Source organism: Pholcus phalangioides, unplaced genomic scaffold (assembly GCF_987345545.1).
Source record: "Pholcus phalangioides strain wild (caught in Gottingen) unplaced genomic scaffold, Ppha-v1.0 ptg000009l_1, whole genome shotgun sequence".
NCBI lineage: Eukaryota > Metazoa > Arthropoda > Arachnida > Araneae > Pholcidae > Pholcus > Pholcus phalangioides.
Genome location: NW_028301602.1, coordinates 30932544 through 31004632, shown reverse-complemented (window position 1 = coordinate 31004632; position 72089 = coordinate 30932544). Strand labels below are relative to the sequence as shown.

The 72089-nt window shown below is 35.4% G+C and overlaps 1 protein-coding gene across 1 annotated transcript; it reads right to left on the bottom strand.

The window, feature by feature from the left end:
• Positions 1-28669: 28669 nt before the first annotated feature.
• Positions 28670-67520, bottom strand: LOC149082800 (uncharacterized). The gene is made up of 8 exons (XM_089235961.1): positions 67256-67520; positions 44534-44739; positions 40433-40568; positions 38410-38543; positions 35931-36156; positions 32282-32415; positions 31926-32163; positions 28670-29103 (listed from the first exon to the last, which is right to left on the bottom strand). The coding sequence occupies exons 1-8, from the start codon at positions 67323-67325 to the stop codon at positions 28994-28996; spliced, it is 1254 nt and encodes a 417-aa protein (XP_089092087.1). The 5' UTR covers positions 67326-67520; the 3' UTR covers positions 28670-28993.
• Between the last annotated feature and the right edge of the window lie 4569 nt (positions 67521-72089).

Sequence of the window (72089 nt, the reverse complement as noted above, 5' to 3'; positions counted from 1 at the left end):
AAGGCTTCTGTGTGTGTATGTGGATGCGGTTATTGCTCACATGCGCCAATTTTTTAAATGGGTTGCCTCTTCTTCACGTTCAACATTTTTATACACGCACTCAAACCGTAACTGGATTTTCAGATTCGGTATCCATTCGAGTTTTCCCAAGTATTATATACTCGGTATATTTTTTTTTTCTTAACCTTATACCTCAGCACACTGAGAGAAAGTCCCGGAAATGAATTTTTGATAAGTCAGAATGGTTTTCGAGCTCTTGTTTCTTGTTTTGTTGCTGCTTTCACAAGACAACGGCGCGGTAGAGTATTGCTAGTAGTAAAGACCGTATATAAAGCATATTATTTGCTTGCTGGTTTTGGTTGCAAAAGAGAATTTTCTCCGGGCTTTGACGAAAAATGCATCTCGCCGCCGGGAAACTATATATCTCTATCTTTTCTCCAGGATATCCTTATTGGTTTCATACGAACGTGATCCGGAACTATTTTTTTTTAACTCTTACCTGGATGAAGCAAAAAAATAACCTGAGTGGAAAATATTTAAGGAAATGCGTTCGAGATGTCTTAAATAAAATATCACGTGTTGTGGAATATAGATATTTGTGTGTGTGTGTTTGAAGTGCAGCAGGAAAAGTCAAGGGATAATTTTTTTACCTCCTGACACGTTTCGAGTTTTTATTTATTTATCTATTTTTACTTGTATCACAATATTTTGAACTACGGAGATTATAACCATTAAGCTCGGGTAGATTCGAGATCATGGAAAAGCTATACAATATATGTGTTGTATATTCATTCATGAAAGATTCAATAGCATTGACCTCATGTTCCTCGTTTTTTATATCGCGAGTTCAGTCAATAGATGAGTTTCTTGATTTTTTTCTTCATTGATTTCTATCCTAGAATCTTTTTTTTTTAGTGATATACTGTTTTTTGATGTTGGATTTTCTGAATATTTTTCCCAAAAAAAAAAATGCCGGTGAAAAAACGTGCTATAAATATTTGAATTGTTTAGAAACTTCGTTTAGAGGGAAAATGCTTCTGAATATTCAAATCTTGATCTTAATTCTGAATATATTTTTAGATTTTTAATTTTTTAGATGCATTTTTGGATTTTTTTAAAACATTAAATATATTTTTACATTTCTAATTTTTTTGAATATAATAAATACAAATACAAATACAAATACAACGCCACAACAGGCAAATTGCCCAACGAGGTGGCTGACTTAAGAACATCATGGATCCCCGAGCCCCTACCTACTACTGCTACACCACACATGCACCCCCCCCCCCGGAACCCCCCAACGAATCGGTGCATGCGGGAATGTGCGTGTACGTGTAGTGCAACCTGACGTAAAGTTTTGTTTCTGTGTAATGCTTGTTATGTGTAGTGCTGTCATCTGCCCCCAATTTTACTAACTATGAGTGAAGTGTTATGATTGAATGATTTATCGTTGTAGGACTGTTGCTCTCTGTGGCGAGACTTTTTAACGGGGAGATCGGCTCGCATTAGCGCCTTGAAGTTGGAAACCACAGAAAACCAACTTCAGCCGACCACCACTGTGGGGTTCGAACCCGGATCCTCGCATCACGAGTCCGGCATTATAACCACTCGACCACCACAGCGGCCAAAGTGCAATTATCTGGAGGTGGGTGGGTTTGAACCCATGTACCCTGAACTCTTCCCATCTCTAAATCTTACCAACCCACCACTGCAGCAGTGTCGCAATGTCTTTTTTTACACGGAATTGTTTTGCATTTTTTATAATTTTGCTTTAAATATTTTTTGACTTTTCTCAAATGCTATCTATCATTTAGAGATATTCTATTTGAAAATAAAATTTGTGTTCCAAAATCGAAATTTTTATTCTACAAAACTATAGGAAATTATTAAATGATTGTTTTCCAAATTATTTTTATTTGCTTTTTAGTATTCATTCATATCGTTTTGTTTCATTGAATATATATTTTTTTAGTTTTGTAGAATTCAAAATTTTGTTTTATAGAATTGACATTTTTATTTCATAGGATTTACAATTTTTTTATAGATGTTTTAAATAAAATGTCACGTGTTTTTGAATATAGATATGCGTGCGTGTGTGTGTGTGTGGTACAACAAGAAAAAGACAATGAAAAATATACGCAGGGATAAATTTTTACCTTCTGATACGTTTCGAATTTTTATTTATTTATTTATTTTTAAATTTGTTTTGCTTGTATCAGTATATTTTGAACTACGCAGATAATAATTATTAAACTCGGGTTGATTCGAGATCATGGAATAGCTGTATAATGCATGTGTGTTATATATTCATTCATGAAAAATTCAATTGCATTGACTTCATGCTTTCCCCGTTTTCTATCAAGTTCAGTCAATTGGGGTTTTTTTTCCCACTTATTTCGATTCTAGAATATTTTAAGTAATATACTGTTGATATTGCTTCATTTCCTGAATATTTTTAAGAGAGAAAAAATCTTTGAAAAAATATGTTATAAATATTTGAACTAAGTTTTTTATTTAAGTTTTTGAAACTTTATTCAGAGTTAAAATGTTTTTGAATATTAAAATCTTATTTTAATTATATATATTTTCACACATCTACTTTTTTGAATATAATAAATCCTGTAATTATTTTTTTTTACATTCCTATAATTTTGTTTACATTTTTTTGCAGAAAATAACTTCTGTGTTTCCAAATCGAAATTTACAGTCTATTAAACTATACAAAATATGTAAATGATTTTTTAATGTTATTTTTGTTTATTTTATACCTAACACTAGAACCGCGGAGTGGGCGAATTTGACCCAAATCAAACTTCGTTTTCATTTATCTCGAAAACTTACAGGCAGATGTTAAAAAGATTTCGTGACTTTTCATGATATCATATGAATATTAATTCACGAAAATTTTATTATCTTCCCATTCCGTGTTCCAGAGCTATAAGCACTTATACCTAGAACCGCGGTTTGGGTCATTTTGACCCAACGTACTAGTCTATAGGAAAAAAGGGGTGTAGAATTTTCTTGGAAGTGGTTACCCTTTCTAAAAAGTATTTGTAAATGAAGATAGTGAAGAATAAAGGTCTTTCAAGGTCAAGTCTCTCCAATTCATTGTCAGAGCAGATTATCTTTTTTCAATGGAGGAAGAGGAATGGCAAGTAGAGCTAAATATTTTTTTTCCTTTGTAAACTTGAATACCAGGGGACGTACCACCCTGGAATCAGGGGATGTACCACCTTCTGATTCTTAATAAGAATCCGCTTCTTAACTATGGATTTGATCTTTAGTTAAGAATCGAGAGAGAACTTTGCTACCACATTCTTAACTAAGAATCGTTTTTGTTCCATAGTTAAGAATCGAGTTAAGAACCAAGGCTACCCATTTCTTAGCTTGATTCTTAGTAAACATTTTTTTTTCTTCTATGCGAGATAACTTAAATTCTTTCTTTAATAGAAGTTTTCTATGATTCATATTTTAAAAAATGGAAAAAAAAATTAACAATGAATTTTTATTTCAAAATAAGGAATTCGTCAGACTTTTTAAGTTATCGAAAAGTTATCTGAAGGTTGTGTGGGAGAGTTGAAAACAGTGTTAGAGTCTATATACAGCACATATATGTTGATAATAGTGATAAAATATCGGATTATTTCAATAAAGTTTGATAAATTTTGCTACATTTATCACATTTACCAGTGATTATGCATAGTTCTCAAATTTTCAATCCATAAATATCATGATCGATGAGTCGTAAACACAATTTTTTTCATATTATGGGAACTTAATATAACTCATATTATGGAATTATTAAATTCAAATCATATATGATTTGAAATTTTTTATTAGTTTAAAACTTGAGAGAAAATTGAATTTCGCCCACAAAATATGTGAGATAAAGCTTTAATCGGCCGAAATATAATTGTACATAAATTAAAAATCATTATTAACCTGCTGCTGCGTTTGTTTTTTTCAAATACTTCGGTGTACGTGAAAAAGCCAACATTACAGAAGCGATGACCATTTTTAATATTGGTGTATTATCTGATCACTATATATTATTTTTATTTGGCCACGAAGCAGCTATGCAATACATGTACAGTACCACGTTCATTTCGCCATGACAATTAATTTAAAGAAACATGAAGCATATTATAAAAATTATTATTAGTCTTGTAATGTTAGCTTCACTTACATACATAATGTAAACACAACGATGATTCATTTATCGCATTAACCATGGTTTGACAATTATGCATAATGACCTACAAATGTGATAGATTCACGGTATATGAGCAAAATTTATCAAACTTACCGAAATGGCCGGTGATTATTTATATAATAACCGCAGCTCTTTATCACTTTCACCATAACATATATAGCATAGCCCCTCTTCATGGAGGGTGGCAGGGATCCATCCCAGTGAACGTGGGATGAATCTTCGATTCGAATCATATCGGATGATTAAGTATGGATATGTTTGTTTTTTACTGTAACATGTTAAAAAAATATTATGTCATTTCTTCAAAACCGTATTCACATTTGCTGAAATAATCTCCGCCATTTTTTCAGGCTAGCGTCGCTCTAAAATTTCTTTTCCTCCTTATCTTGTCAACAACAAGCTGTTGTTAATTTTTAGCTGGGCGCTGATTGGCCAATGGCGAAATTCCCCAAAAGGGAAATTTATCGGCCTGTCCATCGTCACGTGACCTTAAGAATAACTTTTAACAATCACATCGTGGTTGCATTCGGACTGGAATTACAGGGAGGATGACGAGAGAGGTAGGTCGATCCGTAATCTGACGATGGAGCTCCAACTCCAAGTGGCCAGCAGGGGCAATGTAGTACCGACCTACGAGCACAATGAGAAGAGGGGGTGGCCGGACCAGATGTTCTGGAAGGACACCGGAGAACTGGAAAGATGGCATGTCGGAGATGAAGTCACCCATGGTTCTCACAAATACATCCACTTCCAGTGGCGTACGGAAGGTCTTGTACCCCCAAAACCCAGGTATAGCTCGTCCATCAGGAGACTGGAAAAATTTGTCAAGAGGGTGGCGGCCCAGATCCCTAAGCTCCTGCGAAGGATCATGAGAGCGGACAACGGAGAAACTCTCGAAGAAGCCGCTGAAAAGGTCCTAGACTGCCTCAGAGAAATGGCGGACAAGACTCTGGCAAGGAAAGAACCACCAACCAAGAAAGTGGCACCTTGGTGGACGCAGCAACTCGAAACAGAGAGGAAGCACCTGCGAGCCAGACACAGGCGATGGAAGAGGGCGAAAGAAGAAGAACTCAAGACAACCAGGTGCATCGAATTCAAGAAACACCAGGCACAGTACACAAAGATGCTCAGGAAAGCGAAGACTGAAGGATGGCGTCAGTACTGTGAAAAGGCCACGGATGCTTTCGGCAACGTCTACAGAGTGACGGCCAAGAGAAGAGAAAACACGGCCCAGATCATCATGAGAGAAGAAGACCAGACGATGGAAGAGGCCATAGCCAGGCAACTCAGAACCCTGTACCCGACTGACGAGGCGGAGCTGGGAAGAGAAGCAGACGAGGAGGAAGAAAGGGGCCAGAACCACCAAAAGCCCCCCATTGGCCCGATGGAACCGAACATCACCCAGAAGGAAGTACAGCGGTCGCTGAGCAGGACAGGTAACAAGAAGGCTCCGGGTCCGGACGGGCTTACCGTGCCCATATTGAAGGCGATTAATGGCAAGCACCCGGAGCTCCTGACCGCTCTTTACGACAAGTGTCTGGAGCTGCGGAGATTTCCCAAGGTCTTCAAGAGGGGAAAGGTTATTCTGATCCTAAAGCAAGGAAAGCCAGTGGACGACATAAAGTCGTATCGTCCAATCACCCTGCTCCCACACGCCGGAAAGGTTCTGGAAAGGATCCTAGTCCAGAGGGTGATGTACCATTTGGAGAGACACCAATACTTGCACCAGAATCAATATGGTTTTAGAATGGGAAGATCGGCGGACGAAGCACTCTGTGACGTTGTCGACAACATCAAGGAAGCCAGGACACAAGGAAAGCACGTGGCGCTGGTGTCCATCGACATCAAGGGCGCATTCGATGCACTTCGGTACACCAACTTGAGAAAGATCTTTGCCCAGATTCCCGCACCACAAGATCTAACACAGACTTTGATGCATCTCCTGAAAGACAGGAAAGTGGGCATGGAGCTGGGAGGTGAGCTCGTGGAACATGACCAAACGAGAGGTAGTCCGCAGGGCTCGTGCTCGGGCCCCCTTATGTGGAACGTCACGGTGGACGGCCTACTTAAACAGTCCTGGGAAGAGGGAGTACGAGTCCAGGCCTTTGCGGACGACATACTCATAGTCATGGCCACAGAGAAATGGAAAGAGATGGAAGGAAAGGCCACCAGGACTCTGGATCAGATGGCCAATTGGCTACACAACAACGATCTGGAGCCGGCAATCGAAAAAAGTTCTTACCTGTGTTACAGTTCAAGAATCAAGAGACCCAAGATAAGGATGAAGGGAACCAGGATCCCATGGAAGAAGACGATGAAATATCTTGGGGTCACTCTGGACAAAGACCTGGACTGGATATCACACGTAAAAACCCAGGGAGCCAAGGCGAACGCTAACCTTCAAACATTGGCGAGCATGGCAGGCCCAAGATGGGGACTAACGCAGAAGCTCAGAAGGATATTGTACGACCAGGTGGCTATCAAGATAATAACATACGGAGCTGCTGCGTGGTACCAGGACCCATCAGAGAAGCTCAAGAGGCAGCTGGACAGCCTGCAGGGAGGTTTCCTGCACCTTCTCACAAGAGCCTACCACAAGACGTCAAAAGCAGCCATGCAGGCCATCGCAGGAGTTCCCCCACTGAGTCTTCAGACGGAGTATGTCGCCAAAGCAGCCATGGTGACAAGACTCAAGAGGAACATTAGTCTGGGGGAGGCCCAATACCAGTGGAGTGAGCTAGAGCAGAGAAGGATAGGCTGGGATGTGCACCCCGCCACCGACATCCAGGAGAGCCAGATCATCACCCTGGAAGAAACGGGCCCTATCTCATACGAAGGAACCACCATATTCACAGACGGTTCTAAAACCCAGGATGGAACGGGTGCTGCCTTCGTGAGATACGAGGATGACGTAGTAACCCAGAAGTGGAAGCAGAGGATATTGACAGGGTGCACGATTTTCCAGGCGGAGCTCTTCGCTCTAAGAGAAGCGGTAAGCAGCTTGGAAAACACAACGACCCAGTCCAAAGTATACACAGACAGCCGATCCAGCCTGGAAGCCATAAGAGACCCCCTCACGAGACACGAGGACCCCAGGACCGTCCGCAGGGCTCTATTAAAAAATCCAAACATCCAATTGAACTGGGTTCGTGGCCATGTCGGAGAAAAAGGGAACGAGGAGGCGGACCGATTGGCCAAGGCAGCAACCTTGAGCCGTACGATCCTCCTGGAAAAGAAGATTCCAGCAGCGACTGCAAAAAGGATAATAAAGATTCACATCCTTGGAGAGTGGCAGAAATTCTGGGACCACCCCGCCACACATGGGAAGTTAATCCATAGGGTCCTGCCCAAAATACAGTGGAGAGAGAGATCTTGGAGCAGAGAGAAGACGATATTCTTCTCGGGCCACGGGCCGTTCCCACCCACTTCCTCCGCTTCGGGATCTCAAACAATGACAAGTGCCTGTGTGGAGGAGTCGGAAGCCCATTGCATTACGCAACAGAGTGCGAAAAGACCTCAGATTTCCACCTGGTTAAGCCGCTCCCTCAGTTGGAGCATGAATGGTTCAAAAGGATGGAGAGAGATGGAAAAGCAATGGAAACCATCAAGGACCTGGTTAAATTCCTAGAGGCCAACCAGGAACATCTCCACACCAAGAGGGATGAGACCATCCAGACTCCACATGAAACGCAACAACTGAGGAGGAGCGAAAGACTGAGAGCAAGGGCAGAAGCCGAAGACAGCGTCGATAGGGTACTCTTCCAGAAAATAGAAGAATTAGAAGACGAAGAATACGACACAGAGGGAGAGCAATCGGAGAGAGAAGAAGCGGTCGAAATATGGGAAGACTCTGACTCTGACTTCAAATAGAATGAATTGAATGAATTCCCCTCATGCTGAAGGACCTGGCACCTGGTTGGACCAATGTGACACGAAGGGCTCACACTAGCCAACAAGCCAACGAGGGAAGACATGGGTCCAGGACCTGGCGCTTGGCCACAGAGAGGAACAGGGGGCTCGGGCTCAATAAAGCTGGAAAGAACATCAGAACAGCTCATCGGAATAAATTGTATAATAGAAATATTTAAATCTGTATATACATTTTTTTTTTTTAATAATGTGTTTTTATATTCAATGTTCATGTATTTTATATGCATAATAAAGCACCCGACATCGCCCAGCCCCTCACCCGGGCAATGGCTAAAATTGACAATGGTCGATAGAGCCTGGGCGGTGCACGGAATGAAATGAAAAAATGAAATGGTTGCATTCGGAGCTCGATTCTTAACGTGATTCTTACGAACCGATTCTTACGTATGGATGATTGGTTATTAAGAATCAGAAGGTGGTACACCCCCTGGAATTCTGACGAGACTCAATAAAAATTTTGGGGGAGTAAAAGTTCAACTCTAGAAAAAACGTGTAGTTAAAATTTCTGTAGGCAAACGATGTCGCAGAAAAAGAATAAAATTCTGGCCTGCACCAAATACGTATTGAATGGATTTCCAAATCTTGGGAGGTATCATCGTCCAACGAATCTCTCTTTCAGAGCACATAGTGATGCAACTGATCAAGTCATTTGAAAACAGGAGCAGAAATGCCTCAACCGACACTTTTTTTTCCCTACTTTGAAGCTGGCTCAAATGCTAAAAGCCAAAAAATACGAGCTTAGTAGAGACGGTGAGACGAAATCGAAGAGCAATATTATCTGATGCAATAAAGATAGCGAAACTACAGTTGTATAGAACAATATGATGCCACAATTACAATTTATCAAGGAAAGAACGCGATATAAGTTTTTCATTACTCAGCACGCTTCATCTGGCAGTCGATATTGGCAGTAGAAGCCCGAAAAACAGCTTCCACACACACAGAAATTATTTCACACTACAATTCAAAAGTGTAACGATCGTTGTTGTAGGGATCAAATGCTCAGAAAATGTTCGGTGAAGGTGGCATCACAGACGTTTTCTACAACATCTTGGATCTGACTATAAAAAAATTCCTGTATGTTGTATAGAGCAGTACAGAAGGTCAGAACTATTTTTCGAAAGCAGTTCCTCTAAAATCTTCGATAAAAATAATAATAAGAGTAATAAATAAAAATAAACGAGTCTGATGTAAGGTAACATAAAAATATGTGGAAACAAACTGTTAATTTTTGCATGAGCCGGATAACTTCAACATGCCATTAATGTGCAAGAATAATAAAAAAAAAATTTGCTTGACTGCTCATCATAAATTCCACTTATCAGTAAGAAATCAATACTTATTTGATAGCATCGTAATGTAGACTTTCTCATATTCAATTTGACACGATTATTTTACATCTTTGTCCTATTATAACATTACTGAAAAATGTTTTTGGACTGAATATAGTAAATAATGTATACTAAATCTTATTTTTACTGAATTACATCATTTTTTAGCTAATTTTAAAGCCCATTATATATTTATAAAAAAGTATAATTTTCCATTATGAATACGCAATTAAACAACATTGGATAAGAGTAAGGAAAAACCCAGGAACCAAAAATAAATTCCTGTTTTTTCGCTATGAAATACCGTTTTTTCACAGTTTGGGTCAATTTGACCCAGTCCGCGGTTCTAGGTATATCGAAAGTGTTGCGGTTGTAGGTAAATTATTCTTTTACAGAATTCCAAAGATTATACGTAGGGCTACTGTTAAAAAAATAACTATTCCGAGTACTATAGTTTATACATATTATGCCATTTTAACATGAAGAATTTTATTTCCACATCGTAAATCAGAAAATGAAATCGGAAAAAAACCCATTAATTTCAATATTTCATTCACTCCTTCCATATACACATATTAGTGATAATTTATTGGAAAACTGAACTCCCAGATAAAATTTTATCAATTCAAAGGTGATACGAACATTCCAAATAGAAGTATATGAAAGTGGAAGAAACCAGAAAAAAGAAGAATAAAAGACGAATCGAAATTTAATGAAATAGCAGATATTTCACGTGAAATTCCTGATACTAAAAATATACGGATGGTGTGTGTGTGTGTCCATTCTTTACCAAAAATCTTAAAAGATGAGCGAAAGCATCATGAAAAAATCATGAGACGGTGTTTCTCGGATCCGGCCGCTGAACTGGCGAGAATTCTTATAAATTCCTCGACTTTCATTCCATCCCATACGTATATAAAGGCTTGGGTATATGTTATTCTTAAAGTAAAAGTAATGGGTCGCTTTAGCAGTTGCTCTTTAAGAAAGATACCGCATTCCACGATCCTATTATTTACTGACATACCTTTTCTCTCATAATCCATGTATACCTTTCTTCCCTCTACGACTTCCCGGGTATCTTTTATACCCATCTCTTTCTACTCGGGTACAATCTTCCTTATACTGTGTATAGCCATCCTTATTTCTCTTAAGAGGAAAAATGAACCCCTGGCGGTGTTGTACTTCCTTTTACTTTCTCATGCATTTTAATCATTTGCTCATGATATGGACGAGAATTTCTTATTTTTCCTTCTTCTCCTTCACCGAAAAATGGAAATTTTTGCCGTTTTTGTACTTTTTACTCTTGTACGTATGTGTTTCATTCTTCTAAGTAGGGAATTTGTCTTTTGGTCGGCTTTTGCTCTCAAACAACACTGTATGGGCGTAGGTATATTATTCTACTGCTCTTCATGCATGTATGTATGTATGTACTGTTTCGGCTAACTTTTGGTAATTAGTTTTAGGCACTGAATATATATTTAAAGTTCGCTCGTGTAATGGTGGATTTTCTCTCTTTATGTTTCTCTTATTATTCTCTTTTTTTTCTGGTTACCTTCTTCCAAAAAGGCGAGAGTCTCTACGGAATTGTTTCTAGTATTATTTAGACTGTTGAGGAAAAAAAAGGGAGTTTTGAAGAGGGAGAAGAGTTACAACAATTACTAAAGGAAGGATTTCGCAATAGATGTGCACGAAGTTCGTAGAAAACAACAGGAATTTAATTATTGAAAGTTATCGTTATGCTATACAGGGTGTCCACGCATATCGTTTTCAAATGGCTATTTCTCGAACCGTTGGTTTTAGAGACTACTTTCAATTATAAAAATGTTTCAAAATGATATTGCCCATCGTCTTGAATTCCACTCAAATGATAAAAAAGGTTTCTGTCAGAAAGCTACAAAATTTAAATTTTTATACGGTACACTGTCCTTTAACTTCCAATGAGGAAGATATTGTGTTGTCTGTCTCTCCCGAATCTAACAAAAAAATTCCATGTTTCTACGGGAAATATTTACTGAGATATTTGAATTATAAAAAGAAAGAAAAAGGGAAAGAAACGCATATAAACCAATAGACACCACCTCTTTTCATCATTTATGCTGTTCTCCCTTCATTTTATCTCTAATTTCTGAATTCAAATATTGCAGCGAATATCTCACCTGGAAACGTGGAATATTTCTTTGTTGGCCTCAAGAGAGACAGTGCAACAACTTTTAATTTTTTGAAGTTAGAGGACCGTATAAAAATTTAAATTTTGTACATAACTCACTTACTAATATTTTTTTATATTTGAACGACATTTGAGATGATGGGGAGGGACATCATTTGAAATATTTTGCTTATTGAAAGTTGTCTTTAAAACTTACTGTTGAGGAAATAGCCATTAGACAACGATAAGAGTGAATGCCCTGTATATAAAAAAGATTTTCTGTACTAAAATTACTCTTTTATATTCTGGTTTATTTCTTTTTTATTGTCATGTGAATAATGTATATTTGTCAGCACCCGACACCGCCCATCCCCTTAACTGAGGCAATGGCTAAGGCTGTCGATTGTCGATAGAGCCTGAGCGGTGAACAGCCTAAAAAAAAAGGTGATGGCTAAGGTCACAATATGATGACTAGGTACGTATTCATGTCGAATAGTTCGTGTCGGACGTCCACACATAACGGAATCATATATTGCCGAGTTACGGTAGCGAAATCGCATAAGTATGGATGGCCTCTATTTGCATGGGGTATTTGAATCGGGGTTTCCAAATCCATCCCGCTAAAGGGAATTTGTTGTTTTGGTGCCTTTTGCTCTCAAACAACACTGTATGGGCGCAGGCATATTATTCCGTGGCTCTTAATGTATGTACCGTTTCGGCTAACTTTTGGTAATTAGTTTTAACCGCTGAATATATAAAGTTTGCTAGTGTTAATGGCGGTTTTTCTTTCTTTATGTCCCACTTTTTTTTCGTGGTTTTCTTCCGAAAAGCGAGAATATCTATTTAATAGGTTCTAGTATTACTCAGACTGTTGAGTAAAAAGCGTTTTGAAGAGAGAGAATATATAACAGTCGTTCCAGGAAAGCTTTCGTAATAGATATGTATTCATATGAGGAAAATCGTAGAAAACTATAGGAAATTTAATTATTGAAGTTTGTTTAAAATTTTGGTTGTTGGTTTAGGTTCGAACATGGTGGTTATGCACGTATATAGTGGAATCTCTTGATAACGGATATCTGTGGAACCGAACATTTCGTTCCCTTAGTGGGAATGTCCGTTAACATGTACTAAAATACATCGAAGTCCGCAGAAGGAATTCAAAAAAGTTTCGTTTACGGAAAATGCCCGTTATGAGAAATTCCACTGAAATGTCGACAGACAGAAGACAAAAATGTCTGCGAAATTCGTATTCGAAATTTTTAACGAAATCTATCCTATGAAACATAAACACTGAGTCTGATTATAAAATATTATGGACAAAAAATTGCGTATCTTTTTAAAATAAAAAAAAATTAATTTACTTTTTTGTTTGTTCAAAAGCCTTTTGCACAATAAACAAGAAAAAAAAACTAAATAATCAAATCTTTCATCATATTCAGCACCATAGCAGAGTAGAATAAGTCAGCACTTTGTTGGAAGCAGTTCAGATTGTAAAACTACTTGTCAGGTTTCAGTGTGGACTCAATTAGTTTGTTCCATGGTTAGTGCGTGGGCATTTTTTTCATTCTTTTTTCACACAATTGAAAAAAACATCGAATTTACATAAGTCCTTTCTCAGACTTGTCTGTGAAACTCAATCCATAAATGCTTTATGGTATTCACGTCAGGGCTCTGACTTCACCCATAAAACTCTCTTTTTATTGCAATTCAAGTAATGTCTAACAACTTTTAAGCTATAATTACGGTCAATTTAGTGCTTGAATATCAGTAATAGCGGCATGTGCCACGTCGTAAGGGATTACATGTAGTTATGAAATGAATTTTTATTACGAAACCTGTCCCTTGTATTTTTTTTAGAAGCACATCCCCACTTTCATCTTCTTGTTCAACAGCGAGAACACATAATTTCCTTATATAATTCACCTTATTAACAATTTATAAGAGTCTGTAATACCTCATATGTGTGTATCATATACTGTATATTTGTACCTTTGGATTGTTTCTCTCGTCAATAGAAAGATTGACATAATACTCCCTCTCTCTTGCCATTTCTGTAATTAAGTAATAACGATTTTTTTTTCGCTTGGAAGACCATCAAATAAGTCCATAATGTTCCATCGACATTTTAAAAGTGATATAAACTCACCTTCAGTCCTTGTTTTGATTTAAATTTATCAGGTGTTTTTCCCAGTGGACATTTCGAGGATATCTCTTTGCTTGCAATTTGATTGTTCTATCTCTCCTATCCGTTGTCTTCTTTGATCGCATTGGAAGAAAATTACTTTTTACACGTTCCCTAGATTGTAAAACGTAGTTCCAAAAAATTATGAACTGTTTTTAAATGACAGAATTACTTTCCCCTGGAGCTTGACTTCATCCCTTACGCATTCCTGAAAAAAATTCACTGAGTATTTTTTTATGTTTTACAATTTCCATTATGAGATCTGCATATTCCTAATATAAATTCGTATTAAATAAGAATTAATTATTTCCATATTTGATTAAAATATATTTGTGTAAACACTTTCTATCCGTCCAAAACAAAAATTTGACAATAAAACTCACTAACCAGAAAAAAATAAATTTCAGCTACAGGTGTCGATAAAACAGCACAACAGAACTATTATCTGTACAATGTTAGTGTGGCAAATTCCGGGTTCACTGATGCTTGTGGGAAGCACTCTCAGCCGAGATCTCATTATGGGTTATCATATAAAACCATTGGGAAATCATGATCGATAAATCTATGAATGTTGATTGCTTTCCCTGTATCGTATTCATACTTCGATCATGATAAGTGTTATAGAGTGGCATAGAGCTAATAATGTGTAATAGTTGAGGATAGCTGAGAAGATATAATCATTTTTCAACTGATAATACCCACCATAGGTGTTGGCAGAACGACTAGAAATGAAAACTTCTGTGAAATATCAGAAATCTTTACACAAGAAGACAGTTTTATTATCACAAAAATTCAAATTCCTTCATGATAAATTCAGAAGTCAACACTAAAGAATAAACTTGAATGTTTCCTCTCATACACCGGCTTAAATTCCAGAGTTCTTTTAAATCGTAACATTTCGGAAACTGCAAGGATTTCCTCCTTTTTTAAAATACATATAACTTACTCTTGTAAATGAAGCTTATAACTGGAGTCCGTCGTTAAATCACTGTTTTCTCTCGCTAGATATTCTTAGGTAACAAACTAATTCCCAACTGTTCATTTCGTTATGAGACATGAACAGTTTTGACCGCCCCGGTGAAGTTCTACTTTTGCGTCAATTAAAAACTTCCACATCCGTGAAACAGTTCAAATTGCCTTTGACCTACCGAAAGGAGAGAGAGAGAGAGAGAGAAAGCCAGAAATATTTAATGACAAAGCAATTTGCAACCTTGGAAGAATTTCCGAATTTTACTAGAGAGTGCGTAAATGCATGCATGCGTGTGTATATATACTCGCATATGGATTGCTTCAGAAAATTCCGCCACTCCATAATTAAATTTTCAAACAAATGACCCATAATTATCCCCGAAAATGCCGTTTTCTTTAGAATGACTTTAACATAATGGCTTAATTAAAGGGATCTTTAATTATCGCCTTGATAGCATTTGGTCAATAACTTCCACGAGGGAAGAAGTGATAAATTCGTTAATTTTTATTATTATTATTATTTTTTTAAAGTAAGAATTTATCTCCTAAAACTGCATTTTTCAAGAAAATTAAAAAAAAAAAAAATATATATATATATATATATAAGTAATTTAAAAACTTCGAGACTGCTTAAAACCGCAAAAATGTTAAGCTGATAAATTTGAATATGTCTTCATTTTTGAAGTTCAAGTTCGATTTGTTTGGGATTCAATGAAAAAAATAATAATGTTAAATTAAAAGATTTAATAGAGAACGATTTCCTAGGGGGAAAAAACTGAGAAATTTGAGGAAAACTTTTTCCGATTATAAGAAAATATGCGTTTTGTCTGATTAATGCAAATTGAGGCTTTTAAGAATATTTTCCGATGCTCATTTATTTAGATTTCAATTTTGTAAATTGGAATGAAAAGAAGAAAAATTATTTCTTCGGCAAAATATGTGATTTATTCTCTTTCACGTAAAGAAGTAAATTTCTTTTCACACAAATACGAGATCCGAACCATATCTTATTACGAGAATTAAAATTATCCAAGATCCAATTTTAACTTTCAAGAAACTACAATTAAGTGGAAAATATGTGTTTTGAAATTTTATACATCAGAAACATTTTTTTTTTTTGTCATTGAAAAGCTAGGTTGTGTTGAAATAACCAAATAAATCAATTTTAAAGCAATATAAGTTCTACACCGAGGAAATGCATTTTATATATGTGTGTTTCTACTTTTGAGCATTTGGCCTTTCATTGAGTCACGAATAAATTTTTAAAATTTGGTGAATACTTTACCTGAAAGCTTTTGTGCTGAATTTTTGACTCAAAGTATGAATGAAAATTTGCATTCCCATATAGCAGTACAAAGATTTTGAAAGTCTGGTTTTGGTTAGTCAATAGACTCGAAATTTCTGCCACGTACATAGAAATTTATTTCTCAATTTTAAATTTTAGTGAAGAATTTTAGTTTCGGAATCAGATTTTCTTCTTAGTTACTGATATATGGAAAATTATTTACAATGAATTATTGGGAATTGGTATCTTTAATCTTTTGCATCTTGGTGTGGTATACGTTCAGATCTATATTTATTAAACGCATGTTTCAAATTGAGGTCTAAACTCTATTTTCAGCCAAAAAAAAAACATCAATAGTTAATGTGTATTTAACTACCACGAGACTTGGTTGAGTAAATGACCATGTTAAGTGAGTGTGCGAATGACCATGTTAAGTGAGTGTGCGAATGACCATGTTAAGTGAGTGTGCGAATGACCATGTTAAGTGAGTGTGCGAATGACCATGTTAAGTGAGTGTGCGAATGACCATGTTAAGTGAGTGTGCGAATGACCATGTTAAGTGAGTGTGCGAATGACCGTATTAGTGAACAAGTGAATGGTCGTATGAGTGATCATATGACCGTTTGAGTGAACAAGTGAATGGTCGTATGAGTGATCATATGATCGTTTGAGTGAACAAGTGAGTGGGTGATTCACAGTATGGAGTAACGAAGTGAGTGACTGTATAGGTGAGTGAGTGACCAAGTCAGTGTGCGAGTGACAGCATTTTTGTTATACCGTGTGGAATTGATAGAATATCGTTATATTACAATTTCACCGTATTAAAAAAATTATAGGCCTACGTATTAGTAATATTTTGCATCCTACTCGTTATATTTATACAAGGGGGCGCAATGTCGAAGCTGAAATGCCCGGAGCGAAATGTTCACTCACTCGATCACTCACTTGGTTACTAATACGGTCACTCACACGGTCAGTACAGGTGAAATGTCTTGAGCGAAATGTAAGGGACGAAATATACCGGGGGCGAAATTTCCGTAAAACCCATTCTAGTGCGTCGTGGACTAGAATGAAATTTTACACGACATTCCATAAACAACGCAGATTTTAAAATCACAAGTTAGTCTTAATTGTAATTCATTGTAGTGCATACTTCTTATCGCATTCACTTTCTAAACAGCAACACATGGATAAGCTTCCGGAAGCAAAACGGTTCTAAATAAAGTGCAAAAGAATAAGTTATCAATTTCTGTAGTCCTTTTTTCTTTTAAACTGAAAAGGAAATTTTGTTCTCGATCCTCTCCGTAGTAAAAAGAAAGAAAGGAGGGGGAAAAGAATCCTCAAGTCCATTCTTTCATTATGTTGTCCCGAGACTTGGTTTCAATACCGCCTTTTATTTATTATTTTTCTTTTACACGGTATAAATCAAAGTCGCCTAAACAAGACGTTTCAGAGCTTACCAGAGTGTATTTCGTATGTATAGTGCGAAAATGCGATTCTTAAGTCTTAAATTTCTCTGGTGGCACCATCCATCTTGAGTTTGAACTTATTGTTAGCGACGTCAATAGGAATAAAAGCTTTCACAGCGGCTCTGTTCGGAAAAGCTCCGAAATAACGATTTATAACCGGAGTAGGATGTGCTCACATGAAATGGGATAAGAATGGGTGGCAAAAAATCACATGAAATGCTACGAATTTATTTCTTTATTATTATTATTATTATTTGTATCTGACTGTTTCTATTCATCATATTCTCCATGAAATCCTTTTCAAACATGAAACACTGTAGCATTGAATGAAGCTTTTTGGAACGTTCCGGAAACTGCACGATTAGAATGAATAGCTGAAAGTTAGAAAATCCCGAATCTGGAATCTTACTTTTTTTATGCTCTACAAAAGAATGAGTCTAATTAATGCCGAAAAAATTCTATTTATTTTAATTTTGTAGAAATGTAAATGTTTGTGCGAAAATTTGATCAAATAATTTGTGTAAAAAATTCAATACGAAAGAATTAACCAATCAGAAAGACACCAAATAAAATAATTCCGTCGGCTTCTGAAATAGAGGAAAAAAAATACAACTTATAATTTTGAATATTTTTATGCATGGGTTGTTTATTAATTTTGGAAAGATTAATTATTTTTTGTTGTGATTTCTCTCTGAACTCAAATAAAAATATCAATTATGTAAATTATTATTTAAATGTTATGTATTTAACTTTCGAATGGCAGTTGAAAGAGAAAATTTAGGAAAATACATTTTTTAAATTCCTCAGAGAGGTTCAAGCAACAATATAACAGTTCGCCTCCTTATAATGGCTATCAACGAGTAAAGCATACAATACCCGATTAAGCGTAGTATTTGATTGTAAGGGGAATAATTTTAAATTACGGTTTGACACAGTAATTATAGTTTGTATATTGAAAACTTTTTCTGATGAACGATCAATATTAATAGAGCTTCTGTGGAATAAACCTCACATCAAAATGAAATGAAAATTATGTTGAATTACAATGATCCCAACATCTGAGATTTTGACTGTTTATTGCGGAAGTTAGCGTAATATGGGCTCAACAGCGAGCAAAAAAAAAAAATAACAATTAAATATATACGTACTGAAGACTTAGATATTTGAAGCCAACACACACTCACTGTTAGGTCTAGGACCATTATGTTAATTCTAAGCCTTAACTTCGCAACATATTTGCCATTAATTTCGAATTTTATATCCAATGAAAATATTATATATGCATATTGGTTATTGTGTATTAACAGTTGTCAAGTGAATCATAATATTCCACGAAGCGACGAAAAGTTGTTGATATTATTCTATTAAGTGGAAAATTTAACATTGTCTCAAAGGTAGAAATTTTATTCACAGAGGTTTTTTTTTCCCGTTAAAGCGGTATCCATTTACCCGTTATCCGATTAATCACTGCCGACTGTATATTAAAATGAGAATACTACATAGTGATTTAAATTCTACATTTTATAAACGTCTTTTTTTATAACTTCATTCATTAAAACTTCATTCTAAATAAGTTTAAATAAATTAAACTTGAAATCAAAAACAATTTTTCTTGACATGACTTTTTAATTGAAATTCCTATTGTATGTCCTTGGTTTTGATTTGAAATCTTTGAATCATATAATCAATACTTTCTAGACACACGAATTCAAAAAATACGGCAGAAGTGTATTTTCGTCTATTTCGTGGCGTAATATTGGCAAAACAGGCGTGCTTTCTTATATATAAATATGAAAGTATGCATGTATGTGTTTGTCCTTTGAAATCTGCAATTTTAGACCGGTCGTCGTCAATATACCAAACAGGACCGGGATTGAGTCATAGGCTACTTTAAAAGTTCGTCAAAGAAGGGAAAATTCTCTAAATGGACGAAAAACCGTCGGGCAACAATGGTTCCTCGGTCCCAACAATCATTTTCGGAATGCTTAATTTGGTTACCGTCGTTCTCAAACAATGCATTTCAGATATGCATATATGACTTTACATTGGTCTGCCTCTTCTTTAATGATGTATAATATGTAAAATAGTTTATGCTAACTTATTATAGTTATTAGCTTATTATAGTTAAACTATTATGTATAATAGTTTATGCCTTCATATTTGCCGCCTGGCTGTCCAGTGGTTAATGAGCAAGCTTCTGATTGTACAGGTCTGGGTACGAATCCCGGGTCGGACATAGATGTCTACTAGCACTAACAGATTCCTTGGAGAGATCGTAACGATTTCTTAGGAATACGTGTTGATCACGTTATATATCCACTTTTTTTATCCCCCATTAATTGCAGAATACCCGGGAAGCGCTGGGTATTTTTACTAGTATGACAATAAAAAAGAGATTTCTCTCCTCTCATCCTTGCCATTTCAAAACAAAAAGATATTCTAATATTGGTGATCCTATTTTCTGCAGTTATTTGAATTGTGTGAGCATGCTGAAATACCCTCTATAGTATTAAGATACAAGACTAATTACACGTTAAATTAATTTTAATGAGTTCGTTTCATTATTTTGAATAAAGAATGATGGAAGGATTACGTCTTTCCGAATTAATCAATTTTTGAAGGTGAATCTGAATTATTCCCTTGGTTTTATCATATTCAAATCATTTATTTTCGCACATAATTCATGAGAACAACCTACCAGGTCTTTCTCCAAACGTAAGCACTTAAATTAATTAAAACTTATTGAAAAATATAAATTTTTTTCTATAAAAATATTTTGTTTATTTTGTTCGTGAAGCAGCTAATCAAAGTCTCTGCATCCTCCGGTTCATCATTAAATATTTTTAATATTAATATTTTTTTCGTATAAATTTGTGAAATTCATATGTTCAAGTTTTAATCATTGAACATATCTCCAGGGGCCGTTAGTTCAATTTTCGCTGATGATATTTGCGATATGAATTTATTCAGTGATATTTTAAAATAATTTTAAGTAAATAAAATACCGTGATTTCCATACTATGATTTTTTTCCCCAAAATAATTCTATAAGATCTTGTTTATACAAATTTTGTGATGGCTGCTCTATCAAGATTATTATCAACAGAATCAGATTAAATTTTTCTATATCAGATTCTTTGAGAAAAATTTAAAGAAGATTTTGTTTATGAAATAACTTATACTACAATAAACAATAATTATTAGTTCTTATTTATGTCGAAATAAATGAAAAAAAAGTTAAATCAAAATAAGATCAGGGTATGTTCGATATATGCTTTGACGTTCTAAAAAAAATGCATGCTAATTAATTTCGTAATTCCTCGGAGAGCAATTCCGTAAATAAGTTTAAAATTTGATTTTTTATTTCCGAAAAAAAATTCTTATATAAAAGAAACATCGAAATGAAACTACAGCAAAACTTAATTAGCACTGAAGGGAATTCACGTCGATGAATAAAAGTTTCAAAGTGAGAGAAAAATCTTGTTTCTTATAAAACGGGAAAGTTCACATTCATCGGAAATTACTTGAAATTAATTTTTAATGCCAACATAGTTAATTAACTGGAATGCAAAATTCTTGGGAAATGACTCTAAATATTTGGATTTCCTGTGAACGAGAGTACGAGAGAGTAAAACCTCTCTCTCTCTCTCTCTCTCTCTTTCTCTCTCCAATACCTTATCCCGATGTTCGGAGATGTTCTGTTTGTGTAAAGCTTTGATTTAAAATTTAATCAGAGGAACTTGTAAAGCTCCGGCTTTAAAGCGATTACCGTCGAAAATCCACTTCTAAGATAGATGGTTGTCTTAAAAGTGAAAAGAGAAGGACCATTCATCAAGCTATTTGCTCGGGTTTAATGCGATAAAGTTTATTAAAATTCTCCTGGAAACTGAGCGATTCCTTTAACCAATGAGAGAATCTTTGAGAACTTCGCTTTCGGGATGAGTTTGGTAAATACTGGAATCACGAGTGAATCCTAACTCTACCTTTTCTCTCTCTGTCAGTTGAAATTAAATACCAACGAAGAGAAAGCGTTTTTAGCGTTGCTCATTAAATACGTTTGGATTATCCATCATACAGAATATAAATTATTGTACAAACGGGGGAGGAAAATAAGAATCCTAATTTTTTAGATTGCTGATTTTTTTTTAAATTTCTCTTGAAGTTTGTTCATATTAAAATTCCTCTATCCCTTTCAAAATTTCATTTACCAAATTTTTTTCCCATGTATATGTTACGGGATTCGGTGATTATGCATGATAGGGCATCGCCAGTTGTTGTGCAAAACCACCGAACATTTTGGTAGGTAGAACATTTATCGGTGATTATGTATGATCCTTTAGATCGTATTGATAAATGTAATAAATCGCCAAGAAATTAAATTTATACCGATTATTTTGCTCAAATTTAAGTCTAGGCAGATGGATTTGATCGGCGATGTTGACTATGCCTAAAAATAATTGATAAAAATGTGATGAAAGCTAACGTTACAAGACTGATAATAATTTGATACGTTTTCATCTCCATATAGAAATTATTTTAATTTAATTTAATTTTTATGGAAAAATATGCTTAGTGCACCCCAATCACGTACGGGAGAAACGGGTAAGTGGTTGAATTTATGTGATATTACATCATGATTTCTTCCATATTTATGATTAGGGCTAAAATTTTTATGGCCCAAAAACTGATTGTATATGCTCCATAAAAAATGCATTTATGAACCCTAAAAACTTAAAATATCCATGAAAACCTAAAAATTGCAATTTTATAAATGGGCTGACCATATTTTCTTGAGGAAATTACGAGAAATAAAATTGTCAATTGTTGCTAATATCGCCAAAATAGCCAATCAATGCCAAAGTAAAATTGCCAATTATTCCTAATATCGTCGCTAGAAGTTTATTATTTCACTGTTACACTTTTGCCATGTCAATATTTTATGTAATCAAAGGACGACGAACCAGTTTTGAAACATTGTAGCCCCTTGCACATGTGCAATATCGTGGCTTGAATGGAGGTAGTTTGTTGAATATAAACCTGCTCGGCATTTGAGATGATTATTGATTATGCATAATAACCTTATTTATCATATTTACCACAACATATACCCGACAAGACCACAACAATTCTGTACATACTGTATGAATCATAGGAGGAAGTGCCATGACTTTTCTTCTAGGATAGACTAGGCGCAAAAAAATTCCCGAAAGATCATTGAAGTTATGGCTGAGCATTTTGGGATATTTAATAGTCCTCTTTTATTCATCAGTGAACATTTCCTTCTCTAAAAGCGATGGCATGTTCAAGAATCAAAATAACGAAGATATAGTTATTTCCTGTACTAGGATAAATTGTTTGAAAGAGCACGAGGCATCGTTCGAGCACTTGCGTTGGCCTCTGAAAAGTATCGAACTAACTCTAAATCGATATACCATAGAAATCATTAGAGGGGAAGAGAAGAATTTTTCTTAGAGGACCTTGGCGAAACATTCTTGCATATATGGTTAAAGATGTGTGTAAAATATTACGACCCCTCAGGAAAAATCAATGCTTCATTGCATTTATTATCACCGAATGTAATCCAACGAAGTTTTAAAGAGGGCAAAAGTTTTTTCGGCCATTTAAAGCACAAGTACATCCCTCAATCAGTAAATGAATTCATAAAGAGCACTGAACTTTCAAGGGGCGCTTCGCCATTCATTACAACTGTGGCAGCTGTCATTGAAGTTGAGGTTGTGACAACGTGTTGGGATCGGACATACTTGTCCACCATACACTAGTTACGACGTAAGTACAGTCGATTCCCGTTTTAACGAATACCGTTATAGCGAAAATCCCGTTTTAACGAAAACTTTTCTAATCCCCCAGATAAGTTTACATAGGAACAATGTAAAATCCTGTAATTCCTTTATAACGAAATTTCATCATAACGAAGCGATTTCTTCGGTCTATTGGAGTTCGTTATATAACACGGGGTTAGATTATATCCCCACCTTATTGCTCACGAGCAGCGTGGTGATCATTGCTTGTGCCTAATTTTGCTCTAGTAAGGTATCATTGCCATAGCTGTCAAACCCTCGTGGAAATCATATTTTACGCGGTTTGCAATTCCATTAATGCTGCGATTTTTCATCCCTCAAATTGCTCCAATCAACTACGGATGATGAGTTTTAAGGTGAAATTCCTAAAATGACGTAAAGATGGCGATTACGTATTTATATATTTATACAGGGTGCATATATTTATATAGGTAACAGGGCGTATGACGTTTTACTGGCGAATCGTTGATCTTAGAGGCATAATTAGAAAAAGTATCCAACTAACGTGTAGTGTACCAAGATATATCATTCGTGTTGCAAAGGTTTATGTAGTTATTGAAATAAAAATGGTAACTTTTTATACGGACACTATGTGTTCAAAAACCCAGTTAGAAAGTTGTTGCAATATCTTTCTTGATACCAAACGAAAAAAAAAAATCCCACTTGTAGGTACAATATTTACCGAGATATTCGAATTCGAACGACGAGGAAAGTCGAAAGAAAATCATTATTAAATGCGGATACCTGGGATATATACCGCATATTCTCAGTCAATATTGCGCTTATGTGGATTATTTTTAGCGTTAGGAGAGGCCGGGCAACAACTTTCTAATTTGGTTTTCGGACACAAGGTGTCGGTATTAAATGTTTTTCTTTAATTTCATGTGCGTGTCGGCATTTGTATCACCCCCGTTTTTTTCTTTTAATTGTACTGGATTTGTAACGTCTGTGAGCTTGATTGCCATCTATGTTTCGCAAAAATGGGGGAATTTGTTTTTGCTTCCGCAGTGAGAGAAGCATTCCTCCGACTATTTGCGCCGCCAATTACTTAAACAGATACGTTCTCCTGGCTGACTGAGTTTACATAAAAAGCATAGCATCTTGGTATGTGTGCAAACAACAGAATTTTATGCTAAGCCATGGGAGAGAGAGCATGACTGCTTTTAAATTAGTGAATGCCAAATTAGTGAGAAAATATAAGTTTTACTCTCTCTGGTTTTTTCTATTTTTTTTTTTCAATTTCAATTTTACTACAAAACATCTTATTTCTAAAGGTGATGCTCTTTTCCTTTATCATTGTAATGGCAACTCAAAAATAATTGAAGAACTCTAGTAGGCAACGTTGAAATGGTATTTATGGATACATCCTGGGGTGGGGAGTGAATATTCAATAAGCACTATCTACAATCTAGAAGTATATATAAGGAGTCTTTTTTTGGACTCCGTTAAATTAATCCTTGAATCCTTCATGTGTTTTGACCAAGAAAACAGATTTGGAGGCAATGGTACACATTACGATAAAATTATCATCTACACATAATTAAAAACATGGTACATCCTCATCCAATAAAATCTTCCTTAATCCTCGGAACTCACGCTAGGCGTTGCCTAGCGTGAGTTCCATTGTAATGTGTGTTCCATTGTAATGTGAGTTCCATCGTAATGTGTACCATTGCCTCCAAATCTGTTTTCTTGGTCAAAACACATGAAGGATTCAAGGATTAATTCTTCAGCGTTATAGAGATTCTCGACCCACCCATTTCACATCTGATAGTCATCAACAAAAAGGTTCGACCGCTTTTACCAGTTTTTTGTTTATCAGTTAAAACAAACAACAACTTAAAGATACAAACAAAATTGAAGGATAATTATCAACGTTGTATTTATTTTCTTCAAGATATTTTAATAACAATCACATTTCTGTTTTACATTCCATTCACATCGGTTTTCACATTCATCATATATTTCCAGCGAAACATCACCATTAACATAATTCTCCATGGTTAATATTCATAAACATAATATCAAAATGATTTAAATTTATAGGAAATGAGAAAAAAGCTTAATTCATATATAGTTTTTAGCGTAAAACAATAATAAACGTGAAATATTTTATACAAGAGATCAGCTTTTTTCACGCGCCGTATTCAAAGTGATCTTAAACTGAAATGCGATGTTCCAGAGGAATTCTGACTTCACACATTTTGCCAACATATATGATGGGAATGATAGCGGAGTCCATATGATGGGATTTAATGATAATCCAGAATCCATATATTTTAATGATATTCCAGAATCCATATATTTTAATGATATTCCAGAATCCATATATTTTAATGATATTCCAGAATCCATATATTTTAATGATATTCCAGAATCCATATATTTTAATGATATTCCAGAATCCATATATTTTAATGATATTCCAGAATCCATATATTTTAATGATATTCCAGAATCCATATATTTTAATGATATTCCAGAATCCATATATTTTAATGATATTCCAGAAACGACCACAAGAACATCTAAATCCGGACAGTACAAATTGCATTGCGGTAGATATCTCCAGTGAACACTCGAGCTGAGTTTTCTGGGATGCTCTCGGCTGTACAGAAATTACCTGAAGAGATCTAATCAGCCAAAAAAAAGTCACATTGCTGTTGACGCTTCTACACTCATGCTTAGAAGTTAAGCAACAAACTGATAATTCTCTATTGTAACGATATGAAGCGGTAGTGCTTTATAGAGGTGACATAGAGGTGCATGATATTATGCTCGCATCATTTCTTTCCGTCACAGGACCCGATGCCATTTTTATGGATGGATGCAAAAGTTACCCCAATTCGTGTTATCGTTTAGCATTGCGTTCAGTCTGAAACGCTGACTCGTATGGAATAGACAATAATTTCTCTTGACTTGATTCCAACGCAGTATATATTAGGCATTCACATTCAACTGCTCTCCGTGACCCTTCCTTAAGGTTGAGCTGAGCTGGGAACAAGTCTTTGACTTGAATGGACCCTGATACCGCGAAGTGTCACTGATAATTTTATTATTGGTATGTATCAAAGTTGTCAAGCCTGTGCATAGGTGACCATATTCCATTGGTGACCTTTTCCATTGAAGTTTTTGTGGCTAAAACGATATATTATTGTTTTTTTTCTACGCCAGTTATTCGATTTTGTATTTTCTTTGTAATTTTACCACAGAGGGGCCTTTGCTTCACCCTCCGATCTGTGTTGGACTTTACACAGATCGGAGGGTGAAGCAAAGTATTTTATATTGCAATTTAAATTTTGTGAAGTCTGCCACTCACTTTAACGAAACTTTTTCGATGGAAAAACTAAGTCATATTTCGCCTCAAGTTAAGAAAACGCAGAAACCAACTCCAGTTGACCGCTACGGTTTCACCTAAGGGGGGAGGGACGAACCTCGGATCACACACTGCAATGGATATTGGAACAAAACAGATCCGAAACAGCCAAGAAGAACACAGGGTTTTTATCATCTTTCATGAGTATGGAATTGGAGGGGTGGTAGAGATGAATTTGTGGAGAGATCCAGTGAAGCAGTAAAATCACATTTTGCGGGATACTTTCAGTAGACACGCACATCGCGATGGTCTCGCAACGCAAGTCACCGGGCCCCGCAGGCAGGATTCGAGGGGGTGTCCCATTAAAATATATATATCACCACAGTGAGCACCAGACTTTATAGCATACCAAATTAAATTGCAATCATAAAAAATGTTAATTTATTGCCAGTTTCGTTTTTAGCAGAGAGATGACAGCAACTGAACGTATGCATGAACGAAACTTGCATAAATGCACTCACAGCTAAGGTTTATTATAATTAATTACAACACAGCCACACTTTAGAGGTAAAATGGTAGTGAATTTCGTCCTATCGGTAGTAATAGAGGCTGGCACTGTATACGGTTCGTATAGTAAAATGAGGTAACTGCTGTGCGGAACTAGAAATATCCAGGAAGCCGAGAATATTTCATTGCAGTAGACACTTTCTGTGCAGTTAGTCCCATGGGTGTTTAACCTTTAGGACAGTATGGGCCACTTCATTGGTTTGAAAACGTGTCGGGAAAGTTATTTGTAAATGTGCCCCAGGCCAGTCAAATGCTCCGGAACTGTGCCGCGGGTCACTCAAGTGATCAGTAAATATAACGCGGTCCGCTTGAGTGATCTGTAAATGTGCTGCGTGCCACCAGTAATCTGGAACAGTGCAAACGAGCCGCTTGAGTGATCTGCTAATATGCCGCTGCTTACTTAAATGATCTGTAAATATGTCAAGGGTCACTTGAATGATCTGTGAATTCTGTGAATTCGCCGCGGATTGCTTGGGGTTATCTGCAAACGTGCCGCACTCTTATCAAGTGATCTGTAAATGTTTTGTGGGACACTTAAGTGATTCGAAGCTGCACCACCAGTCACTTAAGAGATCAGGAAATGTACCACGGGACACTTTTGGAACGTGGGACGGCACTATAGGGTGCTTAAGCACTCCTGAACTATGCCACAGGTGACTTAAGTGATCCTTAAATATGCCGCAGGTCAATCAATGATCTGCAGATGTCCCACTCAGTTCATTTTCATAAAATAAAGTTCGAGATCGAGAGAGAGAGATGACTCCGAGGGCCACATTTTGCCCAGTGGCCATGGTTTGAGCATGTATGATGCACACGAAACCTCCAAAAGACATAATTCCTCCGGACCATAAGTTCTTCACCCAAGTCCGTCCTTACCACGAAATATTTCATAATTCAATACATGACAAATAACAAAAAAGCCTTCATATAATATATTTCACCAGAATATTTTCGGATAAAAGATGTCTTTCTAACCGACAGAATCATTGTTGTTGTTTTTTAGCCTTCAGGAAGAATTTAGTTCCGGAAACGGTCCCAAAAATATTAGGTAAGAAAAAGGAAAGAGAGTACTATATACACACACACATATATATATATATACGAGTATATTTATATATATATATATAAAACATTTGTATCTCGAGAAGGAGCAGGAGAAGAGGAAACATTTCGAATCCAACCATCAGTCTCTTATAAAAACAGTTGACTTTGGAAATTCAGAAAAGAGTCTTGAATAATACAGTACCCATAGATCCATTGATGCAACGGATCTTCTTCTTGCTTCAGTTGTGTGTGTGCGCGCGTGCGAGTGTGTACACAAACCATACCACAAGCCAGACCTTACATTTGGAAAGAACACAGGTAGTTTCGCCAAAACAAAAAGTGGAAACAAGGATTAGGGGGGAATGTTATATATATATATATATATATATATATATATATATATATATGTATGTATTTTGTTTGCTGGTTCATAGCGACGCTCTCGGGAAATCAATTGTCTTGTTTTTTCAAGTCAGCAACCAGCTTTTATATCTATATGTACAAGGAGGGTAGAATGAGAGGACCCGGCTCCTGCCATCTTAGTATTTCATATTGATGCTCAAGGAAAGTTCCTTTCCCTTGACTTTTAGAGTTCCTATATATTTCCATATTTCTCCCTTTTATTTTTTCCTTAAATCTTGTTTCATTCCAAGACAAAGTCGGTTAGACTTTATACCCATATGTTCTTTTTTTTTTTCCTTGCCTTCCAATCATATATCCTTAGTACGTAGCCGGAAGGAAAAGTGCGGCAAAGCCTAGAAGACACATGTTAGCTGCTGCTGTTGCTGCCAATCTCTCGATTCTTGGAGACTTTGCTGCTCTGTTGGAAACTGAAAAGAAAAGAAGATCTTTTAGGTGAAGTTTCAGTATTGGTAACGCTAGGAAATAATGCCTATTGGATTTTGAATCTTGAATAATTATCATTTGAGCAGGGAAGTTTCGCATTCTATAAATTATCATTTATATGATAAGTGTGATATTTTCAAGATTTAGTGATATTTGGTTCCGAATTCGTCTTTCTCATCTATGCGGTTATACTCTAAGTTGATTCGAAATTATTGATGGAAACTTTAAGACGACACAACACACTCTCTGCCTTTAAATTAGGAATCTCAAAAAAAATTTAAATAATTTTTATGTGTTTATTTGAAAGTGCCGTTATTTTCTAATATTCAAAACTGCTTAATTTTGATCCCTACAATATCTAGAAGCAAAGTTATTGTGGATTAAGTAAAACGAATTTTATTGCTCTTGTGCTGGGGTTACACTATAAAAGTTTTAGAAAAGCACATTTATAAAACTTGAAAAATTCAATCAATAAGCGCATCGATTACATTCCCCATCTCGAATTTATAGCATTCTAAAACTTTCAGCTCATAGCACCTATTATAATATAATAGGTGCCTATTATAATATAATAGGTGCATATAGGTAGTATATTAAAAGTCTTAGAACTGTTGACTTTTCTTCCGGGCCAGGTCAGCCCCAACAACTTCATGAAAGATCATTGAAGTTAGCTGAGCACCTTACTAGAATATTTAATAGCCGTCTTTATCCATAAATGAACATTTTGTTCTCCAAAAACGATGATGTGTTCCCTCATGTATCTCATACTATGATAAATTGTTTGAAAGAACACGAGGCTTTGTTCGAGAACTTGCGTTGGCAACTGAAAAGTATCGAATTATTTCCAATCGATTCACCATAGAGATTATTAGAGAGTAATCTGAGGAACCATTCCATTTGAATCTTTCTGATTTGCCAAGGACATTGGTGAAACACTGTTTCAAACATGGCTAAAATGAGTGTTAAAATGATTCAAGACCTGATAAAATCAGTATTTCAATCCATTCATTTCGCATTAAATGGTATTCAACGAAGTGTTAGCGGTAGCAACAGTTTTCTCCTGACCAGCCCGGAACAGTCATTGTCATAGCAATAATATGTATGAGGAATTAGTTGATACAAGCAATAGTTTTTAGTGTACAATGTCTAGCAGAAATACTAAAAATATGCTAATTTTACGTATAAAATTAGCAATAAAAAGTTTTTGCCAAAATATTCATGAAATAAAATTTATTTCCTGAATTTTATGTGTTCAAATGTGTGTGTGCGTGTTCATCGGAGAAAAATTGGGAAAGAACAGCATAAAGTAATGGACAATATTTCTTTCCCCCGTTTATGCTGTTCTTTCCCAACTTGGAAATTCCTTTGAAATGGAATTTCTCTGCTGCCACAGGAGAGAAAGAGCAACAATTTTCCAATTGGGATTTTCAGTACAGGTGCCCGTATAAAAATTTAGAATTTTCATTTTATGACACACTGTATTTTCACTCTTGAAACAGGTACAGGGCGATTTTTGAACACATTTTGAGCATTTTTGTAAACTGAAACCGAACCTCTACGAAGAACGGTTGATGAGAAGAAGGCCTTATTAATTAGCACATATTGAGATAGATGTACTGGGTGATCAGCGAATAAGCCCTTATTTCAAAATTAAATATCTCTACAGCAAAGATCAATAGAATTATGCGGTAAACGGTACGTTTATTAGCAAAACTGTAAGAGTGTTGTACAGAAATTTCAAAAATTTAGTTTTTTTTTCAATTTTTTAAAATTTAAAAAACAAAAACAAAACTCTCTGGAGATTTTGGGGTTCCGAAAATCCTCATTTGTGTGAAGAGAAACCACTGCATTCGCCTAAAGTTACTGCATGGGCTGCGGTATGCGCCAGAGGCATTATCAGCCCCTTCTTCGTGCGAGAAACGATTACTACTGAACGTTACGTTACAATTTTGGAACAATTTGTCAGCACACATGGCGCATACCGCAGCCCATGCAGTAACTTTAGGCGAATGCAGTGGTTTCTCTTCCCACAAATGAGGATTTTCGGAACCCCCAAAATCTCGTTTTTTTTTTTAAATTTTAAAAAATTAAAAAAAAAAACTAAATTTTTGAAATTTCTGTACAACACTCTTACAGTTTTGCTAATAAACGTACCGTTTACCGCATAATTCTATTGATCTTTGTTGTAGAGATATTTAATTTTGAAATAAGGGCTTATTCGCTGATCACCCTGTATCACTGACAAAGTGTGGACATTGCTTAGTTCTTTCTCTCTCTCTCTACGTGACGTTTAAAAAGCTCGAAGAAAGAATGTTCAAGACCGGCAAATTCTATAAAGTTGACTTTTAGATCTTAAATTAGACAGTAAAGCCATGGTTAACCCGAAATATTTGTTTTGAAAAAAAATGCAGATATCAATCATAGATGGAAGTGCAGCAACTAAATGATTAAAAAAATTCGCTTGGACTGCGAAAAACTCAAAATGCAGCTAAGGTAACTTTCAAACGAAAACTATGGTTTCCTTGGCCTTGAGTCCGACCGTACAGGGAAATGCAGTGATAAGCGTTTTTAGGTTCTGCAGAGGAGTATGGACGAGGGGCATGTGTGGTTTAGTAGTAGTGATAAGCGTTCGGAGATTATCAAAAATATGTTCCGCATCAAACAGTTCAGTGTGGTTTGACACATTTACGGCCTCAGAAAAAAAAATGCTATGAAGTATCCAACTGACTAAAATAATGAAGAAAAATTTCCACTCGTTACCAAAGTGTTAATTTGGCTCGTCACGTGGTAAGTGAAGAAGTATTACCTGCTCTTGGATTCTCGAAGACGTGCAGTCCGGATTGTTGTTGCCTGTTGTTCACCATTTCGACCATCGGGCTCCTCATCCTGATGACTTCAGAGAGGGCAGCGGCCGTGCACCTCAACCTCATCTGACCTTTCTGGAAGTGTCTCTGTTTGACTACTATACGGAGGCCGAGCACCGTCGATTCTTGTCCATCATCGTGCATGACTGGCGGGTAAAAGGCCAAATTCTCCGGCCTCACCTGGAGGAAAAAAATAGACATAAACATTTGAATACAAAAGTGAGAACTAAACAATGACAAAAATCAGCTGAAAATACTAGAGATTTGTTTTTGATCTGTATACGAGTATGAGCCTTACTTTTTTATCATTGATATACCAGTGAAGCTCTGCCGGTGGTTGTGATTTCCAAGAAGTACAGTTAACGTCCATCACGTCACCTATCTTATAACGTATCCTTCCACCTGTTATGCTGGGACTTCGGTACACGGAGCCTAAATATTGTGCGAGAAATAAAAACATTAATGTCGGAGTTGAATTGGTGTGAAACGAACATGCTCATAAATAATCACTAACCAGTGAAGTTAGTAATAAATATCTAATTTCATTTTAGATAAATCAGACATCTAGATCTACAGCTGGAATTTGCGATCCACTTAACACCAATGCAAGACAGAATGAGTTTTAACCATTTCAGTATCACATTATGAAGAAAAAAATGAAATAATTATTATTTTAAAATATTTTTGGTAGGCCATTTTAGTAATAATTAACCCTCACCCCAAAAAATATGATTTTTTTTCAAACGCTTATTTCGTACAGAACGAACTATTAATTAATCTGATACTTGTGAATTTCACCAGTGCGCTATAGAAAAAAATTGGGAGAATAAAAATTCAAATATACCCAGTGGCCAAAATATTAGATACTCACCACTAATGTCGTGTGGGACGCCCTCTGGATTTAATGGCATCAGATATTATTTTAGGTATGGGCTCTAAAAATTGCTGAAATCGTTGAGGAGGAATATTAGCCCGTGCTAACGAAATGGGCAGCTCTTAATTCCCTCAGCTTAGAAGTGTTTCGGAGCTTTTAACATACTTTTCATCCTCATCCCACAAATGCTCAATTCGGTTGGGATCGGGTGACTGATTGAGCCATTGAAGCAATGGAAACTGAATCATACTCCTCAAACCAATCCCCCCGTAAGAGGGTAATTACAACCCCGTAGGAGGGTGCATTGGCCTTCTCGAAATAACCATCATCATCACTTGCAAACATTATGGACATAAACGGGTGCGCGATGTGGAGGTAGACGCTGGCATTGGTGGATGTTTACAATGGAAATAAGAGACCAAGGGTATATATAAACTCAAGGAAAATGCTCCCCAGACCGTGATGCCGCCGCCACCCGCTCGATCAGTTGTCATGTCGCATGCCGTACCCATGGGTTCCTGCTGCTTGCGCCACACACGGATCCTGCTATCAACGTCATGGAGAGGAAATCTTGACTCGTCAACCTTCCATTCATCAAGTGTCCATTTCGTTGCTGCACACAATGCGTGTCAGTCGCTTGCGACCTCTTCCTTTCACAAGCGATTTCCACCCACTATTCCGCTTTCCACTTGAAGTTTTTTGGCGTAACTGTCATTCTTTGAAGACTTGACATACTGTTAAGGGGCTTCGGAGGTACTGGAACCACCCCTTCTGGCACCCACAATCATGCCGCGTTTTGAGTAATTCAAATCTCTTGTTTTTCCCATGAACAGGTAAATTGCAACGCTAGCTGATGGTTCTGTGACCAGGAGAAAGCTTTTTATCAGCAAAAATCTGGTTCATTACGTCAGCGCACGTGCTGCACGGACGAGTCGAAGTTTGAGTGAGGGATGGTCCTAATTTTTAAATTTTTTTGAAACTTTAATTTTTAAAAACGGTTTGCAGGGTTAGCATCTCGCTGTCATAGGAATTTTTTTCAGACAGGAAAAAAAACAGCCAATAGGTGGCGCTGTTTACGAGCGACTTTGGTGGAAATATGCAAATGAGACGGTTATAATAACTTGCGCTCCTAATCCACAATCAGTTCATCGTTGTAAACCATGTATGTGGAGCTGCTGCAATCTGCCGTTGCTCGATTTGTGACTCGCCTGCAATGTGTTATCCCCTATGGTGGTGGCCATGTGGAACACATACTACTGTAATAAACGATTTGGGGGCATTCTTTTCGTAATTTGCGCATCTTTTCTTTGACATTTGTACGTCAGCGCCACCTATCAGCCGTTTTTTGGGTTTTTTTCATGTCAAAAAAATTCCCGTGACCTAGCGGTGTTAACCCTGCAAATCGTTTTCATTTCGGTTATTTTTCCGGTTTTTATGAATTTTTAAACGTTTTAGGGCTTTTTGCGCATCCTGTATAATTAAATATATATATATAAACTATTTGTTCCACTACTTGTACGACAATCGTAAATTAGTTATCTGTTCGTAAATAACATTAAAATTAAGGTGAAGTGCATATTTCAGCCATAATTAAAATACATTTCACCTAATTAAAAAAATCCACTCTAATTAATTAAATTGCTGTGTTGCATTTTTCAAATAAAAATGTGCTAACAACATCCGTTCACATCTGTATTTTCTAAAATAAAATTCAATACGTTTTTTTTATGGAGGTGAAACATTGGAAATCAGATCCTTTGAAAGTGTTTACGGAAAATTCACCGAAAACAGTTCGACACGAGTCAAGTTAGCCAGGAATGACCTAGTGACTCAGTAAATGATACAATAGTTAGTGAGTAAGTGACCTAGCGATAGAGTAAGGGCCGTATTCACCGACATGGTTTAAACTGTAGTCACACACACACACACACACACACACACACACACACACACACAATTTTTGGATAAGAGATCAACATAGATTGGTTAAAAACCTGAATTTAACCAATCCGTGACTATAGTATATAAACCATGGTGGTGAATACGGTCCTTAGTGACCTATAGTGAGTGAGTGTCATAGTGAGCGACACAGTGGTAGACTGAGTAATGTAGAGTGAGCGAGTGAGGGGAATGAGTGACTTAGTGAATGAATGCGTGGTCTGGTCATTATGTCACAGAGTGAGTTACCTAGGGAGTTAGTGATAAAAGGTGACTTTTAGGGAGTAGAAGAGTGAGATAGTAAATGATACTAGATAGTCACTCAATTACTAGATACCTAGTAATTGAGTGAGCGAGTAACACAGTGAGTGAACCTAGTGATTGAGTTTGTAATAGAGTGAGCAACCTAGTGTTTGAGTTTGTAACAGAGTGAGCAACCTAGAGAGTTGATGATAGAATGAGTGGCCAATTTGGTGAGTGATAGAATGAGTGACCTAGTGAGTGAATGACAAAGTGAACGATCTAGTGAGTAAAGTGAGCAACGTAGGAACGACATACTAAGGGAGTAATCGAGTAACATAGCGACATTGTGATTTAGTGACTTGGAGAGCAAATGAGTGACCTAGGGAGTAAGTGAGTGTCCTAGAAAGTGAGTAATATAATGAGCGATCTAGTGAGTGAGTGACAGAGTGAGCGACCATGTGAAGATGTGAGTGAGTGACAGAGTGAGCGACCAAGTGAAGAAGTGAGTGAGACAATGATTGAATGATAGGATAAGCTACCTAGTGATTGAGTGAGTTACTTGGTGAGCTCATTCATTCACTCATTCACCCGATCATTCATTCACTCATTCGCTCGATCATTCATTCACTCATTCGCTCGATCATTCATTCACTCATTCGCTCGATCATTCATTCACTAATGTCGAACTGTTGTCGGTGAGTTTTCCCAGCGATGAACTTTCCATTTGGTGAATTGTTAGAATTATTAATCGGTGAATTTTCCTATCAGCGAATTACATTGCAGTGAATTTTTGTCGGTGAACATTCCGAACACGATTTGAAAGTCCGTGTGCTCATTGAATTTTTTTTCCCAATTATTTGGTAAACATTCGGAAACATTGATAGACACTTACTTGAAAAAACTTTAGGGGCTCTAGAGTCCGTTGAGTTGTAGGATATGAGAATCTCGCCGCTAGTGAGCGTGTGGGCTTGCGAGATGATGGCCTCGCAATGCAAGCTCATGGTTCCTTTACCTAGGAAATGTTCCCTGGCTGCTATGAATCTCAATCCTAATGATGATATTAGCAGACCGTCAGCAGTTTCGACGGGATCCGTACGTACTAGGTACTGAATCGATGCCTGCGAACAAAAACTAGTTGGTTTTGTTGGGGGATGAAAACATTTAAATGCACTTACACATACTTTATTCGACATGAGGGAAAAAATAATAATTTTTTCTACAAAATTGGTTCATGGCTGTCAATATTGTTCATGTTATGGTGTTTCAGTGGTTCCCAGGAGTCCACGGCCCAATTGCGAATTATAAAAAAAAAAATTTGATGCCAAGATTTATAAAAAATATATATATTTAGGCCTATACATAAATAAATTACTTTTAAGGTATCCCACTTTGTTGAAAACGTAATTTTCGAAGAAAATATAGATTTTCATTTTTTATAAAAGAGCCCTGTTAGTTGTAAATCCAAAACAGGACTTGTTTCGTATACAGAGTGTTGTCTTGAAGTAGTGACAAACTCGGATGAGAGAGATACTAGACATCAATAACAACAAAAATTGCCGTAGAACATGGTATCGCAAACCACGTTCAGTCGTTGAAAATAGCAAAATTACTTATGAAGTGTATGACGTCGAGTGGGATAAAAAAAGACAATAATAAGTAGAAAAAACATTAATTTGACAGCAATGACCGCTTGTGTTGTGTGACTTAGAACCACTCCTGTAATCATTATTTTTCTACCTGGTCATTACGTGTTGAGCTATATATTTTATTCTTAGTCAAATGACTTGTACGTTAGATCGACTTGATAGCTGTCTTCATGGGGAGAACGATGCTTGTGATACGATACTTGCGAGCACGGGGCAAGGAAGAGGCCACTATTATAAATATTTGTTTTTCCGACATAACAATGACTCTCTTGAGGTAATGGGAGTAAGTTGCTTTGTTTAAGTCTGGGGTTGTGAGTGGTTCTATCCATCTACCCTGTAATCATTCCTCTTCGTGTACTTTCTGACATTGAACTGTGCTGCACAGGCTGTATTGTAATCATGCTGTCAAATAAATGTTTTTTCTACTTATTATTGGATTTTTTGTCCCACTCGACGTCACACTCTTCATAAGTATTTTTGCGAGATTTTCACCGACTAAACGTGGTTTGCGGCATCATGTTCTATGACAATTTTTGTTCTTCTTGATGCCTAATTTTACCACCTCTGAGGTTGTCACCGCTTCACGGCAACACCCTTTATATGTTGCAAGTTAAGTCCACTTTAGTGTTGCGTTTTTACATACAAGTAAACGGTGGATAAAAACGTTAAACGCGTTCAGCGAAGAATGCTATTTTTGACATGCTAATTGAGTTTCAAAAGGATTTATGAAAATGTATTCATTGTATCGTTACGAAATTTTAATATAATAGACAATATGTAGAATGAAATTTCAAAAAAATTCACTCGAACATTAAGAGATTTGATTGCACCTTATGAGCATACCACACAATTCTTTAAAATTTTGTTCATAACCTGTATTAATACTAGTTAAATTAAATATACTGTTAAAAAAGCAGTATTTGATTCGTAGAACTTTTTTGCAATCGTGTTTCGAATATCACATGAATTTTGCTTAAAATTTGACATAAAAATAACTTTTTCATAGAAAATGACATAAAGAGCCCAAAATTTATTATTGTTTTAACCATTTTGGGACACTTTCTATCAAAAAAATATTATTTAAGTTCACTCTCGTACCATTTAAAAGAAAAGGGACAAGAAAAGTACTCGGATACTTTAAAAAGAAAAGTTTTAATTAAATCAACGCACAAAGCACCGCTGAAACGTTGATAGACTGCAGTAGTGATATTGTTAAGAACTAAGCAAAAATTTTACTTGTGGTGATATCTCTCGATACGGCAATTAAACGTTGTTTTGCAGTCAAGTAGATGGCATTGCTTTTTCATCTCATCTACTGGCTGGTACTGATAGAATGCCTCCATTGTTCGAGGACATTCTCGCTACTAGATGGCTATAGTTTCTGCTGCTATAAACGAAGGTCCATAGCAAAAACTAAGATTTCCGAATATCCAATCCGAAACGACTGAAAGTGAGGGATGTCCACGACTATATTTATGTGGGAACAGCTCCTACGTTTGATTCAAAGCAGTCATGATCAAAGTGAGATCAAGAGGTTTTAATACTCCACATTGCCCAAAAAGTGCAATCTACATCAAAAATTAGTCACATATAATTATAATTTTCAATACAATAATTAAATAACAATAATTATTCATTCAATTGCATCAACAATTAAATTATTGTTTTTAATAAAAGAAAACAGAATAGAAATCTTAACACTGTACTTGAACATGTAATTCTTACTTCTTTACCGTTCATGAACCATTTCAAGAAAGCGGCGGGTCTAGATGGCGCTGCTAAACACGTAACGTTCACTTCGTCCCCGATGCCATAATTTGCGGTATTTCCCAGTATAGCGGGATGCTCCGAGGGAAAAACTGGAATTTGAGAGCAAATTTTCAATACCAATATTCGCGATCCGACAGTACTCGAAACTATCTGTCGCCAACTTCATTACGATATGCATAAATAAATTAATTCATAAAGTTTTGATATTGGAATGGGGAAAAAATATAGCAATTGTCAAAAATTGTGATTGGTATATATAAAATTTAATTAATAAATTAATTTTTTATGTTAATAAAAAAAAATATATAATAGTTGAATTCATTCTATCTGCGCGCAGTTTCTAAAAATGGCAAATTTTTGAACCAATGAAAACTTTCCAACACTGAGATATATATATAAGTCGCCAAAACACAGTGATATTATATGTTTAATATCTCGATAAATAATTGCATTTAAACATATGAAACTTTTCATGAATAACTTTTTAGAGCGGAATGTACATTAAACTTATCGGAAAATTTATCACACGAGGAGACTGTACAAAAAATTGATTTCTTTATTTTGTTATGTATACGCGATCGCTCAAAGAAATTTCAATATTTTAAGTAACTGTCCGTCATTCGAAAACCTTTCTGTAATTGAAATGGAAGTATCAGGACCATGTAACAAGCGGCTGTCTCATGACACACCGAAGTCGGTACCAGCTGACGTCATCACCCTGACAGGACCGGTTAGTGACATTGGCTACCATGGTATTTCGAGGTCACTCTGAAGGTTAAAATTAATAAGGGTAGTGTCGTCACGCACTTGATCCCAAAAAACGCTCACTGAGCGAATCGGCAACATCGACTTCCAAGGGATGAGACAGCTCTTATTATATAGCTCTGATGCCATACAGCGTACACATCAAGGTGTGAAGCTGACTCATCCTCAGTCTTTGAGCGCAAGTGTGACGTCAATACGATAGCTATAGCCAATCGCTGTTGGATATCCTGATTTTTTTAACGATTAGACATCACTTGGAGTGGAAAAACCTGTTTTTTGTTCAAAGATGAAAGACGATGAAAGAGGCACCTTACTTTAAACTCGGGCTCCCCCCTAAAATACCTTGGTTATAGAGGTGCCTTACATTAATCTATATAGGCGGGCTTGACGCAAAACCAGATCACTGACGTATCAATCGTACCTTTCCAGGAAAAAAGTTCTTGTAAGGCACCTAATAAGGAATGCGGACCTCATGGTCCTCCAATCGATTCAATTTTGCAAAATTTTTCAAATTTGCCGATTCAATTTCTTGTATGCTGTAAATAAGCATTTGTTAGAAAAATCATTTTTAGAAGGGTTGAATATCATAATGGTTGAAATATAATTTGATATTTGAATATTATATGCATGTATCTTTGAATTTTTTTTTTTTTTTTGAGAGGAGAATTAACACAGGCTCCGCATAATTTGAGTACGGTAATGTAAGCTTCCAAAATTACGTTTCTGTAAACGTATAAACGTGAATGATTTTTATAAACATTGGACACGGAGATAACCCAAAAAATATGGTAAATATAATTTGAAGTGTAACGTGTTTCTTTCAAAATCAAAAGCAAAGAAAATTGAAGTGCTCAAATTAAGTGAACTAATTTGAACACTTTACGGCGTTCGGCATTGGATAACTAAAAAACGAGGAGAATTGTATATTATTGGTAGACTTGAAGGTATATAAAAAAATAAATGAAATATAAAATATATCATTCACACGTATAAATTTCTGAGAAAAAAGGAAATTCTGCGAGGTGATAGGAATTTCCTGTTCCTGTCATATTTTATCGAACCGTAGGGAGCTGCAGCTCTAGTTCCCCCTTTCTTTTAAGGATGAATTCGAAAGAAAAATGCTGGCTCCGTACGATTCAAATCTTAAATTCTAATAGGAAACGGAATAACGTTTATAACATGTGTAGTATATTGTATAAAGAGAGTCTCTTGCCGTATATTCTCATCTCTCCTTCACCCTTAACGGTCTGGAACGAAGGTGCATCCGTCGATACTTCGCATCGGTAGATGCCTTCCGATTTGACGTCTGTCTTGTGCATGTATATGTAACCTTTCTCGCATTTGTTCAACTAGAAATGTACAAAAAAAAAAACCAGAAAAACACTTCAACATGTAAAGCTTTTGTGATTCACGAAGAGTGTCCGAAAGTAATGAGAATTTTACAAGACATGAAGTAGATATCATTCAGATGTGACAGTGACCAAACCTGTGTCGAAATATAATTGAAGTAAATTTTAAAAAAAATTAATTTTTATGTGTTCCTCAATAGAAAAGTTACAATAAGTGAATTTTGAACTTAGTGTACCGAAAGACTTTCCACTTAACAATTGAATAAAATTCTCTGAGCCACCTCTTGGGCATTTTGCCTGTTGTGGGTTGTATTTGTATTTGCATTTATATTGGTGATAGAAATGCCTTGTTTTTTTTGTCCATTTGTCGAAGTAAAATATTCTCTCAACTCATTTATATATATATTGGTGCCTAGGGAGGAGCATGTTACGAGAACATCCGGAAATCGGATAATATACATGCTGTTTCAAAAAAAAAAAACATCGCCAAAATGAAAGGACAATTCAAGCATACGATGCCAATCCAAAAATCACACAGGAACGTAGGCGCGCAAACGCCATCTGGAAGTAGCAGAGGGCATTTAAAGTAATACGCATTACAAGGACGACGAAGATTTCTTCTACAATAATTTATTTACTAACAACACTACTACAGTATAGATATATATATTCACAGGCCTTCTTGGCCAGTTTTTATGCCGGCAGTTGGCCCCATGGGCCAGGAATCGGCTCAAAATTTAATTCTGATCTGGTCAGTATAGATCAGTGATTCCCAACGTGGGCGTTAACGCCCCCTGGGGGGCGGTAGAAGCTACAACTATAACATAGGATCCTATGGGTTGTATTGCGTTGGGAGAAAAAAATTTCTGAAGGAGGGGGCGATGGGACAAAAAAGGTTGAGAAACTATGGTATAGATGCTCAAAGTTTTTGCCAGACGCACTGCCACATGCATTACATCGACGCTACATGGACTACTACTAAACCTGGCATGCACCTCGTCCATATTCCTCTGCGGAACTTCTAACGAATTGGCATATGTTGGAATGTGTGTATATGTATAGTGAATCTTCCGTGCGTTTGTTTCTGTGTAAGGCTTGTCATGTGTAGTGCTGCCATCTGCAATCAATTTTTTAAACTATGAGTTTTTCTCAACTCATAGTGAGTGACGTGTTATGAATGAATAATTGTAACATTGTAGGCCTGTTGCTCTCTGCGGCGAGACTTTTTAACGGGGAGATCGGCTCGCATTCGCGTTTGCGCACTTATGCTCCTATGTGATTTTAGATTGTTATCGTATGTCTGAAGTTCCCTTTCATTTTGGCGATGCTTTTTTGGAACACTCTGTATACTCAAATAGTAATTTAATTGTAATAGGTTCCAAAATACAATTTCATACTTTAACCTTAAAACAAAACTTTTGTACTCAGTTATGAAATATAAGCAAATAAATGAGAAATATTTAACGAAAATCAAAACAGAACCGGAAATAAATCGAGTTTATCAAGTGCACGGACCCTAATAAAACATTATATATACATAAACACTTTTTCTACATTGCCCCAAAAATATTAAACATTTTTCACACTGGAAATTAGTTTAGTAATAATAAAAATATAAATTATATACAGTTGATCCTGCTTATAACGTTTCCATTTAAAACGTTTTCGTGCTTAGTACGACTTATTTTCGTGGTCCCAACTCAAAGTGATTCTCATTAAGATTTTCCGTTTAAAGCGTTTTCCCACTTACAACGTTTTTTATGACGGTTTTTTGAAAACATTATAGGCGGGATCCAATGTATTTTTTTGTTTTACTGCGTTAAAAGTGTAGATTACGAAACAATTTTTGCGTGAATGATTGTAAGCAGGTCAAAATATACCAGGTGCCCTGTAAATGCTAATGCGACTTTTATCTCGTCAACCGTCCGTCGTAGACGTATATTTTCTACTTAAAAGCTGCTCAAAAGGTGATCAAAAATTAACGCGTAGCAGTTTCAAGAGTGAAAATTACACAGAGTGTAACAAAATAAAAAAATGGAAATTTTCATACGAACCCTTCCCCCCCCCCATCCTCTTACTTTTAATCAAAAAGTTGTTTCTCTGTCTTTCCTGAGGCCAACCAAAAAAATTCCCGTGTTTCTAAGTGCAATATTCGCTGAGATATTCGAATACAAAAAGCGGAGAAAAGTTGGGAAACGACAGCATGAATAATGAAAAGAAGGAGCGTTGAATGAGAAGAATACGTTAGTTTGTTAGTTTTTGCTGTTCTTTCATAACTTTCCTCCATTTTTAGAATTTAAATATGTTAGAGAATATATTGTTGATACCGGGCAACATTTCTCTAATTTGAAGTTAGAGGACATGCGGACCGTATAAAAATTTAGATTTTTTTTTTTTCATTTTGTTACACACTGTATTTCCACTCTTAAAACTTTAGGGTAATTTTTGAATGCCTCATCAGCATTTTTTAAATTGAAATCATACGTCTACGACGGACGGTTGATGAGATAAAGGCAGCATTAGCAGTTACAGGACACCCTGTACAAACAAAAATACAGTAAAATATATCAGTTACAGTATATTTGTCCCTGCATAATAATACATTTTGTGCTGGAGAATCGTTGATATCCGATAAAGTGGGTCCGACTGCACTTGTAGTATCTGTTGTCCGATTCACCGATATTGTCATTGTGACCATAAAAACGCCTTCTTTTGCTTTATGAGATAACGCGATGCTGGAAATACGGGGGGCAGGGGGGGGGCATTCATCCCCCCCCCGCGTCAAAGGTGGAGTAGACTGATCTAATGTATATATGAATTGACATCATCATCATCATCGTGCGCCCTCCCCCAGCAATAATGAACGCCCCCCCCCAGACTTCCAGGTCTATTCCGCCTATGAGATAAGGCTGTTTAATTTCGATAACCATGTACATCAGTTGACCTTCACTATGAAATTGAATTCTGTTTGGAACTATGAAGCCCATCTTTTGCTTTATTATAGTCCAAATATCCAATAATGATGATGTGATGACGATTTCTCTGATTTCGTATGATTGTATAAATAATTATATATTTTTTAATGATGAAAATACGTAGGCCTATACTGTTACAATTTCTACCAAAATCGTGTTTAAACATGTGCTTTTTAGTACTGATCTATTCGTACAGTTTGCTTGTTTAATTTGCAGAAAAATGATAAAACTACAGCTGAAGTTAAAAGTGTCAAGATGTCCGAGGCTTCAAGTCGATTTTTAAAGATGAATAAGAATCCCTTTACTTTGTAGCAAATAAAATAATAAAATTTTGTGTCGATCGAAAAAGAAATTTGTGTGTGTGAGAATTTTAAAGTTGATCAATTTTAATGCAGTAGTTTTTTTTTAATTTTACGGATGAGAGAGCAACAAAATGTGTCAATCTGAGGAAAATGCGTTCAACGTTTGTTTCTTGGACGCATTTACACCGTCATTCATTCATTTATTTCCTGTTTTATTTCGGAAGAACCGAACAATTACGACGAAACATTTTTTGCATTTCACTTGCAATCAAGTGGAGTATTTTTCCCAAGCCATTTTTGAAAAAAATTGACTTCTTGAAGCCTTAAGGGCTATTCAAGTATTACGTAAGTAGATTTTCAGTCATTTTTGACCCCCCCCCCCCCTGTCAGCAAAACTTCGTCAGCAGCTTAGAATATTTAATATCTTCAAAAAGGGGTGGTTAATGACGTAAGCAACCTTCAAACCCCCTCCCCCCCCGTCATCAAAAGTCAGCAAATCCGAACCCCCCCCCCCCGCCGATGCTGACGTAATACTTGAATGACCCCTTGCTTAGAAGAATAGTGAGTAAAACCGAAAGAGAAATCGAAGATCGTGACACCCTTAAGTTCGAGCTTATTCGTCTAAATTAATTGTTTGTGTAAAACGTGTAATTTATTTTCTCATTATTAAAAGAAATAACAATCTTACGTCTAGATATGTGCCATCCAAATTGTATTGTTGTCCTTCAGGCCTGTCCTCGGGTAAGTATCTGTAAAATTCTACGTTATCCTTATGCCATTTCACCGAGTACAGCTTGTCGCCCTCTAGGTCGTATGAACAGTTGAGCCGAACTGGATCCCCACGCATTACGACCGCTGGAACTGATACCTCGAGCAATTTCAACGAGGCAACTGCTATTTTATTGGAAAGAGAAATAATACATTAAATGATGTTCAATAGCGTCGGATTATGAAAACATTTCTAACGATAATATAGACGAAAAAGTAAATTTCTAGAAAATTATATTAATAATAATAATTTTTTTTCCAAATAATATCGTATATGTATCAATGATGTGAAAAAAGTGTATTTATGATATAATATATTCAATGTAATATTTGTGATAATGCATTTCTAACAACAATTAGTATTGATAGTATTGCATTTTCAGCGGTAATATTCACAATAATGCATTTTATCGACAATAATGTATTTCCAGCGATGATATTGATACGAAATGAATTGATAACGATATTCTTTTTGGCAATAACATTTTTAAAAATACAGTCAGCCTAGATAAATCGGACAACGGATAAACGGATATCCCGTTTAAACGGATGAATTCTTCCGGCACCAAAATTTCTGCGATAGAGACGATGTTAAAGTTCCCCCGCTTCATATTTTATCGATGGGATTAAATCGTCATTAGATAATATCAAAGACTTTTCCCCCGATGATCGAATATTCGAATATTACCCTTCACACGTCAATTGTTAATGCATATCATCTACTATAAAGGATGCGTAACAAATAGGGGACGGGGGGTATACTTCTAACTAGAAAAGGTTTCCAAATAACGTGTAGTACTCAGATATGTCATTCAAGTTGCATACTTATTGAAATATGAAAATTTACTTTTGATACTCACACCCTGTCCTCAGAAACCCAGTTAGAAAGTTTTTGCCTTGTCTCTCTTGATATCAACTAAAAAAATGCTACGTTCCTAAGTGTAATATTCGCTAAAAGATATTATAAAATTCAAAAAACGAAGGAAAGTTGGGGAAAAACAGCATTAAATGTGTGCGTGAAACGGTTTACCCACATTTAATGCTGTTTTTTCAAATTTCCTCTGAACTTCTTAATTGGGCTTTGTGACACACAACGAATGTATAAAAAGATAATTTTTTATTTCAATAACTATACAACCCCTTGCAACATGAATGACATACCTGAATGCTACACGTTATTTGGAAACTTTCTAACTGGAAGTATAGGCTGACCATATTTCCTCGAAAGAAATACGGGACATTCGGATTCCAAATACGGGAAAATACGGGACATCGGCAATTATCGCCAAGAACAACGCCAAAAGTGAACAATGTTGCCAAATATTGCTGAAATTACGGAAAAATCGCAATGGCGGGAAACGAAGCATTACTGCTAATTGCTGTGGATTCCACAAAATAAAACGTTCACCAATGCAAATATGGGAGAATAATGTTATTTGTAGTTGTAATTATCATAATATAATTTATGAGTTCAAAATTTCTTCAATCTTTGACTTCAATAAAGAATAAAACTCCAAGTAGGCGTCATGTAAAAAACGGGAGAAACCGGGACACTTTTGTCAAAAAGTCGGGACGGCTAGAAAAAGGAAAAAAACCGGGACTGTCCCGGGAAATACGGGACGTATGGAAGTATGTCTAGGATCAACGATTCGCCAGTAAAATACCATACGCCCCGTTTGCTATGCACCCTGTATACATAATGCTTTTATTGAATGAAACATTTGGAATTTTTGAAAAGTATGTTACTAAGTTAAGATCATAAAAGAAAAACATTTGAAGGTAGGTACTGTCCTTCAAGTATTCAAGCTGTTTTCAATACATGCATTTAATTATTTTATTTCTGTTCTCTGTTGAGCCAATAGAGGGTGCTAACTTTCCTGATGAAAAGTAAAAATCTTGGTTTCAAGAAGCTTTATTAATAGTGATCCTACATCAGTTTTCGATATACAAACTATACTAACGTCGCAAATGGAAATTGAATTGTTCCCGCACAATCGGATACCCCGCTAAATCAGATATTGTGTGCTGGAATCACACTCTCCGAGACCGTTTATCCCTTTGGAATAAAACGTAAACCATCCCAAGATGGTCTCTCTGGGGTCATGTCTGTCTGTCCGGCTGTGCTGGAATAGTTGAAATCCGACTTAACGGGACTTTACGTATAAACAAAAACTACCCAACAACTAAAATTTCTTACAATATACAATGATCTCTCCACGGTACTAATTAAAAATAATAATAATAATTTATAGATTATTTTCAAAGAATTGGACATTTTCACTGAATCTTGCCGGAATTAAACCAATCAGAATTGGATAGAATTCCATCTTTTTTTTTTTTAGTTGAATGCAGGCGATGCATTAATGTTAACCACTCGATTTTCATGTTTCCCGCTAATGCTTCGGCTCGTAAGTTTAACGCGGAACAGCCACATGTATAAAGACATGGCTTTTGCATGTTATAAGCATCTCGGGATTATCACCTTTTTACCATAAATCAGGAAGAACAAGCGTTAAGTGTTGCTGGGAACAAGGGCTATCTATCGTTGAGGCAAAGGCGAAGCCAAACGCCATTAAGATAATAGCTGTTTAAGATACCTCCCCACGTAAGAACAACATCGTAAAAATTGCGTCTTCTTTTCCCAGGCTACGTTTAATACGACGGATGCGGATAATTTACGGGACCCCGATCCACACCCGTTAACGGATACAAAGTATTAAGCGTACGTGCATTATTTTTGAAAGAAGCGAAACGTCTTAAGTGGCAATAGCAAATTTTATAGCCAAGGAATGACTCCATAAAGAATGTTCTCTAATTTTTGAACGATCTCTACCCGAAAGAAAAGGTTCATAAATTCAATATCATATTAAACGTAGTGTCTTTTCATCCAGTTTTCATGGCGATTCGTTTGGTATACAACTCACTGAAAGTTTTTCAATTCGTGATTTGAATTCGTAATTATCTATCCCACCTTGCAAATTACACTAGTCCGCAAGGTTTTTGTAATATGAAACATTAAGCTGTTCGTGGTTAATTTTCGGCTGCTGATTGCAGATCTGACCTTAAAAGATGGCTATCGCGTCTAGTTTATTTGTTGGGTGGTATATAGTATTTAATATCCTACGCGAAATTAGAATATTTTGGGTATGTGTGTGAAATGATATTAGGTAATAGTTCGTATTTCGATTTTTTGCCATGTGAAACTTTGAGAATGGCAACACTGATTTTACCTCTAATTGCAACAGGATTATCATTCTTTTTCCAATTGAAAGAGAAACAAGCGTTTTACGTTTATGTACAACATTTAGTCAAAAACTGGAGCTGTATATATACAGTCGACGCTCGATACAATGACCCCCTTCGTCTTGTCGAAGACGGACGTTACATTGGGAGGGTCGCTATATCGGAAGTAAAACATATATGATAGTTGTCTTATGAAAACATTTGGGACTTATCCTACCGGTCGTTGTAATGGGATGGTCACTATAACGTGTGGTCGTAATGACGAGCGTCGATTCTATATATAAATTAACATTACAGATGTAAAGTACTAGTGTTCCAAATAAGTTTTTCTCTACGTTTAGCTGCCTCCACTTCATATTAAATTGGGACTGATCAAAGGTATACAGGGGATCCTGCCTCTCTCTCCTGAGACGATTTAAAATTAAAAATATTTTTAAATATTTTTGTGAAAAAAATTAACATATACCGAAAGAAAAATTTTTTAGCCGATATTTTAATCGATTTCTGTTAACTTAAATGCTTTTAAAGGTGAATAACTTTTAAATAACGAATAAATCTTTTTGGACACCCCCCTCCTTCTCACCCGTAAACTTCTATGTCTCCTCCTAAGAGGTTTATGCATATATAATACCACCCCTGGGGTGCATGAAGCATTATGAATACTGGGGCTAAATCTGACCCATGTTTCTCGTACTTGAAAGGATTTTTTTCCAAAAGTAAGTCAGGCAAAACTAAAAGAAGGAATATTTAACCTCTTCAGATAAGGAAACTATGGATTGATCCTTGTGTATGATCATATCTGCGAGATCCTAATCGAGGTGGGACTCTTCAGCGATTAGTGATAACTGTTTGGTTTGTGCAGAAAGAAGACAACACGATACATAAAAGGAAAAAAATGAATTATTTATATAAACTAATAGAAAAATGCGTAAAAATTTAGTTTTGTGTATATTACCGCATTTTAACGTGTATAAGGAACTCCTTTTTTGTCCCAAAAATAGGAGGAGTTTTTTGGATAGTATTATAAATATATCTTTTCAACTTTTTTCCAAATTTTAAACCCTAAACGTCAAGAGTTTTTTATGCACTTTATAATACTGTACACTGAATGTATACTTTATATGTAGATATTACTTATACATGTGTATGTGGAGAAAAATTTTTTTTTTTTCAGTTTTATGTATAACGATATATGAATATGATGAAATAGCAATCGTAATAAACGTTTTATAATTTTTAATGAAAAGTGTGCTAATTATTTCCGTTTACAAGATGTCTAAGTTTTTCATTGTATTCCCAATACTGTGTATGTATTTAAAAAAATGACTATAATTCGCCAGAGATTTTTCACGATCATATTTGAATTCATCATCCCAATTAGTCTTCAAAAAATTATTTCACTCATGTTATAAAACAAAAGAGAAGAATTGTTGACCAGTGTTATTATTCCCGTAAATAAATCCACAGTTCGTATACCATGGTATTCAAATTTGAATATTCGAGCATAGTTTCGTTGAATATTTGTACTTATAAAATTTGCAAGGCATACTATATTCTCTCATAATAAGTAATACCAAAGAGCAGCGCGTATTGCACTGTATTTATATATTTGGTGTTTTTTTTTACCAATATGTACTGGCAACTGTGTTAGAATTGCAATGTACCACGGACTGTTGCCGGTCAAATATCCTCGACTTTCAAATGTACCCCAGAAGTATAAATATTATAAAATACGCTCTGATTCATAACCCCCCCCCCCCCTATTAAAATGAAAATCTATTGAAATGAAACCTGTATACAAGTTTTATCTATTATTCTTATACCTATTAACGGTTAGAATACAGTTAGTACGGTTACTTTTACTACTACGACTTGACCACACAACTCTTAGAGGGGGTCCTTTTTTATTTTATGCAATATTTAACGAAACAACTTGATAAATGTAATGAACGATTTGTGAATATGAATGATGAGAATTTTTTTTGCAGCCTTGAGAGGGAAGGTGAGTGGTGGTTTAGCGCCCTTGGATGCCATGGTATTGATGAGTTTTTAATGTATTAGTTTGACATCAGAAGGAGATGACCATAGCAATAATTATTTTATAGTTATTTCATTGGTAAATATTATAAAAAAGTAAAAAAAATCAAAAACTTTTTATCTGGTACTGGTATTCTGATTTTATTTCGTATAATTTTGTATCTGCCACTAGTAGAATATACATGATCATATCATGTAGCATGTGGGGGTCTCCCAGATATGAATATCTGGAACGAATGGAATATCATCAACGAAATGATGTATATACAAATCATGTATATACTACTGCCACTAATACTGAACGTAAAAAAATGTGCGAAATAAGATCATAAAATGCAGAAAGTTATCTAGAACTATTCAATAAAAACTTTTCGGAATGTACGGAATTCATTCACATTTCTTCCAATTTACTTCTAATATTAACTATTTGTAAAAGTGTGTCGTATGCTTTCAAAAATTTGGTTATAATCAGTGGCGGCTCCTGGTCGGATATTTTTTTGGGGGGGCGGGGGGGGGGGTGAAGATTTCTAAAATATACCGTCATCTATCAGTGATGATATGTAGTCAAATACATGCAGGGCCGTAACTAGGGTTTTGCTGCCCTGCAAATATTATTTTGCCACCCCCTACCAATTTAAAATTCGATAATTTTATATAGTGGTTTCCTTTGTTTCCCCTTTAAAACTTGTTGTGCCCCTAAATTTTTAAACCCGGGCAAGTCCCTCCAGTTTTGGCCCTGAGTACATGTACTATTTACAATTAGTAAATAGTAAAGTATTGCACCTACATTGAAAACTTTTATTTTTGTTTATCAAATTATTATACATATTAATTAATCATAGTATACCTATGCAGTGCAAAAATAATAATGCTCTATCAACACAGCATTTACATAAAGAACGTTTGCTCAGGGAGCTTAAGTTATGTGTCAAAAACGGTGAAAATCATCATTTAAGTTTAGAAGTTGCCATGGTTTTTGCAAATTGTGAAAATTCATACCCCTTCTTTCAATATTAGGGGTCTGCGCCCATCATACAATCTTTCAAATTTTGGTTCTCATAATCTGCAACATTACTAACTAAATATACTGCGAAAATCACAAAACACATTTCATTGACAAAATGTTTTGCAATCGTATTTCGAATATCACGAGAATTTTGCCTAAAATTACATATATATATATATATACAAGTGACTTTTTCATAGAAAATAACATAGGTAGATCGAAATTTGTTATTGCTTTCATCATTTCGAGACTCTTTCTATCAAAAAAATGTTATTAAAGTTCACTCCAGTATCATTTAAAAGAAAAGTGACAAGAAAGGTAGTCGGATACCTTAACAGAAGGGGAAAGAATCAACTGTTTTCACACCTTTTAGCGACTGAAAATTAAAATAAATAATCGATGGGGATACATTTAAACCCCTGTAGTTCACCTGGAACAAGGGTATAGAAATTATTTTTAGTTTTAAAAAGCAAACTCCCCGCAAAATGATATTTTTTTCAATGAACACTTATGGTTATTACGCATCTTTTCAATCATGTGTGTGTGTGTGATTCTGCATATTTTTACTTTCCCATGAATCACAAAATTTATACATGACCCTGTCTACTGTATAGGACAGTGGTTCCCAGTTTTAAGTCGCGGACACCCCCCCCCCCCCACCCGGAAATATTGATGCCTATAGTAGCATAAACTACAGTCATCTAACAGCGAGAATGTTGATACTTTAATAACTTTACTTTGAAAGGAAAAATCACTGCTTTTGGCTGATGATTTAGCTCTTTGTTACTCTGAAAGATCTTCAACTAACTTGAGAAATAACATGTAAAATGATCTTAACTCAATAACTATCTGGTTTAAAAATAATAAATTAAAATTAAATATAAATAAAACTTGTTATTTGGTTCTCATGCCTTCAATGATTTTGGTGTTCTAAAATATTAATAGTATGACAGATGGTTGTTTTTTGGACCGTATGTGCATAGTTGTCAATAGAGTAGTCACCTTTAAGTATATATACAGTCAAACCTCGTTAGTGCGTCACCCGGTTAACACGTCACTCCGCTTATTGGGTCACTTTTTGGAAGTCCCAATTGTCCTCAGGCAGGAGTTGGCACAGCTATGGCTTACTCCGTTTAACGAGTCACTCCGCTTACTAAGTCATATTTTGCTCTTCCAAGAGTGACTGATTAACGAGGTTTGACTGTATATATTTAGGGATTTTTCTTTAGATTCAGAACTATCCTGGAAAACACATATTAATTATTTGACTGTAGAATTAAATCGCAACATTAGGAAATTTTATTTTATCAGGGAATAAATATTTTCCCAATCACATTTCAAAACTACTTTATTTTGCGTTAGTAGAAATCTAGATTGAATTATGGCATTGCATGTTGGGGGAAGGGCATACTTTAGTTTTTAATTGGGTTGCTGTATTTTTGAAATATATGACATCTTTTTCTCAACCGCCTCGTTGGGCATTTTGCCTGTTGTGGCCTTTGTATTTGTATTCAGCAATTTTTCTACACTTTTCGTCGCACTGAAGTCCTTCATCCGTATCATTCTGAGTAGAAATAGACTCACGCATACATATCCGCTTTCGAAGCAATTAAAAATACTCTCTCTACAACATTTGTAAGTTTATAAAAGTTTAAAAGTGTTTTATAAAAGATGTTTTATGAAATTCTGGAGCAATGGAAGACATTTTTTTCCAGTACTACTTATCCTTACATTTTCCTCGTACACATTCTTCTGCGGAATTTCTAAGGAAAGGTAAATTTCGGAACGTGTGAGCGTATGTTATATGCATGGCCCTAACGTATTTCTATTGTAGGTTGTGCTTGTTTCGTGTTTTGGTGGTTCTGCCATCTGTCTTTGATATTCTGAAGTAAATTCGGTAAATGCTGTAATTTCTATGTTATGTAAGTATCGTGTTGAAGGTCTGATTATTCTCTGCAGGACACTTTTTTCAAATGGCAGATCAGCTCGCATTCGCGTTTCGAAGTTGGAAAACCGAAGAAAATCGGTTTTTTTTTATTTAAATCCAGTACTAGTAACTGTGATGCGATAGCAATATTATTTACTGGACTGCAAAACAACTAAAACAACGTTTCATACCCCTATCCAGAATTCTCACTACAAGTACAATTTTTGTCAAATTATAACAGTATTATTGCTGTACTTTGCCAACGTAACGTTGTAGCGGTGCTTAATTTAATTAGTTGTAGCGGAGCGCATTAATTTAATTGAAACTTTTCTTTTTGAAGGGTCTCCTGCCTTTAAACATGGGGAAAAAAACTTTTTATTCAAAAATAATATTAAAAATATTATTTATTCATTATTTTATCCAAATCAAATTTTTACACATTGTGTATGCTATCCTATGCCAGTAAAAAAATTTACATATCTTTGATACTTAATTTTTTACAAATTCTAAAAAAAAAGTATTAAAAACACCTTGCGCGCATTATAAAATAACGTGGCATCAATGAAATTGGATAAAAATTGATTCAAAATAAAGGAAAATCTTCAGTTTCGTAAAATGACAAAAAACATTTGAGATCCATTCACAAATACTTGGGGTTATAAAAGGTTTTGCCAATTTTTAAAGCTTTTAAAACTTAAAATTTAATTTTGAATGAGTCTGAGTCGATAAAATCTCAATCTTTCTTATCATTTTATACACTGAACAGTTTTCTTTACCTTGAATCGTTTTTTATTCAATTACATTGATTTCATGCAATTTTATCATGACTGCAAGCTGTTTTAATGCTTTTTTTTTTTGAAAATTAGATAAAAATCAAGTATTGAAGGTATGTAAAGTTTTCTGTTGACGTAGGATAACATTCACAATCAAATATATATGGTAGAAATTCGAAATGTATCAATGGTTAATAATATTTCCACTAACATTTCTACACAAGAAAGTTCTTTAACATGTTAAAGAGTAGGATACCTCTAACGTAATTTATTTATATTATTTATTTTTGTTCAACTTATCATTATTATTTTTTTACAATTCCGCAATCGGGCCGTGTACTTCCAGTAAAAAACTGTGGACCCTCGTTAAAACTGTTCACCTCGGTGTTCCAGGCACCCCCATTTTTGAGAACTTGGTATAGCCTATAGGGTAATAATATATTGCTTCTCATATTCCGGTTTTCCACACAGCACAAAATAAGAGCCGCACAAAAATTTCGGACAAGCTACATAGTTAATCAAACATTTCTCTGGGAAGTACCGGAATCCCCACAATCAATATACAAACATTTCAATTTCACTAAATTTTGTCTAAGGAGATTCATCACGAAAGATCGATCCTTTTTCCTAAGAGGCAGTACAAAAATAAAAAGGAAAAAAAACCAATCTCCTCTCTCTCTCTTCAACACGATCTCAAAAACCACTCGACGTCTAAATATCTCCATCGGATATATATATCGGGAACATCTAAATTCGGAATAAATCGCAGCGACGAGATTAACCATCAATGAAATTCCATTGAAATGTAAAACATTTTTCAAGGTTTTCAAGTTCGATCTAAAACTCGGCCAACATTGGATTGGGGGGTGGGGAGAAGCGCGCTTTTCATCAAGTCAACGCAACCGTTTCCAGGCGAACGATAGGTATTCATTCCCCACGGGAAAACCAATTACATTCTAAATTTCTTCACCACGCTTTCTCAAGAAGACATTCTATCGTCTCTTCAATAAGTTACGATTGGCACAGATTAAAATTATCGTTCTTGACAAGCTTTATAGCTTTGGCATTTCGACGAAGGGAGAATTCTCTCGTAATGATCCGGAGGGAGAACCTAAACGAGAATTTGCAGAGAATATCGGGAGGCATATTCAAAATGTTTTGAAATATTAACAGATGTCAAATTCCTTTGGCGTTGGGCTCCAAATGGCACGACATATGAAAATGAAGTCGATACGATGCCTGCCGTTTCGACGTATGAAAATACATAGAGAATAGAAGGATAACTTATATACCGTGTCGATGCGATCTGAGTATTTCTTGTGATGGAGGGAATCCTATCAGCTGGGATTCCGTTGTCTTGAATCATGCTCTGTTATTGCTATTATTATTTAAATGAAGTCCCGAGTTATAAAATTCATCAAACACCGTGTTCAGTTTTGATTTGATTTTCCGGTATGTTTGGAGAAAAATGTGGGAAAAATATATTAGATTCTCTATATGACCCGAGAGAGAAAGAGAGAAAGACCTTGTGAATATTGAACAGGAATTCTCAGAATTCTTTCGCATAATTCATGCTTACGTCAAGATGGGATTCGTATGCTATGTTTGATTCGATGGCGGATGGAAATAATCTCGAACCAAATGCTCGATTCCAGTTGAAATATTTTTCCAAAAACAGTGACTGTGAGCTCAATAAATGGAGAAGAAATCTAAAAATATTTGAACAGATTGATTGTGTGTGGTAAACTTTGTATGTATGTATGTTATATATTATATATATAATCACCATCAACAACAATTTTCAATCCACTGCTGTATAAAGGTCTCAAAGTTTTACCATTTTGCTCTGTCTGATGCTTTGGCCATCCAGTTGACTCCAGCCACTTTCCTGAATCTCGTCAATTCATCTTGCGTGTGGACGCGTTCTCGGACGTTTAACACCACGGAGGCACCAATCTAGAATACTTGTGGTCCATCTGTTGTCCCGTCATCTTGCAATATGTTCAGCCCATTTCTATTTTAGACATTTAATTATTTCCATGATATTATATACATTAGTGTAGTTCCATATCCAAGTGATTCTTTTTTGTCTCGCCTTGTGATGCCTAACATACATCTTTACATGTTCCTTTGTTTTGTCGGTAGCCTTTGTATCGTCTTGCTTGTGAGTGTCCATGTTTCAGCTCCATAAGTCAATGCTGGTAGCACGCAGTGGTTGAACACTTTTCTTTTCATGCATAATAGCATGTGACTCTTGAATGGGATCTCTTGCTGATAAAAAAAAAGTGTGTGACTAAGAAAAAAAGCTATTCCTGATCACATAATTGGGAGGGGAGTTTCCTGATCAAATAAATAACGGGAAAAACTATTTTTGATCAACTGAATAGAGGAAAAAACTATTCCTAATCAACTGAATAGTAAATAAAAGTATTGCCGAAACATTAATGGAGGGAAAATCTTTTGCTGATGAAGCTAATAGGAGGGGAGAACTATTGCTGATAAAATTGATAGTGAAAAATCTATTGTTGATCAAATAAGTAGTGGGACAGAACTGTCTCTGTTCAAATGAATAGTGAGTAAATACTAATGCTGATCAATGAATAGCTGAAGAAAAACGATGATGAAAAATATAATGAAATATAAAATGAATAGTGCAAAAACTATTAATGATCAACTGATAGTGAAAGAAAAGCTAATGATGACGAATGAATAGTATAAGCAAAACTATTGATGACCAATGAATAATGCAAGCAAATCCATTGCTTACTAAACATACGTCAATCGACTTATTTAACATCACAAAAATGTGATATTGACCTAATAATTTTTTTTTCTGTCTAGGCTTCAAAATGCACAGAGCTTTAAACTAAAAACTGGAATCTATTTTGTTTCAAGCTGATTTTGAATTTGCCGCTCATCCGACATAGCGATAAAAACCAAGGCTTTCCAAAGCAGAGGATGCCGAAATAAATCACTCGACTTTAGATTTCACCTGTCTTTGAATGGTCTAGCCGGAAAAAAAAATACAAGGTTTTCTCATTTCTGCATGTCTAGATCCTACTAAACGATTTCTTCAAAATATTTCGTATAGACGTAATATTACGGACACAGCATCAACTAAAACAAATCATAAGAAATCGAAGGACTTGATCCAAAAATTTTGAAGCCAGTCGGGGAGTACACTGCTCCTGAAGCAAGGTTATAAGCCACAATGAAAGTAAGATACATCGTAACTATTACCTTAACAGATGCAACGTCAACAATATTATGATCCCTGCAAATCGTATATGAGGTAATAATGAACGTCCATTATTCATCGCTCTTCCTCGTATACAATATATAGCCGGACGGATCCCCCCTCTTTTGAGGTTTTTTCCTCAAGTTAGGCATAATTTCAAAACCAAAATGAGCGGAATAGCAAAATAAAAATGTTTACGAAGCAAATGCTAACAAAAGAAAGCATATATACATAACATTGCTCTGGGGAGAAACGATAGCTAAAAGGATAAGAAATGGTGGAAAAAAATAAATAAATAAAACCATATATTTATATAGATGGACAGAGAGGGGGAGAGCAAATATAAGTGGGTGTACTCGAACTTAGCTTTTGAAAGATTTGGAAAGAAAAGCAAATTGCACCGATGAATGGGTAAATCTGAATTGCAAATGTAATCCAAATCTGGAGAAATTGGAAGACAAAATAAAAAAAAAGAAAGAAATAGAAATTCTCTCCAAAGAGGAAAAAAAAACCGAATGAGCGATTGGAGGATTCCATACGAAATTGAGTCCGGAAAAATGGGATACTTTGAGATTTTTGTCATGGAAAAGGAAGAGGAGGAGCAATTGGAGCAGCGAATTTTTGGATCACGTTTTATTTTTGACCATTTCTTGAATTACGTAATTTTTCCTCTTCTTCTCCTCATGGTAAGATATCAGGATAGGGCCGGATAGCGATACGCGTGCATTCATTCACTTAGATATTTTGGCTTGATGATTTTACGGCAGAGATAATGGAATTGGAACGTTTCGTTTTGAATGGTGAATCCTAATAAGCTGACATATTCCTATCGGAGGGCTATTTTTCAGAAGCACATTGTATGGGAGAAACCGTTGGGTGCAGTACGTATGCAACAAAAAGGTGTCTATTAAATTCGTAAATATAGTGTAGCATCGATTGTCCGAATACCGATCAATCGAAGCAACAGTTAAACGAAAGCGTTTCAGTCGGCAAATTCAAATTTGCGCACTATGTACTGTAGAAGTTCCGCTAGTGTTTTTAGTGAAGTAAAAGAAAATTATGGACTTCTTTTCCTAATCTGAAGGCCTTTGATTCTTCTTTTTACATAATTTTTAATTTCCTTTCACTATATGTAATCTTTGACGTATCAATAAATAATGGTTTTGCCGGAGATGCCCTGGACCTCCCCCTTCCGGGGGGGGGGGGCGAAGAGCTTACGTTGCTTCTTGCGACAGAGCCTGGGTGTCTCGCGGTTTCTCCAGTTCTCCAATCTGAAGGCCTACTTTAATGGCCATTTGCAACTTGTCAAACTAGGCCAGTCAGTTCTCTGTGTTATTTGTACGGCATATGGTACAAAATGTGTACATTTTTATATTTAATATCACTGGTTCGTTGTTTCTTATTGTTCCTATGAGAATTAATTTTTGACAAATTTTTTCCGTGAATGATCGATTATCTGAAACATTAATTATAGCCGACCATCCCCAGTCCCCAATTGTTTCGGATAATGGATACTCTACTGTAGTTTTAATATTAATAAAAAATTGAAGCAATTGGGAAACGTGTGTGGGTGCATAATATAATTGATATTAATTGGTGAATGCGGTTGGCTCAAAAAGTTATTCTCACGAAAGGAATTTTTTATCCACTTTTTTTTTTTTAACAGAAAAAAAATAGTTAAGTTTTATCATTAGAGGGCGCTGCACGAAAGCAAACCACAGAATTATGGCTTTGAAACTTCGTTCAATCTCTTCTGTGTTCGAAACGTTCGCCAATCATGAGCTGGAGAGTGATGGTTGAGTTAAAACAACTTTACTTTTTTTGTGCTTTAGTCACCAATGTCAACATCACAATGAAAATCTTATCTGAGCTCCATTAACAGCAAAATTCAGAATTAGCTGATGATCATGCGCCTTTCATTTTATACGACTCTGATCTGCATATTTCCAGTGATTTTCCCTCGCGCAGAGCCCTTTATCGAAAAAATTTGAAATAAATTGTTTGCTATACAAAAACAAAATTTCTTTCCGTGAGAATTGGCCAACCACATTCAAATAAACTAATTCCTTGCATTATTTGTGGATTTTTTTAAACTATTAGCGAATTTACGGTACATCTGTGAATCCTGATTATTGAAGGACTACGAAACCACATATGCACCTCGTCTATATTCCTCTATGGAAGTGGTTTCCAACCATTTTGATATCACTGTATTTCGGGCCCCAGAGCGTCAGGTCAATTTCAACAGCAACCTCCCACAAAATCCAAAATGTATTGTTTTTTTTATAACTTTCATATCACAAAAATGGAATAAATTACAATTCCAAAGCATAAAATATGCTATTCATGAAATGATAGTAAATGAAAATGATCCCGCGTACCCCTGGGGGGTCCATGGACCACGGGTTGGAAAACACTGCTCAATAAAATTTCTAACGAATCGATTCTTGAACGACTGACGGAACCTGGCATACAGAATGTCAACGATTAATTATTTCCCAGCACACACATTGTGCTCCATCAGGTGCGCACAACCGTTAGTCCACTGACAAATATGCGTTATTGCTATCGCTCACTAGCCAGAAACTAGCATATGTGCGGTGACCATATGACCCGTTTTGATGGGGAGTTCCAGTAGTTTTTGCCGTCCTGATTTTTCTACGTTCATTGTCCCGTTCATTCCCGTATTTTCGAATTTTCGACGAAAAAATTTGATATTTTTATTCTTCAACAAAATCAAAGATTACATTCTGGTTTTCATTGCAATTTTTTTACAGTTCCTCTTCATTTCCCACCATCCGATTTTTATTTCAGCGATTTTAGTGAGATTTGGCAACTTTAATTACCCTTAACAATTTTCTTGACTATAATAGGCAACTGTACGCCCCTTTGAATTTTTTTTTGGTTATAATTGACAACTTAATTTTGACAATCCTTTTGCTACAAATGGCAACATCTCGGACAATTCCGTGTTGATAATTGGCGAGTTGGTTGAGTATGTATTACAATTTTCCATATGTTTATGTTCGTCTCAAGGAAAACTGTATCAGTTCGTGTGTGTTGATCCTTTTCTACAGTAACGCCTTTCGCCGGTTGGATGGAACCACCGTGTGACGGTATCTGGCCGGTCGGATGGAACCACCGTGTGACGGTATCTGGCCCACAGGCCGGAGCTTGTGCACCACGGTGCTACAGTGTTTCTTAATCTTTTTTCATCCATGGCTTCCTGTATTTTACTGTCCTCACCCTAATCCAGGAGCGATACCCTTTTTACTTATTGGTTTTATTTTTCAGTAGATTTATAGTGGTCGAAACTTTATAAATAATGTTGGGCGTTGGACTACTTGACTAGATTTCAGAGAGCTTCCTTTTTGTTCTGTTTCTATGCAGCTACAATGCAGAGACTTCTCATCATATATAATATTACATATTTATTTGTATTTGTATTTGTATAATGCAGAGACTTCTCAAAAATCTAAATTTTTATTCGTTCTCCGTTTTTTAACTTAATTCTCAATTACAAAGTTGTTGCCCCCGTTTCTTCTGAAGTCACAACAAAATGATTCCACGTTTCTAATTGCAATATTTTCTTAGATATTTGAACTCAACATCACGAAGAGAAGTTGGAAAAGAATAGCATAAATGAGGGAAAGGAGCATTGTCCGTTACTTCATCCTGTTCTTTGCCACTTTGGCTCCGATATTTGAATGCGAATATCTCAGGGAATATTGCACGTGGTATATATTTTTCTTGGCCTCAGGAAAGACAGGGCAACAACTTTCTAATTTTGTTTTTTCGGACAGGTTGTCCGCATAAAAATTTCAATTTTGTACTTTGGAACACACTGTATTTTCTCTTTTTGAACTCGTACAGGTTGATTTCTGAACATATTTTGTGAATTTTTCAAACTGGAGTCATAGCTCTACGACGAACGGTTGATGAGATAAAGGCCTAATTAGAACTTACAGGACACCCTGTATATATCAGACATGTGGAAGGTTATTTCGTTTAGTACGGCAATGTGGCGAAGGGGAAGTAGATAAATAGCTTTAATATAAGAAATACTAAGTTTTAAACTGCATTATGGGTACAAATTTCATTCCCCCCCCCTCGCGAGTTCTTCAACCCCCCCCCCTCCATTTTAAAACTCGAGAATTAGGATTATTATGAATTTAATATTGTTAGTCACGCCACTGCAATATCGTTAGTATTTGTGGTGGCGACAACGACGCTTTCGTCATGTCAATTAGCTCCATTTTCCCTTCGTTAAAACTTAATATTTACCACGAACGTTTTAACGCTGTTTCGAGGAAGTTGTTAACGCTGTATTATAAGCTCGTTATTCAGTTTGGCGACAGAATTCAGCATGATCGGAGTATATGTAGAGTAATAATCTAATGAATGGGGCGAGGGGACTGTATACGAGTTACGCGGATAAACTCTTGCTGTTCTTAAGTACTACTCACTCGTCAGTCAAGAATAATCGATAATTATCTACGCGTAAAGAATGTGTACGCAGTTTTGAAGCGTTATTTACGAAGAGCCGGTGATGAAGTAAATCTCTATAAAATCTTAGACAAAATCCTCATATTTTCTCTTTATTTCTCATTATTTTGTCTATGAAACCAGAGGCAAGTGCAGGTTACGTTTTATTCATGAAATAAACATAATTTTTGAAACGAATGCCGTTAGTCCTCATTACCGAATTATTTTATGGTCATAGAAAAAAAACCATCAATTAGTGCAATTCGCAACTCTGTTGCAATGGAAGAAATCAAAGTGGCTGAACATGCGAAATGAAAAAAAGTGCAGATATATTTGTACATATATGTATAATTGATTTTCTGTGTGTGTGTGTATGTTCTCTATACAAATCGAAAATTTTAGATCGATCGTCACCAAATTCTGCATATATACCAAATAGGACCCGACTTGAATGATAGGCTACTTTGAAAGTTTGTCAGAGCTGGGCCAATGTCCGAAAATCTGCCGGGGCAACAATGGTTTCTCGGCCTCAACAAACACTTTCGGAATGTTTACTCAGGTTACCGTAGTTCCCTAACAATGCGTTTCAGACGTGCATATGCCTTTACAATGATTAGTTAATTCTTCAATGTTGCCAATATTACGTGTAATACTTAGTTTATTCCTTTACAATGGTTTGCCACAATCCTCTAACAGAAATTGAAGAAAACCCGGGCAGCGCCGGGTATTATAGCTAGTACTATATAAAAGGTATTTTATTTGGATATTTTAATTTTTTCCCTGAAATATCGATTTTTTTTCTTCTAATTTTTGGCCGGTGTAAGGGCACGAGCTATTTTTGCCTCCCGTGCCCTCTGTGCAGAGGGCAATAAAAATTGCGAAACTTCCAAATTTCCATCAGGATATATCTTTGAATTCTCCTGGGAATATTATGGCACACATTTCATTCGGTATAACAGAGAAACACAATTCTTAATAATTGATATCTTTTTGATTGGGAGCCCGTATAAAAATATAATTGAAAAAAGGAAAAAGAACAAAAACAAAAAACAAGTCAAATATATATGAGATGAATATTCTTATTTGCAATCGCGATAAGAATGTAATTTATGAGTTCGGAAGGTAATTTTCCAGTTAATAATTAATTTGAAGATTAAAAAGTCAAGTTGGCTTCGTTGAAAATACATGTAAAAACCGGGACACTTTTTCAAAAAATGTCGGGGCAGCCAGAAAAACAGAGAAAACCGAGACTGTCCCGGGAAATAGTCACCCTAATTTTATCCTAATTTTTCTCAGTTTTTTTTTTTTAATTGAAATATCTCGCAATGGAATATTGCAACTAGAAATGTGGATTTATTTTTGTTGGCCTCAGGAGAGACAGGGTAATAACTTTCTAATGGGGTTTTTGAGCACATGGTGTCCTTGAAATATTGTTTTTATTTTTATGAATATACGACGACTTGCAATACTAATGACTTGAGGTCTACGCGTTATTTGGACACTTTTTCTAATTGGAAATATGCCCCTTGGATCAACGGTTCGCCAGTAATTTGTGGCGCAAGCTGTTAGCTATACATCCTGTGTTTATGGCTTTGAGAACGGTTTATTCCGAGATTTCACTGGCGAGTAAAGTAACAATGCAAATTAGGGAAATTTATATTTTCATAATTATTTCTGGGCAAGGGGGGGGGGTCTTTAACCCTTCTGGACTCATTAGTATACGGTTTATGTCCATCAACAGAAGAAGAGTACTCGAAAACTAAATGTATATAACAACAAACGCGCAAATCGGTTGGGCTGAATAAAACGTTTTGTTGTGAAGCACTCCCCTACACGAAACGGGCTCGCAAGCACCGTGCACATTCTTAATGCATTAGTGAGTACCGCATTGCTCGCGAGAAAAAGGTCTGAACATACACTTGGGAGTTTTTGGATTTTTTTAAATATCAACTGGTGTCCGTTTGAGCTCACATCACAACAGGAAATCAATAGAAACGGGGGATTTCCCGTTTCCGATTTCAAACTTTCATCCTCAGATGTTATACTATGTCTTCGATAACCGATTTATGAGGTTCCATCAGTTTAAATATAATCTAAAGGCGTGAGGCGAGTGTGCAATGGATTAATTATTCGTAAACTAAAGCTGTTATTATCAGCAGATTTCCAAACATATCGGTCATTAGAGACCGAATCCGAATCATTTCCCTGTTTCGTGTGAAGGTGCTTTCAATTTGGTAAAACGAGGGGTTCACGATTTGGTCAAACGCGAGGAGAGTAAAGGGGTTCCTTAAGTATAATACATTTCGACAATCTCTCTGGAGGAACGGGCAGGTCGCGTGCATTCGTGGACCTATGTTTTGTGCTTCGCGTGCACGCCATGTGCACGCACGTGGTCAAGGACGCCAGTACACAATCTCCGAGAATTTACAAGAGAACACTCGAAATTCACTGGGCCTTATCAGTGTATAGTTTACACCGTCAAGCCATTTACGATTCTCAATTATGCAAATGATTTACTGGAATCAGTCCAGTTAATACTTTACTACAACCGTTGTTTCTGTGTGTGAGAGAGAGCTGCATATTATTTACTAAACAGGACGAAGAAAAAGAAATCACCAAATAAATAATGCAGTGAAAATGGTATTTTGCATGTCGGACGCTTGCCAACGAAGCATCCAAAGCACTCACTTAAAGTGTATAATATTTTCTTATGGAATAATCTCTCATGCCATCGTGTAATGCACGACGCGGGACAAAGAGGGTCTCTTGGAAGTTGGATTAGCATTTACGTCTAGCACTGAGTGGAGAGAATAAAATGCACTGAATCCTCGAAAAAAATAAATTTCAAGTCCGGAGAGTTTCTGCCATGCACTGAGATGTTCAAGTTAAGTCAAGATTACGGTTTCAGATGTAAAGGCCCATTATAAATAAATATGTATCCATGATCACTGCTTATATATAAACAAAGATTAAACAAATATCTTATTTAAACAATGTGTATACAAAAAACATTCTGATGAGAAGCGGAATGATTAAGATGCAAAAGAAAAATAATAGGAATAATCGTGAATTTCGACAAAATTTCCGGGTCAGTACGGACTTTTGAAATTCCTCAACCTACATAAAATTATTCTGAAACTCTTGTGAACCTACTTAAAATTCTATCACATTGTCGAACCTATTTTCCATTATAGTCGACCCACTTAAAACGAAGTCGGAAAAAGCAGCGAAACTTTTCGTCACATGCAAACTTGGTTATATCCGTACCGACTTGAAGAATGATGCGTTTAAGCAAGCTAAAACATTTCACATGCGCGATGCACATTCTTCAGTAATCTGAGAATTCTTAAAATAACGAGATTAAAAGTAATATACTTTAACAAAGATTAAAAATTCAATTAAAATCTCACATAATTGAATATAATAATCAACAGAAATATGTGTAACAATCATTGCTTCTTGATATTTTTTCCTTACTTTCAACGTTTTGAATTTAAATCATTTTTCCCAAATACTCATAGTTTTCTTGTACAGTAAAAGCACGAAAAACGGAATATTTTTCGTGTAATTTTTTTGAACCATTTGGGGAGAGACTTACGAACTTCAAGTAATCCCAAATTTTATGATTCCTCACTTTTTTTTACATTTTTTGGTTTTCAACCAACTGTAGAGCTGCAATTTTTGAAGCAATAGGTAGCGTTTTGCACTTGGGCATTCTCAAAATTAATTTGCACACCATGAGCCCATCACAACTAACGTCCGAATCTAGCTTGTGAATGGAAAATGTGCACTGAAGTTAGATTCTTGGGAATAAATAATCCCAATCTTTTCTTTCTAATATTTTTTTCTGCAAACAAATTAAGATTTAACAGAGAGGGAAAGTGAAAGAAGCAGAATAAGATTTTACAGCATCGAAAACAGCCCTACTAGAATGTCTTCCAAGTAAAGAAACGAGACATTATCAGTTTTAGAAAGAAATTTACAGATATAAGAAGATTTAGATAAGATTAGAAAGAAATTCGTGACAATTCCATGTCTGAAAATCGGTCGGAAATATGTTATAGGCGTAGTTTGCTGAAATCAGTGTTCGTTATAAGCAATCAAAATAGTGTTGATAAACAATACGAAATTCACGGGATATAGAAAAACTTTGTTATAAAGCCGAAATTCGTAATATCCGTGTTCGTTGTAAGCAGGTCCGACTGTATTTCTGTACCAGAACATTAATTTCTTACATTGTCGAGATCTCTTCCTACCCAGATCATGGCCAACATCTTCTATAGCAGAAAGCCTCCGCGCGAAGCTTCGACGTCACTGAAGTTGTCCATTTCACCTGTAGAAGCACAGTTGAATATAGCAGTCCGACGTATGCGAAATCTTTACCTTTTTTGCAGTATATCCAATGACTATAGGTGAAATGGACTTCTTCAGTGACGTCGCGAGTTTCGCGCGGAGGCTTTCTGCTATAGACGATATTGTCATGGCTCGCCGCTCTCTGCCTCAATGTAGAAATTTTCGCTGTTGGTCGAAGACCTGGGCCATGATTGGAAAAATGTGCATGTTGCGAATCTTGTTTCTATGTAATGCTTACCTGCATATAGGCCTACCATCAGTTTTCCGAACTATGAGTGAAGTGTAGTGATTGAATAAATATACCGTTTCAGGCCTATTGCTCTCTGTGGCGAGATTTTTCAACGGGGAGATCGGCTCGCATTTGCACCTCGGAGTTGGGAACCACAAGAAACCAAACTTGAGCCGACAACCACTATGGTGACGGTGGGGTTTGAACCCAGGTCCTCAAGATGCGAGTCCGTCATTATGATCACTCGACCACCACAGCGGCTACATTGTTGAGACCAATATTAAATTCCAAAGTTCCAGGACAACACTTAATTCTCAAATTCCCAGACGATATAAAATTCTGAAATGATTTGGATGACACTAAGTTTTGAAATTTAAGGATGACCATTTATTATTTTGAAAATTTAGAAATTGACACTAACTTTTTTAAATTTAATTATCGGCACTGAATTTTGAAATTACTGGACATCATATTCTAAAATTCTTTGACATATATATTAGTTTTAAAATTTCTAGTTTTGGAATTTCTGGCCTGACGTACGTAAACATTTCTGTATAAGGATCATCAGGATAAACCTAAATCTTGAAATTTCAAAATCAAAATTAGATTTCGAAATTTCTGTACACACATGGAAATTTCGACCTTCCTGTGTTAACATTATATTATGAAATTCTCTCTCTCTCTTGTGTTTTTTAAATTCATGTATTTTAACATTATATTTGACATTAGAAATTTTTAAACCTACGTAAAATTTCTATAATTCCTAGATCAACCGATTTTCGATCAATCAATCATTTAAAATTTCTGGGGTTAACATTGAAAAATTGAATATATCCGGATTCAAATAAATTTGAATATATCTGGATTAAAATATAAATTTGAATATATCTGGATTAAAATATAAATTTGAATGCATCTTTATTAAATTAAAGATCTCAATAAACCTTTATTAAATTAAAAATCTCAATAAACCTTTATTGAATTAAAAATTCTCAAATTTCAAAATGAACGTGAAATTCTAAAATTCCAAGAGAACTGTGAACTTTAAAATTCTAACATTCTACGATATTATAAAAAATCAATATATAAACATCAACTTCTGAAATTCCTTGATAAAACTGAAATTTCTCAAGTAATTGATTAATTATAACAACTTTCTCCTTCCAAGTTTTTTGTTGAGAAAATTTCGTTTCAATCCATATTTGCAAGTTTGCATTGAAACAAACTTGACATGTCATTTTTATTCTAAACCGAAAAAGAAGAGGAAAAATGAAAGATAATTTTTGATACAACGCTCTATTGTCATTGCCATAATATCAATCTGTAACCATAAAAAGAAAAATTTACTCACTATGAAAATGCACAATAATCACAGCCAAAAAAGCAGCGGCGAGCATGGCTCCACGAGAGTATCCATTCATACGTACAACCTGTAGATTTCTTTAGGCAATGTTATTTGTGTGTGTAACGTTGGAGATAGAAGACCGGAATCCCGTTAGAACGGATTCGATCAATGACAACAACAACAACAAACGCACAATCTTCCTTACATAAAAGAAAAAAAACTTGTATTATATATAAACTGTCTTATACGCCTTGGGTATGCGCACGGCCACTTCAAGAAACAACCACTGAATGACTTAGTTTTCCGGAGAAATTTTTTTTTAAACCTTGCGCTCCGAAAGCCCGAAGCGCGCCACCTATACGGACATTTTTATTCAGGAAAAATGTTATTTTTTTACATTTTTTTCAAGTAAAAATAAGAAAATGTTACGTGTTTCAATTTCTCTCTCACTCATATATATTTTATTTTATTAAATTTTTAAAATTTCATTTTCTTATTCCCAAATCCGTGATTCAATTTTCTCGTTTCCAGTTTTATACGGAAAAATTTTAAAAAAAATACGCACACACGTCGTTTTCATTTAAGAAATGAAAAATTTTTAGAACGATTTTTCATCGATGATTTTGATTATGGTGAATTATATATACATAATTCTTTTTTTTTCTCTTTTAAATTTCAACGGAATTGAAATTACTGAAAGATATTTAAAAAATTATTTGGAATTTTCTTTTGAATTCGATTGAAAAATATATCAGGGAAAGAAAATGATTAATATTAATTTCTTCGCGATTATAATTTGTTTTTATTTCAAACTCAATGAATAGTTATAGAATTTAATTAACTTGATATAGAAAAATTTACACGATGTTTTCGTTCTAGTATTATTCTATAGAAAGGAAAATATTAGTCTTGACAAGTGTTTTTGATAGACTTCGTTTCTGTTAAAATTAACTATGTTTTATTCTTATTGATGTTTAAGGAAAAATTTTCAGTAAAATTCATTTCAAACTTCGGAATGTAAAACATGAAATTTCGCAAAAGATATATATCTCATGATAATGATTAAGGATTTACTAAAGACATGTGATACATGAAGAATCTTTCGGTATGTATTAAGAGAATTGTGAATTAAACTGATATTTTTGGAGCGATTATTAACACAATTTGATGGAAGAACAGATATGATATCATTTTGAATTTAAATCAAATGTTAATAAATAAGAAATGTGATGTTTGTGTATTAAAAAAACCCACTTCTCAACATTTATAAAAATCCCGGAATTTCAAAATTAATTCAATTTCAAAAATATTGAATCAACTGACTTTGTTATTGATTTCTTGCTCTGTGCCAAAATGTCCTGATAAAGACCTCGTAAATTCCAATCAAAAAATAACAAATTACCACAATTTTCTACATATTGGCCGCACTTTCATCTTTTCTGGAAAAGTTAGTTTTCACATTTCACCGTAGTTCACCAATCATGATACAGTATAAAGTTCACAAATAATTCTTATTTGTAAAGTGATGATGAAGAGAAGTCGGTTGATTAAAGGTTTTTTTAATACATTTTGTCGTGTAATGACTCATAAAAATTAAAATAAATAAACAGTACACACGTCGAAAAATAGCGATGTTCTTGCAATGGCATTAAGCTTTTGATCACTGCATTTTTCAACTGTTAATTAACCCTCTATTAATTCATCTCCAGCTGATATAAAAATGTCATTATTTCTTTTAATGAAGTAGGCTATTTTTTCCGATTTCCAACAAGAGAAAAGTAAAATGTACAGTGAAAAGTGTTCCATTGAGAAATAAACTTTTCAAAATATCTGGAAGTGCCAATGATAAAATAAAAGGACTTCAAGGAGGCGCGATATCTCCTCAATGCCGCTTAAGGGTTTGATCTATGTCAAAAAATGAACTGGGCATGGGTCAAGAGCGTAAAGCAATTTATAAAATAAATAATATATTTTTCGCAATATAAATAAAACAATTAATAAATCGGGCACTAATTCATCTCCGGTCCAAGGAAGAAATGACAATCCTAAATTTGTATTAATTCTTTTTAATTTAATTATATTCCTGCTATTGAGTATTTAAGCATGTATTTTGATGAGCGATTTAAATCTAAGCAATTGTAGGGGCTCGAGTCTTTGGAGGACACTTCAGTCCCCCCCCCCCTCAGTACGCGACCTATTATCCGACAAGTATAGTATATAAGATAATATAATACAAGTAATATGTGTGTATAATAATAGATCTCTCTCGATGAAGTATCCGATTTACGTTCGAGAGCACTTTTCTATGAAATGGTATTGGAGACCCTTGATAGGAGTCTCAAGATAGTGAAAACAATAATAAATTTTGGACTACCCATGCCATTATCGAAAAAGTCATTTTGTTTGTCGAATTTTAAGCAAAATTGTTAGTGATATTCGAAACACGATTGCAAAAATTCTACGAATGGAATGGTTTATAATTTTCAGAGTAAATTTAGCTAGTAATGGTGCAGGATGGTAATAGATGGCGGTGTAAATAACATGTACATCGAAACAAGTAAGCAAGGTAATAAGAATCTTAATTAGACTATATCCCCCCACAATAATTAAGTTCATTCTAAACTTTATTCATAAATATACACAAACGAAAAATGAACCAAAATTTAAAGAATTGCGTGCTCATTCTACATATCGTCTATAAAACACTGTAATTATACAGACATGCGTGATAGACCACAGATAATATTGCGTTCATAACCTCAACAATATATAGCAGAATATCATATTAAAATTTTGTAATATACAATGAATAGAATTCTAGAAATCGTGTTTCAAACTCAAGTGAAATGTGACAATTAACATTCTTCGTTAAACGCGTTTAAATTTTTTTTTCACGGATTACTTGTGTGCAAAAACGCAACACTGGACGCAACTTCGATCCTAAGGTCGGGTTTTTTTTCAGGTATTTTTGACCAATTAGAGTTTAACGCTGGAGGCACTGTAGAAACCCGCTTCTGGGAAAACCTGGCTTAATCGTCATATAAACAAAACGAGGTCTGTCTTGGAATTATAAAAAAGATAGGGCTTTCACACACTTGAATAACAAAACAAAAAAAAAAATCAATATTTTCCCCTAAAATGACGTTCTCAAACGTAGCCGAACATGTTGCAGAGATTTCTAAGGGTCCGTGAACATGGTTAAAGAAAGGAAGGAAGGAAGGAATAAATAAATACCTCAGACGTCACTTCCTAGGGATTCAATCCCTTTTATTAACATAATTTTTAATTGCGTATTCTTTATACAATAAGTTTTACACAATTGCTATTTATATACTAATATACCTTTTTGTAATATCAAAAGTTAAATTTTTAAATTTTTTTTGACTAAAATAATATAAATATAAGTCATATAAACTAATTCATAGTTTCTATTATGTACGCATTTGCAAGTTTATGATTTTTTTATACACAAAATCTAAAAAAAATTCAATTTCCTAATATAGTATATGATATAGTAATATGATAGATGGCAGTGTAAATAAGATGTACATTGAAACAAATAAGCAAGGCAATGACAATCTTAATTAGACTATATCCCCTCACAATAATTCTGAACTTTATTCAAAAATATACACAAGCGAAAAAACACATGTCTAATAAATATAATAACGCTGTTGCAAAAAATATAAAACAACTAATTCCTTTAGGCCCGCTGGAAGGACTTTTCAGTCCCTTGAAGCTACAAGATGTAGTTTGTATAGTAAGAGTATGCATTTTGTTTATTATATATAAGAATTTGTGTATTATATATAAGAGTTTGTGTATTATATATAAAAATTTGTGTATTATATGTTTGCATTAGCGTAACATATGTCTAAAACTGTATATTATATGCTTGTATTTGTGAAATAAAAAATAAAAGATGCGCACTGAGGACCAGGATTCTATTCCCGGCAGTGACTACCAACTTCTTTCCAAGGCCCATCTTGCCCATCAAAATCCAGAAAGCCTCTTTCCTCGGATTAATAAATCTTGGTTTTTCAACCTGTGGTCAGCGTGGACTCCCCTTTCCCTCCGGTGGTTCAGTGAGTACCTTCTAAGCGTCCACGGGATCATTTTTTTATTTGCTACCATTTCATGAATAGCATATTTTGTGCTTCGGAATTGTAATTTCATTCAATATTTTTATAATAATTCCTCTTGCTGCTTTTTACTGGTGAACTGCTGATCCTAGAGGTATATTTCCAATTAGAAAAAAACATCCAAATGACGTGTAGAACTCAGATACATCATTGATGTTGCAAACGGTTGTATAGTTTATATAAAATAATATATTTTTAATATGTAGACATTCTTTCCTCAAAAACAAAATAAAACAATTGTTGCCATGTCTCGCCTGACGATAACAAAAATTGCACGTTTCTAATCACGTTTCGAATTGCAATATTCGCTGAGATATTCAAATTCGAAAAACGGAAAAAAAATGGGAGAGAACGGTTAGAATAAACGAGGGAAAGAAGCGTTGTGTCCGTTAGACTATACCAGCGGTTCTCAACCTTTTCTGATTCGCGGAGCTCTTTTTAGTGTATAATTTCTATAGCGAAGCCCTGTGTAACTCGAAGAGCCCTTTTTGGTATATTATTTATATGGCAGTACCCTTTAGACCTCATTTTTTTGTTTGTTTCTTAAATTTATTGATTTATTTTATTATCCTCGAGTGGCCGCAGAGCCTCTGGGAAATGTGCACGGAGCCCCAAGGACTCCGCAGAGCACCGGTCGAGAACCTCTGGTCTATGCTGTTCTTCCCCAACTTTTCGCTGATTTTTGAATTAAAAAATTT

Coding starts and splice junctions, on each gene's coding strand:
- LOC149082800 (XM_089235961.1), bottom strand. CDS start 67,325: ATGAATGGATACTCTCGTGGAGCCATGCTCGCCGCTGCTTTTTTGGCT. Junction 44,740..67,255: donor GATTATTGTGCATTTTCATA/GTGAGTAAATTT, acceptor CCAATAAAATAG/CAGTTGCCTCGTTGAAATTG. Junction 29,104..31,925: donor CTTCGAGAATCCAAGAGCAG/GTAATACTTCTT, acceptor TTTTCTTTTCAG/TTTCCAACAGAGCAGCAAAG.